Source organism: Eupeodes corollae, chromosome 1 (assembly GCF_945859685.1).
Source record: "Eupeodes corollae chromosome 1, idEupCoro1.1, whole genome shotgun sequence".
NCBI lineage: Eukaryota > Metazoa > Arthropoda > Insecta > Diptera > Syrphidae > Eupeodes > Eupeodes corollae.
In genome coordinates this window covers 102117296-102189384 of record NC_079147.1, presented here as the reverse complement: position 1 = coordinate 102189384, position 72089 = coordinate 102117296, and the positions used below count along the sequence as shown (strand labels likewise).

The 72089-nt window shown below is 34.0% G+C and overlaps 2 protein-coding genes across 2 annotated transcripts; both read left to right on the top strand.

Moving 5' to 3' along the window:
* The first annotated feature begins 39144 nt into the window (after positions 1-39144).
* Positions 39145-68685, top strand: LOC129943373 (serine-rich adhesin for platelets). Its single transcript, XM_056052761.1, has 3 exons — positions 39145-41518; positions 60284-60445; positions 66987-68685. The coding sequence occupies exons 1-3, from the start codon at positions 39692-39694 to the stop codon at positions 68316-68318; spliced, it is 3321 nt and encodes a 1106-aa protein (XP_055908736.1). The 5' UTR covers positions 39145-39691; the 3' UTR covers positions 68319-68685.
* Positions 68686-70945: 2260 nt separating this feature from the next.
* On the top strand, positions 70946-71308 carry LOC129942164 (uncharacterized protein K02A2.6-like). Its single transcript, XM_056050987.1, has one exon. The coding sequence runs from the start codon at positions 70946-70948 to the stop codon at positions 71306-71308; it is 363 nt and encodes a 120-aa protein (XP_055906962.1).
* Positions 71309-72089: the final 781 nt, after the last annotated feature.

The window sequence follows — 72089 nt, the reverse complement described above, 5'->3', positions numbered from 1 at the left end:
AGAAGAGTTTTATCAATACCAAAAGCACGCATTTTCGATAAGAGAGCTTGGTGCCAAACCCTATCCAATTCTTTTGAAATATCAAGTGCAAATATCTTACTTTCTCCAAAATGATGCAAGGATTTGTTCCACTCTTCGGTGAGATGAACCATGAGATCACCAGTGGACCTATTGCTACGAAAGCCATACTGTCGGTCATTAAGAAGCTTCCATTCTTCAAGATTTACCTTAAGCTGATAATTATTCAGGTTTCATGACCTTGGAAAGAAGGGACGTAAGTGCAATTGGACCATAGTTTGAGGGGGAAGAAGATTCGCCTTTTTTAGGGAAAGGCTGGACAAATGCAGTTTTCCATCCACTCGGAAAGAGACCTTTAGAATAAGACGTATGGAAAAGCTTACGCATTGGTTTTGCCAGCGTTGAAAACACCTTTTCAGAACAATAGGGGTTTGGATCCTGCTGAAACCGGAATTCGGTTTGTCATCTCCATTATACAGTCTGCAGAAGTGGTCCTTCCTCATGCTCAGCATTGACTGTGCTTTCACAATGACCTCTCCTACTTCGTCTTTGCAGCCTTCGGTTCGTGGTAATTTTATTTCACCTCCTAATAAATCTTTCGAACTTCATTTCTGCTTTTCAACCTATCAACGTCTGCTACAGCACGCTTCCCGTAATCGTTCTTTTTTCTTCGGAGAAGCCGGAAGTCTTCTGATCATAGAGTTCGTGAGCAGCTCTATTTCTTCTATGCAGCGGGGCTTTGCATGCATGTTGTGTGGTTGCATTTGCTTGCCGACAATCCTCAATGAACCAGGGGTTTCTTGTTGGTGGCTGCTTGAAACCCAGCACTTTAAAGAGGGCTACTTTGATACTTCGAAAAAGATTACTTGTGACTCAGTCAGAGAAGGATCTGGCGATCACTTGCGATTGTAGCCTTTCGACGTTATAACCAGCGTATCGCTGTTTTGCCTTGGATCTGAAGTGCTACCTTGGCTATAACCAGGAAGTGCTCTGAGTCGATGGCAGCTCTTCTAGAAATTCAGACATCCATGATGCTGGAAGTGTGTCTAGCGTCGATCGCAATATGAGTTGTGGAAAACGGTTACTAGCTACCATGGCGTTTCTCTCGATAAGCTTGAATCCGTATCAGAAGTGTTGTCGTGCATGTTATTTTTCCCGTGGCATTGAAATCGCATAGGACAATTTTAATGTCGTAGCTAGGACACTGCTCAAATGCTTTGAACAAGAGCTCGAAGAACATGTCCTTGGTGTTGAAATACATAAGTCATTAATTTGGGAAGAGAAAATTTATTAAACTGATAGGTATATTGAGAATTCATGAAAAGCTTTGCCTTCTAAGGCAAGCAAATTTTCTTAACACATCTTTACATCCTTCACAAGTATCAGCAGAAAGTTTATAAACAGAAAACCGTTGTACGGACCCCAAAGACCCCGTTTTGGAAACTTATAATGCCGTAACGCCTTGAGCTTCATTCCATAATTTTTTCCACAACAGAAATTGTAGCAGTTCCCAAAGAGCGGAACAAATATGATGTTTTTAAAAAACATTACAACACTATTTGTCTGGTCAAAAGTCATTTTTAAGTTGACTTAAGCGATTTTAGCTATTTATCCTTTTTTGTTTATTCTATTTAAACCCAATTTTTCTTTCTTACTCTCGTTGATAAATCTTTTAAAACAAGAAAGTTATGACCTTTTGTAGAATATTTTAAGTTTAATTCGTAGGGTCTTGCAGAAGGTAAAAAAAGCTAAGTAGTATTAATTTATTTCATTAATCGGGTAATAGGCAAAAATATTTTTGGGTGAACTTAAGATATTTTACCATAAAGCTTTCCTGTGTCTTCATAACCTGCTTATGTTTTTAAAACATAGATTGCTAGATTAACAGAAAATTTCTAAAAAATTATGAGTATAACCTTATATACATATTTCTTAATAAACATTTTAAGAGTTTTTATGAGAAAAAATCCGTAAGAGGAACGTTACCTATGCCCGACTTTTTTTCTATCTGTTGATTTTGATCTTTGAATTTCCATTTTTCTAAAACTTAAAATGCCCTACTGTTGACTAACTACATGATTCCTTTGCAAAAGATGCCAAAACAATAAAAGTTTTCATCGCAAGCTATACTGTTTTGTTAATGTACGCCGCGCCGCCACCGGCCGCCCGCCCGTTCGCTATCTCTTCTATATCTATCGCATCCTTTAGGTTTTCATCAACTTTGCGAATAGTTTCTAGGCATCCCCGATTCCGATCCTTGCATCAAAAACAAAAAAGAAAAAAGATTTAAAAAATAAAAATTAAAATATACAAGTGAAATTGTTTTTTACCGGAGCCTGAGCTGGCCTGGCCCGGGCCATGCCATTTCTGACGTGCTGCTGCGCTTGCTGAAACCTGGAACGCTCTCCAAGCAAAAACCCATTGTTTGTATATCCCTTTCATATTCATACATCTACGGGCTTTTCCCATTTTTATACATCAAATATATGTTTGTTTATGAAAAACATTTTATTAATTTGTTGAAGATTTATATAGAAATGGAGGGATCTCAAAAAAAGAAAATATAAAAGTGCTGATGTGGTTTTTTGGATAACATGAGTTTGAGTAGAAAAGCCGCATCTCTCAAAATAAACATATGTATCTATCTATATGCGTCTATACTATCTATCCAGCCTTCAAAGCCTTCACCCATCCTCTTCGTGTAGGAAAAACAAATTTTAATAAAACAAAAATGCAATCTGTGAGGTTGTAAATTTTGTATCTTTTGTTGTTTTTTATTTTTGCAAGTTTTATGTTTCAATTTTTTTTATTTGTGATTTTAGAAAACAAAATAATTTGCTTTTATAAAGTTTTGCTCTAGATTGGATATCCTTATATTCTGCTGAGTTGATAGAGGGCGGTGTTAGAACTTAACATTTTAACTAGGGTTTCAGTTAGTTTTATTAGATAAAGTGGTAAGCCACTTCAGTTTTTTTTAATTTTATTTTATATTTAAGAATTATACAGTGGTTGAAGTAGTTGTAGTAGTTGCAGTGCCTTGCCTACTTATTCTATTAATGAAAGAAATGTTTTCGTTTTTTCGGGGTGCATGTCCTTTTACTTTTAAAATGAGCAAAAATATAGTTACAAACAACATTAATGTTTGTTTTTAAACCTTATTTACGTGCAGAATGAGAATAAATACAAAAACGCTTTAGGTTAAATAGAATAGAAGTTTTTGATTTGAAAACACTCCTTAGGGATTACAAAATGAATTGAAATCTAAAAACACGTGATTTATCCTCTAATACTTAGCACTCCTTCCACAGTAACCAGATAGAAAATCTGAACGCTTTTTAAAATAAAGATGGACTTTGGAAACTAAAGTCCCAAAACTTCTTCCCCTCACACTGCTGGTGTGAAATAATTAAAGCGTTCAGCTGGAACTAAATTTTAGAGTTTGAAATTAACAGCCCTAAATTACTTTATCACTATAATGTTTCAAAACCCAAACTTTGTATTTCAAAACAAACAATTTTATTGAATATTTTTTTCTGACGATAGATGTTTATATGATATACCTATGCAATTCCGGTTGGTGCTTTCATTTAGATTACCACTTCACTTATAGAGTTCATGTTTTATTAAGTTCCCATATTAAGTTATTGTGTAACGGCCTGATTTGTCAAATTGTTGACATGTTTCCACATTTCGAGGTTTAAGCAAAACCTAAACAAAATGGACCATGTTCATAGTTCTGTGATAAGTTCCGATTTTGTATTTACTAAACTAAACACCGGTATACGTTATTCATAGACAATTTAAGCCCACTTTTAAACAATAGCCTGGAAGTCAAATAAGAAACACGACGGTAGTTATTTTTAAGCTGTTTTTAACTTTTTAAAACGTCAAAAAAAAACTATTTGAGAAAATTATATTGCGAGACATTTTATTTGAAAATATCAAAACAAAAATTGAAATATCAATAGACTTATACATTTATCAAGATTTTATTTTGCTGGTTGTTGGAATGGTACCATAATTTATACCTTTGAAACGGATGACGGCGATTTTTATGAAAGGTATCAACAATTGTATGATAAAAAAAACTGCCAAGTTTATTATTAACCATTTAAATATTGAAGATTGAACTTCAATGAGACGTTTGCAAACATCTGTGAGTTTTTAAGTCTTAACAAAGCTAAGATTTTTCGAAATATTCACGAAAGTGACATAGATAATGTGACTTTTGAGTCTTTTATGAAAATTGTCAACTAACAGTCAGCAATATAGTTTTAAGGATTTAAAAGAAATCGGCTCTCCCGTTTTGTTAAAGTGAAGTTATACTAGACTTGTAGTAGATTATACTTTAAACCAGTTTCTAACTAATTAACAAAGCTGCCAAATTCTATATATATGAATTTGGCCCAATGTTTTAAGACAGATTTAAGATTTGTTCGTACGTTCGGGAAGCTTTTTTATCGGCCATATCTAAAGGACCGTCAGAAATATAGATTATACGTAAATTTTGTTTTAGAGATAATAACACCAACATTTGGATTACAAAAAAAGTGAAAAACTTGGTTGACCCCGACAAACCAATAGCTGTCTACCGACTTAAATTAATTTTATATTATACTAGTACGTTATCACTTGATACCAAATTTTAGACTTGAATATATTGAAAAAAAGAGGCTGGGATGCGACCCACACTGATAACTTTCCATCCCGTCTGTCGATTTGTCTTGCTTAAAAGTTTGTCTATACGAGTATGTATTAGTATCAATTTTTATAAAATTTGCGTCCTATTTTTTGTAGATTTTATTTTTTATGAAAAAACGGACTGTTGGATTTTTATATAAAAATTACTGATATTGAAAACAATATTTTCTGTGAAATAAAATAAGTTTGAAGCCAATATTTTTAATTTTTGAAAAGCTATTTGAACCGAAAATAATTTTTTACCAAGTTTTAGTATTGTTTTTTTTTTAGAGTTGTATTTTTTGTAAAAAAACTGTAAATTCGAATTTTTTAAAAAATTTACCAAATGTTGAAAACAATATTTCTTATAAGATAAAGTTAGTTTGAAGCCAATATTTAAAATTTTTGAAGAGATATTTGAATCGAACATCAGTGTTTACCAACTTTTATACACTGTCAATTCGATTTTTCTCAAAATTTGTCCTAATGTTAAAAACAATATTTCTTATAAGAAAAAATTAGTTAGAACTAGAAGCTATTTTCTCAAAGTTTTTAAAAGATATTTGACTCGGAAATCATTTTTTACTAACTTTTGTTAATTTTTTTTAGATTTTTAATTTTGTGTAAAAAACTGTCAGTTCGATTTTTTTCAAACTTTAACTGAATGTTGACAACAGGATTTTTTAAAAGATAAAAGTAAATTAAAGCCAATATCTCAAAGTTTTAAAAAGATATTTGAATCGATAATCAATTTTTACGAACTTTGAGTAATGTTTTTTTTAGATTTTTATTTTGTATAAAAAAACTGTCGATTTTTCTCAAAATTTTATCAGATGTCAAAAACATTATTCTTCGTTGCACAAAATTGTTTTAGAGATGAAATCATATTTCAGTCGTAAAATTTTGGAGGTGACACTTTTTTTTTCATTATTTTTGATTTATAAAAAAAACCGTTATATTGATTTTTTTCAAAAAATATACCTGATTGGTATCACATTACAATATATTATATAAAATTTAATTCAAGTCTCTAGCGTTTTTGGTTCGTAAGGTATTTAGGGTTAACCAAAATGTTCACCTTTTTTTCAAACTGCTATGGTAAAAAAACCACCCTCGCAATTTTCTTGAGAGCCCTTTGTGCATCTTTCTGCCTTATTATCTGTATAACAAAATTTATTTGAAGTTGATATGTCTTCTATTTCTTGAGCTATGGAGGACGAAATAAAAATCTTTTATTTCGACTCTAAGGACCTTGAAACGTCGAGAAATGTCAAAATTTTCAACTTGACAAATCGGACCCATTACAATAAGTTGCTAAAGTTATTCCTATTTTAAAACCTTAAATATTGCAACTATGCCGGTTAACTACAGACTAATAAGTTTACTTAGCTGCTTAAGCAAGTGCTTTGAAAAAATAATTTAAAAAAATAATGATCTTTATTGACAGACATAATATTTTACCCCCCGAAAAGTTTGGTTTGCGACCTTCTCATAGTACTGTTCATCAAGTCCATCGTATTACAAACCATATCAAGAGAAATGCTTGTATTGGAAAAAGCACAGGTATTGCTTGATGTAGAAAAGGCATTGATGATGATTCTGTTTGGCATGACGGACTTCTTCATAAGATGTTTGTTCTTAATTTTCCCCTGTAGCTGATAAAAATTGTAAAGTTCTTTTTGTACTCCAGAAAATGTATAGTGTCTGTGAACAATTTTGTATCTGATATGTGAACTTGTGTGGCAGGTGTTGCTCAGGGTTCTCAATTGTTAACACTCAATTGTTAACACTCAATTGTTATTCACTCATTACTTTCCTAGACTCCCAAACTGCGTGACAGCTATTTTCGCTGACGAAACGTGTATATTTTTCATTTGCTTTCATTATTGGAAACAATTTGCAATCTGCATTAAATATAACTAAAAACTATTTTGTCGATTGGAAAGTTAATATTAATGCTTCTAAGACTCAGTCCATATTTTTTACCAGAAAGCGAAAATCCTGTTTCTTGCCAAGATCAATGATCTCTATTAACGGTATAGGTATCGAGTGGAAAACTTCTGCCAAATACCTAGGAATAACACTAGTCCAGGAAATAATAGAAAAGATTAAATTAACAAATAAAAATACTGTATACATTTATCAATCGAAAATCTAAATTGAGTAAAGAAAATAAACTTTTGATTTACAAAGCTATATTTCAGGCAATAAAGATTTATTGGTCACCAGCATGGGGTAAATGTGCAATTAGTCATATTTGTAGGTTACAACTACTGCAAAATTAAATTTTGAAAATGATGTTTAATCTTCCCTGGTGTTTTTCAACTATTACATTAACTAATATAGAAAGGATGTGTAGTGTAGTCGGATTGCTAAACTTAAGCACAAATATAACAATTCTTGCATATCTTCTGACAATGCCTTGGTACCAGATCTAGCGACATAGATTTAGCACTTTAATTATTTATTAACTCTTGTATTCTGTATACGTATATTTTTATTTTATTTTATTTATTTATTTGTTTATATATTTACTTATTTATTATTATTTATTTTTATTATTTATCTGCCACTGTCATTACTGTTTTTTATTTATCAATTTTTATCTTCACTTAAATCACTATTGTAATGTATTTATTATCTGTAACAAGTATTATGTAAAAGGCATTGTTAGATGTTTTATTTGTGTGTAACCCCTTTTCTCATTTATTATTATTGTTATTATTTATCTTTTTTTTGTTAAATTAATTTAAATTTAATTTTAATTGTAGCTTTTGCTTCAATTATATTTATATTTGTAAAAAATACTTATTAAAAAACTCATTATTTGGCAGTAGTAAGATAGCGACTATCAATCTCTGTAAATTGTTCAATACAGGTTAGAAAGAAATGAGATATTTTGGCTACAATAGAAAATATTTTTATTATTTAAATAACGCCATTGACACAAAATTTTAAACAACCTGCTATTAAGGGCTTAACAATTTACTAGTTAGCAATTTCAAAATACTAATATTTAGAAATTTACTAAGGGGGTCCATAATTCGGAGCCCAAATTGCTAATTGCCTTTTATTAAAAAAACGAGCATCTAAACACGTTTAAAAATGACAGTTAGTAAAAATGAACAAAGCAACTAAACGGATCTATTAATTGGAACTCCCAACTGGACCATGCCAACTCTTATAAGAATAATTGTCCAAATATCAAATTGGTAAATTAAGCAAATTGTTCAGAGATAGGAAGATTTAAATTGTTTAAAATTAGCTGAATCATCTTTTCTAAGTTAATTGCTTGAAATAGATTAGACTATATCGTTTAAAATTTTGCGCCATTGCCATTAAACTAAATTAAGTTCATAATAATTATTGCTTTAAATATCATTTTCCCATGGAAAGTTTTTGTAATGGGTTTGAATTGTCAAATTGAAATTTTTGACATTTCTCGACGTTTCAACGCCCCTAGAGTCGAAATAAAAGATTTTTAGAAAGATGTCTGTGCGTGCGTGTTAACGTACGTTCATACGTCTGTACATTCGCGAAGTTTTTTCGTTGTCCATATCTCAAGAAATAAAAGAGATATGGACTTCAAATAAATGTTGTTATACGGATAATAAAGCAGAAAGATGCAGAAAGGGCTCTCAAGGAAAATTTGATTAACCCTAAATATCTCATGAACCAAAAACGCTAGAGACTTGAATTAAATTTTATATTATATACTGTAACGTGATACCAAACAAGTATATTTTTAAAAAATACAATTAACGTTTTTTTTTATAAATCAAAAAACTGAAAAAAAATGTATCACCTCGAAAATTTTACAATTACAAAATGATTTTATCTCAAATCAATTTTGTGCAACGAAAAGTAACGTTTTCAACATTAGAAAAAATGTTGAGAAAAATCGTGTTGACAGTTTTTTACAATAAAATAAAAAATAAAGTCTACAGGAAATAGTACGCAAATTTGGTAAAAATTGATGTTCGGTTTTTGATATCTCTCAAATTAATTGCATTCACATAATTTATAAAAATTTAAGAAATATTATTAAAAGTGGTAAACAAATTTTTTCGACTAAAAATCTATTTAATAAAACTAGATTTTCAAACTTAACTATTTCTTGATATGAAAAATACTGTTGATAATTTAAAAATTTTTAGATTAATTCAAGTGACACTTTTTTTAACCCAACACGAAAACCTTCAAGACAAATCGACAGACGGGATGGGAAATTATCAGTGTACGTTGCATCCCAATCTCTTCTTAAATAAGCATTTTAGACACATCCAATTGTCAAGTATTAGTAAAAAAATAAATATTTACAAAAATACTAAACCTAATTGCTGAAAACTGATTTTCCACTATAATATTGCCTCTAAAACTATTTCATTTTATATAAAATATTATTGTTGATGTAATTTTTTTTAGAAAAAATTAATCGGAAATAACTTTTAAACATTTAATTTGGTAAAAATTGTTTTTCCACTAAAATATCTCGGGGTAAAAATAGATCTTATATTTATGCAAAGTATAATATCCATAGTATGAATAACACCAATAAAAGTAAGAGAATAATCTTACTATGGATGGGTTTTTGACATTTATACGAGTCTCGAATGGATCTTATGTGATTTTGTTCGCAAATGTTGGTACGATTGACATTGCATTTGTATCTCGATGGCTGTGTTTGTTGAGTAGATGTGAATTTGGAATTATGTTTGTGTTTTCCATTAAGGAAAAAAACAATCTATTACTGTTGATATTATTTAGTTTTGTAATGAAAATGGAGAAAAGAATAGAAAAGATAATTAAGTTTTGTTATGTTTAAACCAAAGGTTTATCTAAGTTGAGATTAAATAAACCTTTTTGTTGTTTCCACCGCAGAAGAAGATTTAAAAATGATTAAGTTTGACAGCAATTTCTTAAATGCAAATGGTGTTTCGATGTGTGAAGTGCAAGTGAGATAGTTTGACAATGAAGAACTGATAAGTTCAGCACCATATTATAAGAATATGCTGCCTACTCCATGTCCAAGTCCATTTTTTTTTGTAATTTGATTAAAACAAAACTACTCAAACATGCAAATAAACAGACCAGAATGCATTATCTGTTAAACCAACTCCTCCATACAGGTTGTTCTTTACAAATGTTGACTAGGCTCCGATCCCCGACGGGATTCGAGTCGAATGAACCTCATTTTAACTCCATTTAGGTATATAAATAAGTGAGGCGATCTTTAAGCTCGCTTTAACACCACATGTTTATCTAGTAGTCTACGAAGAAACCCCCTCCTTGAAGCAATTCTTAAATGAACTATTTTTTATAGAATCTCTTACCATTTCTTCTTGAATTTCCATTTTATTAGTTTTAGTTAATTTTTTTTGCCAAGTTAATTTTAACATTTGATTTTCACAAAACTTTCTTCTATTTGTGTGTTTTTTTTATTGTTATTCTGACAGATCTTTCTTCAGTTGTACCAATTTTAAATCACAAAAATCGTTTTGTTGGCAATTTCTCACTCTACTATGTATGGAAAACTTAAAAAACGCACTTAATGTCAAATAAGATACAAGGTTACCTTCAAGAAGTAACACGATTTGGCTATCACAAGTAATAGAAAAATACGGTTTTAATCATAGATTTGTATTTTTAAGGTTTACCAAATTAAAAGAAAGTAATAGTTCCGTATCTTAAGTATTAGTGTTTGTCGTATTTAAAATCATAACAAAAAAGAAAGTTTTATCAGTTTTGAAGGTCTTCCTAAAATATTTAATATTTCTTTTGCTGAAAATCAAGTCACAACTCAGAGTTTTACAGCTAGGTCCTAAATATTTCACTTTTACTCAAAATGCTATTTAAATTCATTAAAACAAATACGCTGGGATCCGAACCACACTGATAATTTTCCATCACGTTTGTCGATTTGTCTTGCTTAAAAGTTTGGTAGGTTTTCGTGTTTTTTTAAAAAAGTTATCAGTTAAATTATTCTAAACAAATTTAAAATAACCAATAATATTTTGCATATGATGAAATAGTTTGGTTCAACATCTATTTTTGTTAACGAGATTTTTAGTTGTTAACGAATTTTTACCAATTATGAAAACAGTAACTGTTGAATTTTTATAAAAAAATGACTGAATGTCGAAAACAATCTTTGGGATAAAATAAGTTTAAACCCAATATTTTTAATTTTTGAAAAGATATTTGGGTCGAAAATCAATGTGTACCTACTTTTTTTTATTTTTTTGTTAAACAAAATTTCAATTCAATTGTTTTAAAAATGTTACTCAATGTTTACAACAATATTTTGCATATGATAAAATAATTTTAAAGCTAATATTTCAAAGTCTTGAAAAGTTATTTATTTATATATATAAAAAAACGTTAACTGGAATTATTTCCAAAAACATTTTTGTTTGGTATCGCGTTACAATAAATAATACGAAATTAAGTTCAAGTCTCTAGCGTTATTGTTTCGTGAGATATTTAGGGTTAAACAAAATTTTAACCAACTATAGTGAACTTGAAAAAACCTTGTAAGTCAAAATAGACGAGTAGTTTGAATGAATTTCGAAGGAATACAAACTTTTATAATATATGTTTTCCACACACTTTCAGTTTTATTTTATTTTAACGAAAGAAAGAGAGAAGACAGATTTTAATGAAAGACCCTTTATCTAGGTCATACTTTAATTCAGTCAAACTTTCATACAGAAGTCAACCACCACAATCTCAAAAAGCTTTTATAAAATTGTTTGACTTTTATAACAATTCAAGTTATTAAGCAAATATCAACCCCCCACGAAGTGAAGGCAAACATTCCTGTTCAAAAAATGAGACAAATTTTTCCAAACATACTTAATTTTGAAGATTTTCAATATTTAAATTTACCCCAGAATACTGACAGTTAAGAAATAAAATATACCAACGAAAAAATAGACATCTCTCACATTGTAACTCGCCTTATCCCCGACGCCATCAGACGAAAGACTATCAAAACCACCATAATGACCAATCCGGCATCAATTTAACGACTTCCAGAATTATACAGAAGTCCTGTAGAACCCCATAACATATACCAGTAGACCCATCACGTCCATAAGGATCTATGTACTGTAAATATCTGTCTCTATAGCTCTCTGTCTCTTTAATAACAATAATCATTTTGCTCCATAAAAAGGACATAAAAAAGAGACCATCCTATAAAAATGTGTGACTAGGGTAGACAGGCTGTCAATTGATGCTAGAGCTATGTGTCAAAAGGTCATACTCCCGAATCTGGAACTTGTCAAAATGCTTTTTCCCTCTCTGTCCTTCTATATAATAATAATAATCATCACAGAAACAAACAGTGAAATAGTAGAAAAGTGAAATCCTTCTCTCATAAAATTTAATGATTTGAAGAAGAAAATAATAAAAATAAAATAAATAAAAAATAAAATGGGAAATTGGAGTATCCCTATCCGTTATGTATCCCTTCAAAATTCCATATCCCGGCCCGGAATATGCAGTGCACTCATGTGTGGAAGGATATTTCAACATATATTTTTTGTTTTTTGTTTTTTGTTAATTCGTCCTGCCCACTTTTCGGTTGCTGGTGATGGTCGTGTGACATACAAAACTATGGATCTATCCTGACAAGACACAAAAACCAGGACAAGTTTCAAATTACAAAATCACAGGACTCGCTGGAGCAGTATGTTAAATAATTTCTAAATTCTGATGTTTGGGTTCTGGTCGTTGATTGCCATGTGAGTAAACAAAATGCACAAAACCGTGCACTTTTTTGTGGACATATCCTTGTATCCTTACAGATATGGATATGGATATGTCTTTGGTTTAATGTGTTTTTCGATTTGGTGGTTTTTGAGAGCATCAGCGAGCATCAGGACAGGAGTGACGTTTTTCAAATGTTTTTTGTTTTGTTTTATGTATGAGCTGCTTAATTATTTGTTATTATAGAACGATCACAGCTACTTCAGGAGCAACGTGCAGAGTACTCGTACTTGTGTTTGTCTAGGATTAGTAGGACGATGGCAAAAGGGAAACGCTTGAGAGCTGATGTTCAGATAGTTTTCTATTTGTTTTCATTTCGTCCTTTTTCTGTTATTTTTTTTTGTTGTTTCTAAATTTATGTCAATTAGTGTTTGGGAATAATTTGGTTCAAGTGCATTTATATTTGATATTGTTAGAAGGTAATGAAAGACTTTTAAGGACGAATTAGAAATTTGTCTCTGTTTTGAAGGAAAATAGTAAATGCTTTCTTATTTAACTCATCCACTCATCCAATTTATGTGTGTAGTGTTTTTGTCTTAAGTGTTAATAAATTAAACTATTGGAACATACCTTTAAAATTATATTGGATTGAAGTTGGATTTTTTAAAAAGTTTCTATGAAATTTAAATCTTAAGAACTTCAAATCAAACGGAAAACAAACAACGTGAATATTTAACTTTTAATTCAAAATTTGCTTAAACATCTTTCAGTCTTCAATTTCATCGAAATTTCGTTACAACTTAATACTCAATACTTGATCTCTTTTGACAGCTTTCACTACATTTATGCTCACTTGGCTTTGACATTTTAATATAAATAGAGATGTGGAAGAACTACGATTCTAACAAACAGCGCTGCGTGACATACAACCATAGAGGTTACCAGTTCACTGGTATTATTGAGGAAGGAATTACCAAGAAAGTTATTCCTTCTAATGGAGAGTGCTGGACATGTACATAGAATGTGTTGGACTGTTTCCTCTTCCCCCTCGTCCATGCAGCTTCTACAGAAGTCATTTGTGTAGACCCCTAGCCTCAGAGCATGTTTTCCCATGAGGCAGTGTCCCGTTATTACTCTAATTGTAGAGCTTATACTTTGTCTGCTCAGTGATATCAAGCTTTTTGACCGTTTTAAGTCAATACTTGGCCATATTTGCTTGGTTGCTAGGCAGGTGGTACTCTGTGACCATCAAGCATTTGTTGATTCTAGAGCATATTATTTGAAAATATATTTGCATGTAGCAAGTGGTGTTCCTATGTTATGGTTTTGTCTAATATAAGGCAGAAGTGTTCCGTTTTTGGCGAGCTCATCGGCTTTGCAATTTCCCGGAATGTCTCTGTGGTCCGGTACCCAAATGAGGTGAATATTAAACTGTTCCGTCATCTCATTCAGAGATGATTGACAATCGTGGACTGTTCGAGAGTTTGTGGAGACAGACGCGAGAGATTTAAGAGCGGCTTGGCAAGATTTGTATATCCTTACAAGATATAACGTTTTCTTTGAGCCAGGATAGTGCTTCTTTAATCGCCATTATTAGTCTATAGGATAGACTGAGATTCAGTTGTTCCGAATAGATACCACTTCCAGCTTCGTGATCGGTCTTTGAACCGTCTGTATAGAAGAGTACCGCATTGTCTTCCAGGGGTCTCTCTTCTTCCCAGGAGTATCTTGAAGGGATGGACACATGGAAGCTTTTACCGAATACCATTTTTGGGGTGTTATAGTCTTAGCGATCTGGGATAGATCTGAAACTCTCAATAGAATAGTAGTATGTCCAGTACTGGTCCATTGAGAGGTGGCTCTAAGCCTCACACATGAGTTGGATGCTACCATTTTGAAGAAGATGTCAAGAGGTGTCAGATTTAAAAGCACTTCCAGTGCTGCGGTTAATGTTGAGCGTATGATGCACATACCTGCTGACCGCTGGACTTTGATGAGCTTATTTAGATTCACCATCTTGTCCAGTGCGGTCCACCATACGACAGCTCCATAAATGAGTATCGGTCTGATTACCGAAGTGTATAGCCAGTGGGTTATTTTTGGGGAGAAGCCCCATTTTGATCGTATGGCCTTTTTACAAGTAAAAAGCGCTAAAGTAGGAGTTACGAGAGAACTTGGGGGTGCTTCCCAGATACAGATATTGCAACGTCGTCAGAATAGGCAATCACTTTGAAACCCTCTGCTTTCAATGATGTAAGTAGGTCGTTCACTACCATGTTTCATAAAAAAGGCGAAAGGACCCCACCTTGGGAGAAGTTTTACTAACACCGATCTGGTGTTAGTAAAACTTCTTATGCTAGAAGTTATTGTCCTGCTTTAGAGCATGAGACTTATAAGATCTATGATTGATTTCTTTAATTTCAGCTTATCGATTGCTGTTGTGATCGCCTTTTAACTGACGTTGTTGAAAGCTCCTTCAATACCTAGTAACGCTACTAAGTTATATTCTTTGTATTCGAGGGAATGTTCAATAATACGTACCAGCGAGTGAAGTGCTGATTCTACTGATTTTCCCTTAGAGTAAGCATGTTGAGCTGTGGAAATGAGACATGGTTTTAAATTATGTCTGATGTAAATTTCAATCAATCTTTCCAAGGTTTTAAGAAGGAAGGATGATTGGTCGTAGATCTTTAGGGTTAACGTGTGAGGGTTTCCCTTCTTTAGGAATAAAGACTACTTTTGCCATTCTCCAGGCTTTGGGAATATATCTCAACCTTAAACAGCTTGTCAGAATGATTTCCAATGGTGGAATGACCATGTCTGAGCATTTTTGTAGTTCGACCGGAATGATTCCGTCTGGTCCTGGAGATTTATATGGATCAAAGCTGTCTATGGCCCATTGCAGCTTTTCCCGCATTATTATATCATCTACATCGCTTGAAACTCTGATGTTAAGTCGTTGAGTATGTTAGAGCTACCTAGAAAGTGGGTGTCTAATAACAGATTAAGAGATTCTTCATCTGTGATAGTCCACGTGCCAGCTTCTGTCTTTAAACCACTGTATATTGTTGGACTTTTTGAGAGAATTTTCCTGAGCATTTTCTATTTTACCACAAAAGTTTCTCCAAGAAGACCTCTTACTCTTCCTTAATTCATTTTTATGTTGCTATAGAGCTTGTTTGTATAAGTCACGGTCAGAAGGAGATCTAGTGTACTTAGATCTATTGAAGGGTTTGCGACAGCTCTTATTGCAGGTAACTTTTGGTGATTTAACGGTATTCTATATTTAATGCCTTGAAAACAGAGCCCTACTTAATCACTTTTACCTTAGAAAAGATATGACACAATGGCGATCTGAGAACCGCGGTTTCATCCGGTTCAATGACGATTCCTTGGCAAATGCCATAATCGCCGAGCAAGGCACCAAGTCCTTTGTTGTCAATAAAAAAACGTCAGCAGGTGTCGATGGTATATCCAACGTTGTACTAAAAACATTTACCGATGGAAGCAATTGACATTTACAGTACACTCTTCAACAATAATAATGCATATTATCCAGTGTATTGGAAGACCGCTGTGGTTCATCCTCTCCCGAATAAGGGAAAGGACAACTCCAACCCGTCAAATCTTCGGTCGATAAGTCTTCTTCCGAGCATCAGCAAAGTTTTCGAAAAGATCATTAATAGGGCTCTGACTAAGTGGGCTGCGGACAACAAAATAATTCCGGATAAACAGTTCGGGTTCAAGGCGGGTCATGACACAATTCATGCTGCGTCTAAACTAGTTTCTGATATCCAATGGAATAAATCAAAACAACAATGCACAGGTGCTGTCCTGGTTGATTTGGAAAAGGCCTTTGACACCGTATGGTTAGAGGGTCTTTACTTAAAATTAAGCAGGTTTGGCATTAGCAAGCCATTGTTGTATATACTTTATGATATGCTTAACGGTAGAAAGTTTGTTGTCAAAAGTGGCAATGTAACTTCTACCACAACATTCTCGATTAAAAATGGTCTTCAACAGGGAGCGGTGAATTCGCCGATTCTCTTCAGCATTTACACCAGTGATCTGATAGGTAGTCTTACAAAGGCAATTGCGTACGCCGACGATCTAATTGCGTACAGAACGGCCAGAAAGGTTGAGGTTATTAGAATTCTCTTGCAGCGTGATTTCGACAAGATTCAGCGATATTGCGACGACTGGAAACTGAAAATAAATGTCCAGAAGTCGGAGACAATTCTGTTCCGGACTCCGTTGGCTAGGGCCACGAGGGATACGTGCAAGAATTGGCGCAAGATGGTCATCGTTGATCTTCATGGGCAGCCATTAGCGAGCAAAAGTGTAGTGAAGTTCCTCGGTATCTGGTTAGATCAGTATTTATATTTCGACAGACTTATAAATGCTGCTCTGACCAGGGCCAGAGGAGCCTTCGCTCTGACGAAACGGCTGTTTTTTAGCAGTCGGCTTGACCCCAGAGTGAAAGTAATTTGCTACATGGCCCTCATACGGCCAATGATCGTTTATGGTTGTCCTGTGTGGTTCAGCGTTGCCCCTTCCCAGATGGAGAAGTTTCGGGTGTTCGAGCGGCAGTGTTTACGACGCTGTACCGGCTTATATCGAACAGCCGAATCTTCTTATGTGCATTACTATTCCAACGAGGTCCTATACAACGGGGCTCGAATCAACAGAATTGACAATTTCGTGATAAAACTCGTTCGAGGTCACATTGCAAGAGCTATGTCTTCGACCAACAATTTAATTTTCGGGGCGTTCTATCCGAACGACGAGTATTTTGAGAGTGCACGCTTGAGCGGCTTCATTCCCCCAGAGGCATTCCTCTTTTTAGATAGATGCGGTCTGATACAGGATAGATTGGCAGTTCCGTTAATCTACCACGTCAGACGAAGAACCGTGGATAGGCGACTCCTGTACAATCAGGACGTCATGGCACAAGGCGGAGCAGAGCTCCTTCGGTTCAGTAGGGCTGTGTCCGAACGGGACCGAACTGATAGGGTGAAGCAGGAGAACCAGTTTTGGTGGCTTCAATCGGCACTTGATATTGGGTAGTCGGGATGGGGTTTTAAGCCTTGGCCGGCTTACATACTTGTTTTATGTTAAGGGTTTAGTTTTAAGTAGAATAGGCATGGTGGCACGAAAAAAAAAAAAGAATTAAAAAAAAAAAAACAAAACAAAAAATAAAAAAAAAAAAAAAAAAAACATTAAAAAACATTAAAAAAAAATAAATAAAAATAAAAAAAAAAAAAAAAGACAACGAAATATGAAAAACAAAAATGTTAGATAGTTAGATTTGCTGCTGTGGTTGTTCTAGTTTTAAGTAGTTTATAGGTAGAATAGGTAGTTTAAGTTAGTTTTTAAGTTTTATTTAAGGACCTTATTTTAAGTAGTTTGTAAGTAAAAATAAATAAAAAAGGTTATTGATATTAGTTTTTTCAAAATTTTCTAATAAAAACAAAACAAATAAAATTTAAATTGAAGTAAAATAGATCTTAAGGCCGAAAGGCATTAGTAATTAGTGTTATAGTTTAGCTTAGAGTGTCCGTATGGGACCATTAAGTTAGTTGTAAGTTATGGATAATTAGGCTAGTTTTATGAATTTTTGTCTAGCTTTAAGATAGGTTTAAGATTGAATTAAATAAAAATGAATTTGAAAAAAAAAAAAAAAAAAAAGTGCGTTGGACTGTCATGCCAAAGGTCTTGGGTTCGATCTCTGCCTTTGATATCAGAACTCAAAAATGGTATACATTTCGACTAATATATCTTTTTAAAAATTTAAGATTATGGCTTCTGACTAATTTTAACTTATAAGAAATGTTGTTTTCAACATTTGGAAATACTTTGAGAAAAATCGAAAAAATGTTTACTTACTTAAGAAGGCGCTACAGTCTCCAGCCAGCTCGGTCCCTAGCTAGCTGTCTCCAGTTGCGCACGTCAAGTTGGTTGAGGTTTCACCCACCTAAGGCGCCTTCTTCCTCTAATGCGACTTTCCGGGCTGGAGTGTTGATGTCCATTGGCTCTACATGACCCAGCCATCTAAGCTGTTGGACTTTAATTCTGCTAACTAGGTCAGTGTTGCTGTACACCGCGTACAATTCGTCGTTATATCTTTTATTCCATTCTCCATCTATGCTTACGGAACCGAAAATCACCCGAAGAATTTTTCTTTCGAAGCATCCTAAGAGGCTCTCATCCTTCATTGACAGAGTCCAGGCCTAAGCGCCTTAAATGAGAACCGGGATGATGAGTGTCTTATAGATGGTGATTTAAGATGCTCGAGAGGACTTTACTTCTCAATTGCCTTCTAAGTACAAAGAAGCAGCGATTTCTAAGAGTTATTCTCCGTGTGATTTCAGCGCTGGTGTCGTTGTCTGTGTTTATAGCGGTTCCTAGGTAGAAAAAGTTCTTAAGTATCTCGAAGTTATAGCTGTCCATGGTGACTTTTTGTTCAAGACGTCGTTGTTCAGTGTCCTTTTTCGGTGACATCATGTACTTGGTCTTGCCCTCATTGACCACTTAATCCATCTTCTTCGCTTCCGTCGCAATGCTCCACTGACATCACGCTTTGATCTTCCAATTATGTCAATATCATCTGCATATTCGAGTAATTGGATGGACCTTTGGAAGATTGTGCCTCTAGTGTCGACGGCTGCATTTTGCACCATTCTTTCCAGGACGATATTAAAGAAGTGGCATGACAGTGTATCGCCTTTTCTAAAACTAAATTCAAGACATCTTTCTTGAAAACCCGCTTCCGAAGATTTTGTAGTCTTTTTGACGAGCTTAAAGGACTTCTTCCAAAAGCTGTGCGGTAGGGATTTAAAAACTTTTGATGAAATCAGCATCGTGCAACAAACATTTGTTTATTCCTATCTTAGTTGATTTTTTAGAAACTCTTTTAAATGTCTTATACTTTCAAAATTAAATCAATACAGAAAGCTTCGGCCAATTCGGAAATATGTCGATAAAAAAGATGTTAGTTTTGTAGAAGACTTCTCCAATATGTGTGTTATAACAAAAATATCTCTGGAATTAGATTCTCAGTCTTAACTTAAGTTTGCTTTCCTCATCTTATTGGGTACTTTTTAATTTCATTAAGCGGAACTAATAGTTTATTTAAAAGTCACGTTTATGATACAAAAGTTTGTTCATTCAACTTTAGAAAGATCTGGTAAAAGTTGGTCCCTTTACGATTGTAGGTAAGCTTAAAGAAGCAAAAGGTATAAAGTTCTATATGTTTTACTAAAACTGAAAGCACAACTTCACATGAGGACAACAAGTACAAAGTCCAAGGTAATCATGATAAATTTTGATTGAAGAGTGATCGATTATATTATGTTTAAAACATAGAATTTTTGACAAACCTTTATTATTAATTTTGTTTCTAGAGCCTCTTATGGTACATTAGTTAGTCATGTTCCAATGTACTTAGGATACTCTCTTCAAAATATGTACCATCAAAACATTCCTAAAAATAACACAAATCGAAACAAACAAAAAAAACAACAACAAATTTCCAGAAAGGTCAAGGCACTCAAATGTCATACTCTTATGTGAAATCAATACCTATCCAAAATCCCGGAGTTTCAAAAATGAATGTCACAAAAACGTCATGAACTCATCATCCACTTGTATTGCTCATCATCACCGCCATCACACCAGGTGCCAGCATATTTATTTATTTATTATTTTTTGAAATTTTGCCAAAAGTGTCCGTCCAATTTGCCCCTCGTTAAACACTTGACATAATGAAAAACACGCACAGTGCTCATTTGAGCAATAAAAACAAAATTCAAAACTTATTTGAAAATATGTTCTGCTGGTCGATTTTGGATTTAAAAAAAAAAAAAAAAAAACATAAATAAATATTAACACAACATCAACAACGCAGGCCGCAGAGCACATGCTGCTGATGCTGCAGGGGCTCTTCAAGCTGTGCATAAATGCATGTTGTATAGAGAGGGCATATAATATGCAGGCCAGGCCATAACCATCAGCAGCATAGTTCGATTTCTCGAGTTTTTCTCCTCTCTCTAAATTTCATTTTCACTTATGCGTCATGCCCCTGCCTTTTTGCTCTGGGGAAACACGCAAAATTATAAATGATTTTCCAAACGTAAATATAGAGTGCACTTTACTATTCTATGTTTTTGAGCGAACGTTGGAAATTAATTACTATGCTGTGGTAACTTTTTTGACAAAATCAAAAATAAAAATAATATGTATTTTGAAACATCTTCACCAAGTGAATTACTGTTGAAAAATGGAGAAATGCCAAGGAAACAATTTTATGTTGAGCTCAAAAATACGCACACACTTTCTGATCTTAAAAAGGTCAATAACGAAAGCGTGAATTACTTCATTTATTATTCCGAAGGCTGAAATTATAGCTATTTATTTATTAATGTCGAAATTACATATATGGCATTCAATCATCGGGCCACAGAGGCATTAAATTTTTTAATGCAAGAACTTCAGATGATTTTTTAATCTTTGAAAACATTCACCAGTTACGAAAAACATAGCCAATAAGGGAATGAAGATTACAAGTAGCCATGAATTATAGGGTCATCACAAACAAAGAATTTTTGGTGTAGATACAGTAAGTTGGTCGTATTAAAAGCATACATTTTCCAGATTCAGGCCACAAACACTTGTGATTTGCCATAGCAAAAATGTGAGACGAATTTGAAATTGGATTCGCTTAAACTAGGGTAATATATCATTGGAATTCTATATATAATCACTTCCCCACCTTTGAACTTTCCTTGCACAGCATGATGACGACCGATCGGAACTTAAACTATAACCACAGATACTATAGTTCCTGTAACTCTATTATCTGTTTTATAACATATATGATAGCAAGCAAAACACATCCAATAAATTCAAAAACTCAGAACCAAGATTGGTTTGTTTTGTTTGTTACAAAATAGCTTCATTTAAAAAATTTTAGGAAACCAACGATTTGGTTTTGATTTGTGTGCGAAACTGCAGAGAACTGCAGTTTCAAGCTTAATTCGAACAGCTTATTTGAAAAAGCACTTTTCATGAAAAGAATTCATCCTGAAAGTTTTGCCATTTTCTCGCTATAAAGGCGGAACCAGTGAAAATAAAAACTTAAGATTGCAGAGTCCTATGCACTTACCATCACGCCACGTCTTCTAACAACAAAAATATATAGGAATATGATTTTTTTGTAAGCTTTTTGTTAATTTTCTAGGGTCTAACGACTTGCAATTCCCCAAGAATCGGCATTATCAGTTGCAATCTTCATTATAGCCTACAAACAATATAGGCGAATTAATTTTGCTATTTAAAAATATTGAAAACATTATATTCTTTCAAAATTCAAATTTAACTTCCACACAGAAAACACTTTCGTATCAATTTTTAATGCCACCAATCCGGCGCTTAAATTTCCTTGAACAAAATCAAACTCTTGCGTATTTGTAGAAAACATATACATATGTTGTTTTTCTGCTATTGACATAATATTATAATATCGACATTTCTTATGTTAGTCTAACGTATACAGATTCATTGATAAATTGATTATGTCCTTGTTATTTATGGAAAGAGTGTGTAAAATTCTTACACTTAACCTCTTAAAGCTCATTATCACGCCGCAATAAGAGTCAGCCTCAAAACTAGAGCCAGTCCAAAAAAATAGCCTCACATGAATTGGTTTCTCATCAATCGAGGAAAGGAAAGAATTCCTTACATCGAAAGTTTCGCAAATTGCTTCTAAATCTAAAAAAGACAGTAATTTGCACTGATAGTCAATCTACTACTACAACAATTTTTTTTTAGCAAATTTAGAAATAACGCAATTAAACTTGGAAAAAGAATGACCATTTTTTGAGTGCCTGGCCACATAGGTGTAAAAGGTAATGAACACGCAGATCGCGGATCTAAAATTACTGCTTTAGACAGAAAATATGCCATCTGATAATATCAACTCACCAGAAAAGATATATTCCAACTGAGTTATTCTTATTTACACAACCAAAAAATACTACTCTTATCTATCAACCAACAAAACCATTATCATGAAATCATGATCAAATGCTTCACCATGTTAAAAATTAGACTATCCTCCAGTTTTCCATTAAACATTTAACCAAAATTTGCAACAAATATAACCTACAAAATCTACTTTTGGTTCTTGTTCTACTTTTGGTTCTTATGAACAAAACTTAATACTATTTCCAAAATTTAAAAAATAAGTGATTTAAAAACAACTTTTTTAAATTGTATTTCACCAAAAAAAAAAGTCTGCGGGGTCGGAGGGATGTAGTCAGTTTTATTACCTACGACCGCCGCACAGTAGGGCAAAGGCGGACATAACCTATTTTTCTGAAAATAGCATTTTTTTAAACAGAAAGTGTTTCTTATAGTTAATTGGTTGTAGAATCAGAAAACGAAAACCGTTTTTCAAAAAAAGAATATGACTAGTAGAAGTTCGCTCATAGTTCAAATATCGTGAAAACTGATAAAATACTGGCATTCCTTTAACGAGCAGTATATTGTGAAATTTGAAAGTTTTGAACAATTTTTTCAATAACAACTAATCATCAACCGAAAAAATAACGCCATGCGGTAAACAGAGTTTTATATACATCTCTTTTTATTTAGCTTGCAATTATTTTGCATTTCTTCTCTTTCTCTTAACCTATCCTCAAACCCATCTATGGACCAGAATACGAACTAATTTTTGGTTCATAAATAAAGTTCTCAATAGAAAGCAATATCGCTTGTTGTTTTTGTTTTGAAAATAATAAAACACGGCTAATATGTAGATACTTTAAAGGGTCAAATTCAAACAGTTATTTTTATCATGCGCTATTAGCTTTCATTCAGCAGTTGCTGAGTAGTTTTCAAAAGAATGTCTTGAGGTGTTTCCAGAGTTTGTAGTACCAGTTCTTTGTTATACAGTGTCAATAAGTATTTCCTAATTTTACTCGAAACTGATTACGTAAATGGGTTTTAGTTTCCTCTTTCATTTCCGCAGTCAGTGGTTTGGGGTATGGTATTTATGATAAGCGCAGGATATACTCCATGAAGCGCTTTCTTCCATCGTTTCAAAATACATTACACGTTTTATTTTAATAGAGAATACATTGCACTAAATTTCAGTTTCTCAAAGATTCAAAATTTCAGCTTCTACACTATTTTTTTTTTCTAACTTCAGAATTTCAGCTTCTATACGATATTTTTTTTCTAACTTCTTCCGAAATTTCTTTCGAAAAGGAAAATTGAAGAGCTGGTGAATGATGAGTTGATGATGGTCGGGGATTTTTCCAAATTCGTTCTTCATTTTCTCGTTGAACAAGTTTTTATGGTACCGGATATTTAAGAAATTAATGGCCATCAGAAATACCTTCCATTGAAACTTCATAGATTTTCATATATCAATATAAGTTTATTTGGATTAATTTGAATTTAACTTATTTCAAATAAGATAAGCTTATTAAAATTAAATAAATTTGTTTTTATTTTATATAGTAACGTGTTAGGGTTAAACACAATAAAACTTCTTTTTATTACTCTTATTAAGTTTATTTTTGTAAATTTCTTTAATTCTATTTGTTAACAATTATACTTATATTAATAACAACTTAAGACTCGTCTTCGACAAAAGACAATCAAGAACAGACTCCGTCTAAAAGCGGGACGAGAGTAAACTAAGCTTTACAACTAACATAACTTAAAACATACAATACAATAAAAAAGAAGAGCTTATAATCCCTCGGCGTCTGTTGCTAGGCAAAATCTTAGCATAGGTAAACTCTCCAGCTTTATCTTCGAAAAATATAAGGTTGGAGATATTTAAAAAATAATAATCACAATAGGTATTTGCTGAGCAAAAACCTAGAGTGATAAAGTAGTTTAGGCGTGTTCATACTAGGTGACGGGAAAGGGCAGTTTTATTATGTAACAATATACTTATTATTTTTTTAATTATTTAAATATATTATTTTAAAATAAATCAAACGAAAAGCTTTGCAAACACCAACTATCTATATCATTATAAATCGAATGTGTTATCCTTGGAATTGCAAGCAAAATAAACCCAAACATTTTGTTTGCCCACTCCTATTCAAAACTGAATTTTTAGTAATTTACAATGCTTTCAAAATTCTTTTTTTTGCTATTTATTATTTTATTCGAAATATACGTTAAATTTGGTTTTCAGAAATGTTCTCCGAAAAAACCATTTTCTCTTTTAGTGAGCTTGGAAATGGGCAAAATTTTCTGGTGCAGATTTGTCTTGCTATTGTCTAACATTCCGAAAAATGTCATCAAAATCGGTTCATAAGTTTAGGTTTTATAGAGTTTTATCCGCTCTCCCATACAAGACGCCCTGTGCGCCGCTGCGCTGGCCGCAGGCAGCAGCAGGGAATTTATATTTTTCAAAGTACTTTTCTTCATATTCAGCTAGAACCCCTGATAGTTACTAGCTTTTAAGTATTGTACTGCACATCAACTTTTTAGCCTAATAAATAATATTAAAATTAAAAAGAGGCTGGGATGCGACCCACACGGATAACTTCCCATCCCGTCTGTCGGTTTGTCTTGCTTAATAGTTTGTCTATATGTACTCGTACCAATCTTTACCAAATTTGCGTACTATTTTCTGTAGATTTTATTTTTTTATTGAAAAACGGATTGTTGGATTTTTATATAAAAAATACTGAATATCGAAATATTATTAAGTTTTGAAAAGCTATTTGATTCGAAAATCAATTTTTACCAACTTTTATAAATTTTTTTTAAAGTTTTTTTTTTGTAAAAAAAACTGTCAACTCGATTTTTCTCAAACTTTGTCCTAGTGTTAAAAACAATATTTTTTAAAGTAAAAATGAATAAGAAGCTATTATCTCAAATTTTTGAAAAGATATTTGAGTCGAAAATCAATTTTTACCAACTTTTATTAATTTTTTTTAGGTTTCTACTTTTTGTAAAAAAAACTGTCAATTCGGTTTTTCTCAACATTTTTCAGAATGTTGACAACAATATTTCTTATAAGATAAAATATGCTTAAAACCTAAATTTCAAGTTTTTGAAAAGATATTTGAATGGATATAAAATTTTTACCAATTTTGAGTAATGTTTTTTTTTGGATTTTTATTTTTTATAAAAAAAAACTGTCAATTCGATTTTTCTCAAAATTTTATCAGATGTCAAAAACATTATTCTTCGTTGCAAAAATTTGTTTTGGAGATGAAATCATATTTAAGTCGTAAAATTTTGGAGGTGACAATTTTTTTTTTCAGTTATTTTGATTTATAAAAAATGGAATTTTTCCAAAAAATATATTTGTTTGTTATCACGTTACAGCTTATTATGTAAAATTTAGTTCAAGTCTCTAGCGTTTTTGGTTCGTAAGATATTTAGGGTTAACCAAAATTTTCACCTTTTTTTCAAACTGCTATGGTAAAAAAACCACGCACGCAATTTTCTTGAGAGCCCTTTATGCATCTTTCTGCCTTATTATCTGTATACCAAAATTTATTTGAAGTCGATATCTCTTCTGGTTCTTGAGCTATGGAAGACGAAAAAAACGTCGCGAACGTACGTACGGACGTACAAACGTACGTACACACGCACGCATAGACATCTTTCTAGAAATCTTTTATTTCGACTCTAGGGACCTTGAAACGTCGAGAAATGTCAAAATTTTCAGTTTGACAAATCGGATCCATTACAATAACTTACTATGGGAAGTTAATAATAATCTAAGCTGCGTTTTGAAGCTTTACATAATTCTTGAAATATAATATAATTTTTTTTCGGTCAGGAATCAAAACAAAATTGTATGTGTTGTTTATTTCCGCACAGCAGTGTGAAAAAAAAATAAAAAAGAAAAACATTCAAATGTGTGTTTTTGATAGCCCCTGACCATAATCACAATATTAATGCTTTAAGGTTGTTCGTTGTTTAGTTTATTTTTTTTTAATTTAACTCAAATTGTCATCGAAATATCGCTAGACAATCATTAAGTGAAAGTAATTATTGATGAATAATAATGCCTCCATCTTTGCTTTTTGGGGCACACACATTTTTTGAAACTTGTCATTGCATCTTAGCTCTTAAAGACGGTATTGTGCTCTTAGGGTCGGTCGGTCCGTCCGTCGGTTGGTGAGGGTGGATAATTTTTGTGTTTACTCAAAATCATTCTTGTCATGTTGGTTTGTTTAATTAAACAAAAAACGAATGATTCAATGATGATGATGTAGATATAGGAGCAAAGAGCAATGTCGCCGATGCTGAAGGCGGTGTAACATTTTTATTTGATTTAACGAGATGCTGTGTGCGCCCTGACATTTTTAGTGGATTGAATCGCTGGGGAAATAAACAACATTTGTTATGAGGTGCGAAACGATATGCCATGCTGTTGCCGGAGCGGAGCTCCAACTCCAACAAATTTCCTTTAGGGACAACACGCATCCTACATAATTTTGATTCCAAGTACCTTAAACATACATTATTCCGTACCTACACCCAGTTTCTAACATATACAAAAAATTGGAACACAAAAATATTCGAAACAAGTCACAAATTACTGAACCCTGGATTACGTGTGAACGTGCGGCATAATTTTGAATGCGTTTTATGCGTATTTACACACACCGTGTATTTGTATGCCGAAAGGGTAAGAGCGGAAAGGAGTCCTTTTATATTAACATAAACCGCGATTTACATATGTACATATATAGAATAAATTTTTAATTTAAATTTGACATGTCTGTGAAGTTGGTTGAAATATAGAATTTCACACTGTCGTTTAATTGAAGTTTAGATAAATATTTTATTTATGTTTATTTTAGAGGCGTTTTCAGCAGCCAGTGCTCCAGATTCAAACGGCTACAACTATACTATCCCCGCAACTTGAAAAGCAGCAGCAGTGAGCTGTGAGCAGCTAACAATAAAACCAAAAAAATAACGACAGATGGGAATTTGGTAAATTAAATTTTACTCTTGAGGACTATAAACAAATTAGATCAATAATTAATAGCATCGTACATTGCATTGCAGTGATGTGCTGCTGCTGGTAGAGATGGCGTTGATGGCGGTATGTGATTAAGCGAGCGATGGTGAATATGGGATGCGTTTTGGGTTCAATTAAAAATCTGTGAACGAATTAGATTTGAGTCAATTCGGGTCGATTAGAAACGTGATATGTTTTCTTTTGTTGAAATTCGAATTATCTAATTTCGAAGGACAAAAATTGGGTCATCAGAGTTGTTTGAATTGGATTTAATGTGTTTAAAAATTAATATTAAAGGATTTAAATTGAAATTATTATATATTATTGCACTTAACAATTTTCGTTTGTATTGAATAGTGATCTATAAATATAAAGCACACCCCACAAGCTAGAAAGACTTGTAACGGCCATCTTCGACGAACCAAATTTTGGCATAACCAGAAATAAAGTTGAAAAATACTGCAATATCCTAAAGGTAGTAAATATGTCTGGTCATTTGCAAAATACGTACGAAACACCACGTCATCCTCGGTTCCAGCGGTCGTCCACAATGATATTGCCTATGTTAGCTCGATTAATAAAGCCAATTTGCTTGCAGCACAGTTTGCTGTTAATTCGACGCTACAAGAGAGTGTCCTGAGTCCTCCTGTTCTTGAGAGTGTAAACGATTTTATGGGACAAATCTTCGCACTCGTACCGTTTCAAGAGTACTGTAAGACCTTGACATACACAAATCAGATAGCCCGGATAGTATTCCCCCTATTGTTCTGAAAAGGTGTTCTTCAACGCAGCGTAAGCTTTTCCATCTTTCCTACTCTACAGGTCTCTTTCCGAGCGGATAGAAAACAGCATTTTTACAGACTATCCCTAATAAAGGTGAATAATCCTCTCCTTCTTCCGTGCAATAGCAATCAAGTCCCTTCTTTAAAAGGTCATGGAAACACTGATTAAATATCAGGATAGGAAATATCTTGAAGAACGGAAGCTTCTTAATGACCGGCAGTATGGCTTTCGTAGCGATAGGTCCACTGGTGAACTCATGGTTTATCTCACCGAACAGTGGAACAAATCTTTACATCGTTTTGGAGAAGGTAAGATTATTGAATGAATGAATTGGGTGGCGCGACAGTCCGTTGAGAACCAAGGCCTAGTGACTTACAACTCTCAACCATTCCTGTGTGCGAGTAATGTTGTCAGGAATGGAGGGGACCTACAGTTTATATGCCGACTCCGAACGGCTAATTTTGAGAAAGCACTTTTTCATGACAATAGTTACTCTTGGAGAAATTGTCAATTCCTCGCAAGAGGCAGTACCCGTGAAAAGACTTTAGATGGCATAGGCAGGGATGGAACCCAAGACCTCTAGCATGACAGTCCAACGCACTAACCATCATGCCACGGGTACCACAAAAAAGTAAGATTATTGCACTTGATATTTCTGAGGCTTGATATTTCCAAAATGCGTGCTTTTGGTATTATGGAATTACCTTTCTAACCGTTCAATTCAAGTTGTTTTGGATGGTTTCAAGTCTGAAATTCATAAAATAAATGCTGGTGTTCTCCAGGGCTTCGCTTTGTCTCCGACTCTTCATCATATTCATAAACGATCTCTTGTCTGCCACTTCTAATCTAATCCATTAAACTGTTTCGCTGACGCAGAACCCCCATCTTTTCATATTAGTTTTCGGATTTGGAACTTCAATGGCAGCGTACGGTAAACTCATTAAATTCTTATCTCGCCAGCATTGTACAATGGGAAATGAAAAACTGTGTAGAATTAAATGCTTCGAAAACTCAATGCTCTCCTGTCGTTAAAGCGTAGCCCACCCCCGATGGCGCTATCCATGAGCGGCTTTCAGTACTCAGTATGTAATTTTTATGAATTTAAATATGAAAAATTTAACGATATTGGATTTGATAGTAAAATTATAAAGATAAATAATTTGATTTTAGCTCTAAAATATGTACATATCGCCCGTCGCTATCTCAGATCACCTCTTATGGAAAAATCACATTTTCCATATTGCCAAAAATGTTGCTAAGTGCTTAGGATTTCTCCGACGGTGTAAGAAATTTTTCACACCTTCTGATCTGGCTGTAATTTACGAAGCCTTCATTTATCCAAAACTTGAACTTCGCATATTCCGGCAGGTGCCGGTATTAAGTATTTTTAACATGATCCAAAAAAGAGCTTTGAAAATGAAACAATTACGTCACTCGAACACCGCCGCAATTTATGCGTTGTTCTACCGATATTTTTTCAAACAGGGTTCTATCAAATTAGCCAGTTGGATTCCCCCGTCAAACTATTTAGCCGTAATACTGGAACTTTTAGGAATGCACATCAGTTCATTTCGGACGTAACGTCAAGTGTATTGATTCTTTTTTTGAACGCACATCGAGAATGTTTATTGATTTACCCAGCTTTGTTTTTCCCTATCATTTTGATATTCAAAACCTTAAAACCTATGTGCATCGGTATCTCCTCTTTAATCCTTCCCTATTTTCTTAAAGCCTGCACTGTGTTTAAATATAAACATATAAAGGTTACTAATAACCCCTTGAGTGCCTGTAAATGATAAAAAAAAGAAAAATAACAAAATAAATAAACACGATACTTTCATTCACATATTCTATTTATTCTATCAATATTGATATCAATATTTTGTAATTATAAGATTAAAAAGTTCGAAGTCAATATTTTTTTTGTTCTGAAACAATTGAGTGTAAGTTTTCGTGTTTTGTAAAAAACAGTTCTAAATTGGATTTTCCTAAAGACCTAACGACAATATAAAGCATATTGTAAAACAAGTCTAATTTCATAATCAGTATTTGTTCCCAAGATATTTTAGTCGAAAATCAATTTTGATCGATTTTTAGTAGCATTTTTTAAAGATTTTCATTTCAAAATTACCACATACTAGCAAAAATATTTTGTATACAATTAAATAATTTTAGAGTCATTACATTCTTATATTCTCGAAATATTAGAGTCAAAAGTCGGATTTTATAAGATAAATAAGTTTTGAAGCCAATGTCTTAACTGTTGCCAATATTTTTTAGCTAAAAATCAATTCTTATCAACTTTTAATATTTTTTTCTTAACTTATAATATTGGTAAAAAAAACTGTTATAACGATTGTTTTTAAATGTTCTCGAGGTAAAAAAATATTGTTGAACCATAATGAAATGACTCTTGTACAATGAAAGCAAAAATATCGATTTATTCAACTATCCAGATTCTATATGAGGCTTTAATACTAAACTAATAACATTCAAAATACATACAAAAAAAAAACTAACAATTATCATTTCATTAAAACTTAAACTATTAAAAACAAATATGTATCGGTTATTTGTTAAGTGCAAACGTATAGTAATTATACAAATATGTGTATGCATAAATCAATTTATTCAAAAACAAAATAATTCAGTAACTTTTTGTTCAATCAGTTATCTTGGAAATTAAGCGTCTAAGTTATTACTAGTATTGCGAATTTAAAACAAAAACTAACTATCATTAAGGTTCCAGAGTTCTTAAAGTTTCTCACCAAAACCTTCCTTGACCTTTCTTTTAGATTATATGAAAGAATAAGTCACCCTTTCTCCACGGACTGACCATGACCGTTTCTTTTTGCTTTTACTTATACAAACAAGATTGTTAGATCAATTCATTTTCGCAAGTTGAAAAAATATGTTTTCGTATTCTGCTCTACCTCTGGAACAAGTAAGAGAAAAAATTCGTCATCTACAAAAATAAGTCAATAAGCTGTAAAAATACAATCTTATGTTGGTTCCTAAAATACGACCAGAAAACATTTAAAAATTATAATATTTTAGGTCAATAATTTGAATTTAAAATAACATTGATTCACAGATGCCCAGTCCTTAAATTAAGTTAATAAGATACAACAAGTTTTTCTCCACCTCTGATCTGGCTGTTATTTCCAAGACTTATATACGTCCAAAGCTTGAGTATAACTCCCATATCTGGGCTGGTGCTCCTGCCACTTACTTAAACTTCTTGGACAGTATTGAACGGAGAGCATTTAGATTGATTAGTGATAATACCATCGTAGGATCATTTACGTCGCTTGTACATCGTCGAAATGTTTCTTGTCTCACGCTTTTTTACCGTTATTTTAACGGTTTATGCTCTCGTGAAATAGCCAGCTGCATTCCTCCCCTTAAACAGTTCAAATGTAATACTCGCTCTTCTAGGAATGGTCATCAGTATACCCTCTAGCCCAACTTCGGTCGTACCGTCAAGTATAGAGATTCGTTCTTTAGCCGTACTACGCGAATGTGGAATTCCTTACCACACTCTGTCTTTCCCAGCCATTGCAATATTCAGGAATTCAAAACCAATGTCAACCGACACCTCCTTTCAACCTCTCTTTCCCTTTCCTAGTGCTCACACTATGTCTGCATAATAATGGTAGTAATATCCGATTAGGTGTGTGCTTATTATAAAAAAAAATCAAATAAATTCAGAGTTCTATTGTTTAGCCTAACAGATATTTGAAGCAATCTTATTGCCTGCTGCAATTCTTAAAGTGTTAATGCATTTTGAATTGCTGAATAAATATCGTGGACTTATTTTTACAGCCGAGTTATGTGAAGAACTGGCAAAATCCAGAATTAAGGACAACAATTACCAACGAAACGACAATATAAAAATGTGTCAGGTCGATCGTTTATTTCAAGGCTAACTAATGTTACCCATTCTTTAATCTTCTCTGTTTCCCATGCTGTTGACTAAATCGTTAATTTATTGTTTTGAATTCATACACCACCGTATTCGTCAAAGTATTGAGTCCACGATTTTCGGACTGAGAAATGATTGTGTTGCTATTTTGTGTCTTGTTTAAAATTCGCACAATCCTGTTCCCGTTCATTACCACTTGCATGCATAATAAGTCCAATTCTGACGCACCGCCATAGCTTACGAAAGTTACATTAGCATTTTTATTTGCAAAAAGCCCAAACAAATCTTCGAATAAGAAAGCCAGATAGAAAAATAAATGAGCCCATGTTTGTATGTTTTGATCACAGTAGCGAAGAGAATACATTGACTTATTCTTTAAAAAAAAGAGTCTGGATTTCAACTCACACTGATAACTTCCCATCCCGTCTGTCGATTTGTCTTGCTTAAAAGTTTGTTTGGTTTTCGATGGTTTAAAAAAGTGGTCAGCTGAATTATTCTTAAAAATTTTTAAATTACCAACAATATTTTTCATATAAAGAAATAGTTTAGTTTGAAAATTTCGTTCTGTTAAATAGATTTTCAGTCGAAAACAAATTTTTATAAAATTAAATTGAATAAATGCAATTTATTCGAAAGATATCAAAAACCGATCATCAATTTTTACCAAATTTGCGTATTTTGAGCGGAAAATAAATTTTTACAAAGTCTTACTATTGTTGTTTTTGTTTAGGTTTTTATTTTTGTAAAAAAAACTGTCAATTTGATTTTTCGCACAATTTTACCAGATGTTGAAAACGTATTTTTTTGCACAAAATTGTTTTGGAGATGAAATCATTTTTTATTCGTAAATTTTAGAGGTAACACATTTTTTTCGGTTTTTTTTTTATTAATAAAAAAATCGTTAATTGGATTTTTTCCAAAAAAATATACCTGTTTGGTATAACGTTACAATATATAATATACAATTTAATTCAAGTCTTTAGCGTCAGTGGTTCTTTTTTTTAAACTGCTATTCTAAAAAAAAATCACCTACGCAATTTTCTTGAGAGCCCTCCCTTCATCTTTCTGCCTTATTATCTAGGTACATAACAAAATTTATTTGAAGTCGATATCTCTTCTGGTTCTTTAGCTATGGACAACAAAAACAACCTCGCGGACGTATAGACGTACGAAAGTTAGTACACACGCACGCACATGCATCTTTCTAAAATTCTTTTATTTCGGCTCTAGGGACCTTGAAACGTCGAGATAAATAATCTAGCATTTGTTAAATCAGTTATCTGCGAAGTTAAACGTTTAAGTTAGATCTAGTATTGCGAATAAAAAAAAGTCACTGTCACTAGCAGAGTTTCTCCGGAAATCTCGATAAACATAAGTCTTAGTTTACTCTCACTTCATTCTTGGATAAGATTCTTCGCAGACAAAAATAGTGCAAGCTAAGTTCTGAGCAGAACTAGAATTTATTGTAAAGAGACCAAGACCGGAGGAAGTTGCTCCTGAAATGATTGCAATGCAGTCAGAAAAATGTTTATAAATTTTAATATTTCATCGAAATAACATGAATTAAAAAATAAAAAGAGGCTGGGATGCGACCCACACTGATAACTTCCCATCCCGTCTGTCGATTTACCTTGCTTAAAAGTTTGTCTATATGTACTCGTATCAATTTTTACCAAATTTGCGTACTATTTTTTGTAGGTTTTATTTTTTACGAAAAATGGACTGTTGGATTTTTATATAAAAATTACTGAATATCGAAAACAATATTTTCTGTGAAATAAAATAAATTTGAAGCCAATATTTTTAATTTTTGAAAAGCAATTTAAGTCGAAAGTAAATTTTTACCAAGTTTTAATATTGTTTTTTTAGAGTTTTATTTTTTGTAAAAAAACTGTCAATTCGATATTTTTCAATACTAATAATAATATTTCTTTTAAGGTAAAATTAGTTTGAAGCCAATATTTCAAATTTTTTAAAAGATATTTGAGTCGAACCAAATACCAACTTTTGTTACATTTTTTTTAGTTTTTTATTTTTTTTGTACAAAAACTGTCAATTCGCTTTTTTCTAAATTTTGCTGAATGTTAATAACAATATTTTTTAAAAAATAAAAGTAGTTTAAAGCCAATATCTACAATTTTGGAAAAGATATTTGAGTCGAAAATGAATTTTTACCAACATTTGTTAATTTTTTTTTAGGTTTTTAATTTTTTGTACAAAAACTGTCCATTAGATTTTTTCAAAATTTTACTGAATGTTGACAACAATATTTTTTGAAAAAAAGAAGTAACTCAAAGCCAATATCTCAAAGTTTTGAAAAGATATTTGAGTCGAAAATCAATTTTTAGCAACATTTGTTAAATTTTGTTTAGGTTTTTAATTTTTTGTACAGAAACTGTCAACTCGATTTTTTCAAAATATTACTGAATCTTAACAACCATATTTTTTGAAAGATAAAAGTAGTTTAAAGCCAATATTTCAAATATTTGAAAAGATATTTGAGTCGAAAATCAATTTTTACCAACTTTTATACATTTGTTTTTAGGTTGTTATCTTTTGTAAAAAAAAAGCTGTCAATTCGATTTTTCTCAAAATTTGTCCTTATGTTAAAAACAATATTTCTTATAAGTACAAATTAGTAAGAAGCTGTTATCTCACATTTTTGAAAAGATATTTAAGTCGAAAATTTGTTAATTTTGTTTCCGTTTATAATTTTTTGTAAAAAAAACTGTCAATTAAATTTTTTTCAAAATGTTATCAGATGACAAAAACATTATTTTTAGTTACACAAAATTGTTTTAGAGATGAAATCATATTTTGGTCGTAAAGTTTGGGAGGTGACAAATTAAAAAAAAAACGTTAAACGGATTTTTTTCAAAAAATATACTTCTTTGATATCACGTTACAATATATTATATAAAATTTACTTCAAGTCTCTAGGGTTTTTGGTTCGTAAGATATTTATGGTTAACCAAAATGTTCCCCTTTTTTTCAAACTGCTGTGGTAAAAAAACCACCCACGCAATTTTCTTGAGAGTCCTTTCTGCATCTTTCTGCCTTATTATCTGTATACCAACATTTATTTGAAGCCGATATCTCTTCTGGTTCTTGAGCTATGGACGACGAAAAAACATCGTGAACGTACGGACGTACGGACGCACTGACGTACGAACGTACGTACACACGCACGCACAGACATCTTTCAAAAAATCTTTTATTTCGACTCTAGGGACCTTGAAACGGCGAGAAATGTCAAAATTTTCAGTTTGACAAATCGGACCCATTACAATAGCTTCCTATGGGAAGTTAAAAACTCTGATCCACAGAAGCTACAGGCTTTAAATTAAAATCATAGAACTATGTTGACAAATTCATAGTTCTTGTCTTCAGATATTTTTTACCATATTTATTTTATGGTTGATGATACCCATGTACCCAAATGCCCGAGTAGTTCAGGTAGTCCCCGGATCCCTGACTACCCGACTTACCAATTACCCGGGTACAGTCAAAAAAAAAGTAAAAATAGGTGTCGAGTTTCGAATTAATAGTTTTCCATTAATAATTAAAAAACAACCTATTGTTATTTGCTAAGCATTTCACTAAGTAGCAATTTTTTTTATATTTAGCAATTTGCTAAGCGACTCCAAAATGTTAAACCTTTCTTTTCTTTTTGTTAATTAGTAAATCTAAGAACAATTTTTGAGGCAAAATTATTAACGACAAAAAAACATATATGGCAATGTTTTAGTTTATGGAGATGTTTCTTACACAAAAATGAAGATGTTTTATTTAATTTAGCATTGAGAAATAGCAAATTTTCAATATCAAGAATTTATGAAATTTTGATTATTATATTATTTTATATAGGTACATATATATTTTAAAGCATTGGTCAAACATTTAAAACCATGTAAATGTAATTTTTAGCAATACAAACAATTAACAATTTTGAAGCATTGTTTTTATATTTTGGACTTTATACTGAATAAATTGATTTTTTTTTCTGAAATTATAAGGATTTCGAAATGTTTTTGAAAAAGCGAAACGAGTTTGCATTTTTAAAATCCCAGATATTTATGACATAGTGTTATATATTGATATTTTTGCTCTAATTCAACATTCGTACAAGGCCTGTTCCTTTTGGTTACCACTGATATAAAATAAGCACAATTGTGGCGCCCACCATCTTGATAAAAATCAATGCTAAAGAAAGCCAAATACCGAGGGGGATATATTGACTTCAAAAATTGGCATAGTTTCAAATCACGAAATATCAAAGCACATCATATTTACTTAGAAACGTCATAAGCACGAAGTCCTCAAGAATACGTAAATTTCAGATATTAGGTTTCTTGGGTTTTTTGCAAAGAATTTTGTCAATGCAGCTGTTGAATCAGAAAATATTACTACTAATCATCATTAACTTTTATCTTTAAATGTTGTAAATAATTCTTAAATATCTTTGATTTAAATTCAAATTCTGTAATCAATTCTGTGTCAAAATTAACTTTTTAAATTCAAATCTGGCAATCACATTATACCAATCGCCATCTTTTTTATACTTATAAATTCGCCTTAAAAGTTTAACTGAAAATGTAACGTAATCTTTCTTTCGAAACATGAACTTTTGTATAAATACCTGTTAACGAAATAAAATCTCTTGAACTCTTATTGTACAACCCTTAGGGGAATTCGCTGTCTTTTTACTTTTAACAAAAATATCGTCGTTGTATTTCGCTCGCTTGGATGGTCTTTATTCGAAAACCATTCAACGTCCTCTTTGTATTAAGACAAAGTCAGCAAGGTCAAATTTAAGAAAGTTGTTTTTTCGCTACCGTTAATAATCGATCAACGCATCAACCAGGATCTACTTATCCTTTCGATAAAGGGTTTAATAGAGATCTACGGGTTGACGGTCAAGTCTTTTGATCGTTTACCAGCAGAATTTTAAATTGTGTCATACACTTTGGGAAATGCTGCAGAAAAGGTAAATTTGACATCTATTTTTTTAGGTGTGAAAAACTTGGGACCTACTTATAAAAATGGGGCTGTTTTGTTACACTTCGACATGATAATGCATAAAATTAATTTTTGTTTACAACATCAATGAGAAAACTTTAAGATTGATTTAAAATTTTATAAAACAGTGTTGACACAATTTAATATATGAAGTTATAATAAAGGGCTTTAGATGTTGAAATGGCGGTTAGATGTTGAAATGGAAAAAAACAAGTATTTTTTTTTTGAAAGGAGCATGTTTTCCATTAAGTGTGGAATATGACTTATTAAAATGAACTCCTCGGCTTCTTACGGTGGCACGGGTCCGAGTGGTCTAATTTTTGATGACTTTTCTGCATAGATCCGGCCGAATTTGAGCGATGGCCTGTATTCTGTTCACCTTTAGAGCATCGGTCGATTGTGGTTTATTTGCATAGACCTGCAGCTCCAAGAAACCCCCCTGGAAAAATAGCAGAGTCAAATCAAATGACCTTGGTTGCCAATTCCCATCACCCCTTCGAGAGATAACCTTACCCTCAAATCTTTTATGCAAAATAGTAATCGTGGCGTTTGCAGTGAGGCAGGAAGCGTCGTCTTGTTGTCTAGGTCCATATGGTTCAATTTGGACCATAACAAATTCGTTATCATCGTTATGTAGCCCTGGAGTTGACGGTGACCGCCTCACTTACGTCGTTTTCAAAGAAGTACGGACCAATGACGCAGTCGCGCCACTGCTGGTTCAAAATCCACACCAAACGGTAACTTTTTGAGGGTGCATTATCACCTGGTGAATCTCGCGTGGGTTAGTGTCGTCCCATATACGGCAATTTTGTTGTTAACACAGCCATTCATCCAAAAATGTCCCTCGTCACTTACACTGATGGAATAAATTATGTTTTTTGTCTGTATCACAACAACAACCTAATACTTTTTTGCTGTTAATTCTAAACTTGAATTCCCATTTTTATATCACATCAGGTTTTTAAAATATGTCCCTTTAAAAAATGCTAGAAATAATCAAAACTAAACTAGGGCTAAGTTTAAACTTAAAATATCTCTTAGCAATAAATTATCTCAAGAATAAAATATTTAACTTCTATCATACTTATTTTCTGGAAATTCTCATTAGGTAAAAGTCTCTTTTTGACTCAATTTGAAGTTTTAGAAACCCTTTAGTTTCATACTTTCATAATTTTGAAAAATACGTTCTTAACTTCATTTTTAGTGCTGATTTCAAATCAAAATAGTTCTAATAATATGCCTTTTCAAAGGTTTTGCGAAAGGTTTTAGAGATATGTCATTTATAGACTTTTCGAAAACTTATACGAAAAGTAACTATAATTTACATTTAACATCGAATAGGCGGTTAAATTTCAGGCAATTCCATACAAAACAAATTTCAACTGTTTACACTTCTTTTAACCCTTCTTATTAACCCACCTATTCAAATGCAAATCAATCTTCACACAAAAGTACAAAATTTTACACTAAATTAAAAACACATTGTCACTCTCAATTATACGACACTAAAAATAGCCAAACAAATAAAAAACAATTCAAAAATCATTAAAATAAAAACAGCAATGAAGAAAAATCCTATTCGGCCTGATCTCTTCTAACCTCATGCCAGATATCTACATAGATACAAAACTGCAAGAACTAAACATTAAAAAAAATAACGACGAAAAACTCCTTATGCCCGATCTTATAGGACAAGTACGAGTATAGTGTAATGAAAATATGTACCGTTCGTTCAATTCAATTCAAATTCAAAATCAACACACTTGTGCCATATGTGCTCCTTGAACATCAGCAACAGCATCAGCATCATGCAACTTCAAGATATGGAAAATCCACACGAAAATGCCTGAACTCAAACTAAGTACAACAAAAACAAGATGAAAACACACAACAAAAAACTTCAATACTTTTTGTTTTCGAAAAGTATCTTCCTATCCTTAGTTTAAATACTGTGCATCATGATGTCGTATAGTTTATTATAGGTACATCTCTTGTGCGTACAACAACGCTTCTGACGCAGAACGCACCCTCAAGCAACCTCAAGACATTACTTTTTACTTTAGTTTATTCCGCTCCGGCTCCAAAGAAATAGAGTCTTTAAGAGTCTTTCGAAAAAAGTGTTGTTTTTGTGCGGTGACACATAAGTTCAAAAATAAGTTCAAAAACACCCAAAACGTTGTTTAGTTAAGATTTGTTTTATTCGGTTTGTGTTTTTTTGGACTTGGATTACTCCCGTCCGCGTCCTAGTGAAGTGTTCTGTTACTGTTCCGTTGCATAGGAAAATATACATCAATTAACGACGACACCTAAAATAGACGATTATTTGAGTCATAGGATTTTCCCGCGCGTTATTTTAAGTGAATCGCGATCTCGGCGCGCTGATTTAGTGCGTTTGAATGTTTGTGAAAAGGACGTGAATTTGAACTTGTTTAATATATGTGTGTTTTTTGGCACACGCTCATTCAATCAAACCGGAACCGCTCACCGAAAACGCCACAATGTCGGAGCAGTGAGTTTAAGTGCTTCGTTTGTTTCAAAGAGAAATGTCGCAATTAGTCACAATTCCATCAGCAGTATCTCCGGGCAACAGCCGCATAAAGCACGTCGAAATGTTTGGACAACCAGCCACAACTACACCACCCCTGACACAGACCTCAAATGTGCTCACACCCACCTCGCCCTACCCGACTTTCCACTACACCGGCAACAACCACGTTATGTACGGTCAGGAGCTGGTCACCTCACTTGACATGAAGACTTTCTCAAGTCAGTATTCGGACTTCGCCGATCCGTTTCCGTCGTGTGCCGAAACCCCAAGTTCGGTGTTTAGTGACACATGCACGCCCAGTGGGTATAACACAAGTGACGTCGTCCTGCGGGAGGACGTTTTTCGCTTCGAACCGGAAGACATAGAGCGACTGACCAAGACCTACCAGTACGGCGAGCAGACTTCGTCGTCGTCGGCCATGTCCAAGACCACAACCGCGAGCATAAACTTTGACATCGAATACTTTAATTATGATGAGATCAATTGCCAATCAAAGAACCAGTCCCCGTGCTCGTCGCCGCAGTTGACAGACCCTTGGATGACGTTTAACCTGCGGGACTCGTACCCGGCCTCAGGAACATCACCGAAAATCGAAAACAACAATTCTGGTTTCGCCTACAACTACCCCACTGCCTCTGAACAATTGAGTCTGAATCAGAACTCGCAACCGCAATATCAGAGTCCACGTACCGTAAAGGAGGAGACACCCTCCTTCGTGCTCGTCGAAGACGACAGCAGAACTAATCGAGAAGATAAATTTATTCTGCACTCGTTCCACAAATTTCCATCGATGAATGGTGCCGGTACGTTCGAGGCGTCATCGTTGTCGTTGTCATCCACGACCTCGACTTCGACTTCGACGTCGATGTCGTCTTTATCGACAATGAAATACTCCCCGACATCGACGACACCTAGGACAGAACAACTACTGCACGTGGAAACATTTGCCTATGATGAATTGATCTCCCCCCACCAGCATGAACATCAGCATTCGAGCCAGCTTCATCACCAGCACCACAGCTACAGCCCCAAAAGTGACGAATGCAATGATTCGTATGAACACCTGCCGGAGAACTACAACAGCAGCGAGCTGATGATGCATGAGAAACCGAATCGGGAGCACAAGGACATCTGGACAATCAGTGAAATCAAGGGGGAGGACGATCTCCAAGAGGTTGTCATCAGCTCGTTTTCATCCTCACCGCTGCAGCTACCGCCTCCTCTTCTGACGAAAACATCGACGACGACGGCTACGACGACGACATCATCGTCGTCATCATCAACAACCTCAACCTCACTCTTCGATGATAATATTGTCAATAGCGTCCTTGCTGTTTGTCCGGGCAAAGGTAGTGCTGGTCCGGACGATGATAATGATGCAGATGATGATGGTAGAAATGGAAATGGAAGTGGAAGTCCTGTTGGCGATGGTGGTCACGATATTGATGATGACGATGATGACGATTCAGTGTTTATGGAAATCCAAGAAGAAACGCCTTACAATTCATCACTTGCAAGCAAAGCCGCCACCGCCGATGTCCATCACGATGACGATGGCCAACAATCAACACCGTCATCGCCATCATCATCAACGGTCCTGATGCATCAATTGGAATGTCTATGGACCGACTGCAATGAGGTATTTCCCAATCAGGAGGAATTTGTAGCGCACATCGAGAAGCGGCATGTCGATGTGAAGAAGGGCGAGGACTTCTCTTGCTTCTGGGTGGACTGTCCGAGAAGGTATAAGCCATTTAATGCCAGATACAAACTGTTAATACACATGCGAGTTCATAGTGGAGAGAAACCAAACAAATGTCCGGTGAGTTTATTGATTCGCTGTAATAAAATCCTTTTTTTATATGTCTGTTATGTTGGGAGGGGCAAAAGGGAGAGGGTAATAAATGTTGAATTAAATTAATTGTGAAAGGAATAAATTCAGCGATGTTAAGGAATTTACAGCGCTTTTATGATGAAAATTTGTTGAAACTTTTTAAATATTTTCTTGCATTTTAATGCGCATATTTTTATTCCTCTTTTAATTGAAAAGCAAACGTAAAAACGGTTGTTCATTTTCGTAGAAGGAAAACAAAATATTAAATAAGATTTTTCAACTTGTTTTCGTAAAGTTACCACTTTAAAAAAGCAAATTGTTTTAAAAAAATATCACAATATTTATTCTGATTAAGAAGAATTCAAAAATACTACAATTTTTCCTGTTGTAAAGTTTGAATTCTTACTTATGAGCGGTTAAAAAACTACAACAAATTTTTTAAGGCCATTCATCTTCATCCATGTCATCTTTAAATGCACCAAGATCACGCAATTTAGGAAACGACGATCAGGTCAATTTCAATAATAATTTTATAAATCAATTGATTTATTTTTCAAATAAATTATACGTACATTTTAAAAAAATTTAAGAAGCTAGAAGTATTTCTCTTTAATTCAATTTTAGGCAAAGCTGAACCTAGCGAAAAAGTGGGTATCAAATCAATGTCAATTTAATTGGTTGAAAATATTTATTTCCAAGAATGAAAAACATGACTCCAATTTCAGACCCGAAGTTCTAAAAAAAGTTAAAATAAATAATTAATTGCATTCAATCAAAATATTATTCGAAATATATTTCTTTAAAGTGGAATAATCTGTTATCCGTTTCTGGGAACTATTTCTCATTTTTGAAAATCTATCCAAAGTATATGAATACATTCCAAAAAACGTATTTTTTCTTAAGAAAAAACTGTGAAAGCTGAGACATTTTACAGAATGTTGGAATTATATGAATTGGCCGACCTAAAAAGAGTTATTGAATTTAAAAAGGTTGAAAAAAGTTATAAATGTGTTTAACCAAATTTTAAAATTTTCAACTTTATAAGCAATCACCGAAATAAAAATCATAAACATTTTTCTTTATACAGATTAAAAGGTAAGAAAGATTCCAAATGGCAAACAATTTATAAGCATCTTCTTATTTAGGGAATTTGCGTTGCCAAACTGATTTTCATGTACTTTAATGAAATTTAAAGTAGTTCCAATATGTTAAAATCCTGCCCTTAAGCAGGGCTGGCCCCAGGCAATCTTGCGCCCTGTGCAAGATTAGTAGAAAGCGCCCCTCTTTTATATTTTCAGTCATAAACTGATACACAAGCATAAGCCTTTCCCACATTAACCAGGAGGTAGACTTTCAGTGGCCTGATACTTCCTTTTGAATAGACATTCTAGATAAGCCTAAAAATCTCTCTTAAGTCATGGTTGTCCTAAGATAATTTTTAATAAGTTTAAGTTTAGAAAAACTACATTCTCCTGAAGCTACCGTGACCGGGATTGTATTAGGGATAGAAAGTACTTTTCTATTCATCATTCGTAGAGAGTACATCAATATTCCGTCATTCCGTGAACATATTTTTTTCATTTAATTATTGATAAAAAAAATGTTTTCGATTCGAATTAACAAAGAAGCCTCAATGTTCCTATTAACAAAGTCAGATCGCATTTAAGATGGCCGCCGTATAATCAAAGGGCGCTCTTATTTGAAATCGTGATTTCGTAAACGGTCATTTCGGGAACGTTCCTGGACATGGTTTGACGTATTTTCCTAATAAAAGATTTTGGATGTCTTGTTTTCATTATTGCTTATTTAATAAAGATACATAATACACCATATTATAAATAAAAGCTTAAATTATATGGTTTGTGTTGTTCTTGTTGATTTTAACAAACTTAGAAAAACGTTCCCGAATTGATGCTTTCTATAAGATATTCAATACTAAAAAATATTCCTTATAAAGTATTGAATTCTGTGCTCTGCTCTGTCAAAGTTCATTAGTATACAAATTTTAAAACAGTATAAGCTAAAAGTCATAATTTTAGCTTGCAATTTTTTTTGTCATAAAACCAATTTTGAAATTTGCAACCTTGGTGATTTTGAGCCACGTACATTTTTATTTTTTTAAACATGTTATATGTACCAAGCTGTTCAAACCTTTCTGTAATTGATTGAATGTCTTCATTAAGCATTTAAAAAAAACTACTTAAAATCTTTGTTTTCGGTCTGATATATTTTCAGGACATTCATCAGTATAAAGTCTTTTTCCCCGTTGAAATGGCAATGATAAAGCTTCAGGAAACATACGTATTTAGTATTTCTAGGGAACTAGCAATACGCTCGGTTAATTGAACAAACCTACCCATTAAATTTGTCTTCAGAACACATTAAAATTAAACTGTTTTTTTTTTGTATTTTCTAAAACTTTAATGCCAGTTGACAGATTTACGGACGGACTTTGCAAATATTTGCTAGTTTTATTTTTATTAACTTCCCATAGGAAGTTATTGTAATGGGTCCGATTTGTCAAATTGAAAATTTTGACATTTCTCGACGTTTCAAGGTCCCTAGAGTCGAAATAAAAGATTTTTAGAAAGATGTCTGTGCGTGCGTGTGTACGTACGTTTGTACGTCCGTACGTCCGTACGTCCGTACGTTCGCGACGTTTTTTTCGTCGTCCATAGCTGAAGAACCAGAAGAGATATCGACTTCAAATAAATTTTGTTATACAGATAATAAGGCAGAAAGATGCAGAAAGGGCTCTCAAGAAAATTGCGTGGGTGGTTTTTTTATAATAGCAGTTTGAAAAAAAGGTGAAAATTTTGGTTAACCCTAAATATCTTACGAACCAAAACCGCTAGAGACTTGAATTAAATTTTATATAATATATTGTAACGTGATACAAAACAGGTATATTTTTTGAAAAAAATCAATATAACGGTTTTTTTAATAAATCAAAAAAACTAAAAAAAAAATTTGTAACCTCCAAAATTTTGCGACTGAAATATGATTTCATCTCTAAAACAGTTTTCTGCAACGACGAATAATGTTTTTGACATCTGATAAAATTTTGAGAAAAATCTAATTGACAGTTTTTTTTACAAAAAATAAAAACCTAGAAAAAAATTATAAAAGTTGGTAAAAATTGATTTTCAACTCAAATATCTTTTTAAAACTTTGAGATATTGGCTTTAATTTACTTTTATCTGTCAAAACATCATGTTGTCAACATTCAGTTAAAGTTTGAAAAAAATCGATTTGACAGTTTTTGTACAAAAAATTAAAAACCGAAAAAAAATTAACAAAAGTTCGTAAAAAATGATTTTCGACTCAAATATCTTTTAAAAACTTTGAGATAATAGGTTTTAACTAATTTTTTCTTATAAGAAATATTGTTTTCAACATTAGGAAAAATTTTGAGAAAAATCTAATTGACAGTTTTTTTTACAAAAAATAAAAACCTGGAAAAAAATTATAGAAGTTGGTAAAAATTGATTTTCAACTCAAATATCTTTTCAAAACTTTGAGATATTGGCTTTTATTTACTTTTATCTTTCAAAACATTTTGTTGTCAACATTCAGTTAAAGTTTGAAAAAAATCGATTTGACAGTTTTTTTACAAAAAATAAAACTCTAAAAAAAACAATACTAAAACTTGGTAAAAATTTACTTTCGGCTCAAATAGCTTTTCAAAAATTAAAAATATTGGCTTCAAACTTATTTTATTTCAGAGAAAATATTATTTTCAATATTCAGTAATTTTTATATAAAAATCCAACAGTCCGTTTGTTTCATAAAAAATAAAATCTACAAAAAATAGTGCGCAAATTTGGTAAAAATACATATAGACAAACTTTTAAGCAAGACAAATCGACAGACGGGATGGGAAGTTATCAGTGTGGGTCGCATCCCAGCCTCTTTTTTTCTAAAACATCGAACCAAATTTGCACTCGGCAAATAAATGTAAAATCAAAAGTTGTATTTCCTAACGATTCTGCAATGTTTTCTGTTTCCTGATTTCGTATTTCTATAAGGGCTTCATGTGTTTCTTCTAAATTTGTTTTTAAAGGCTTCTAACCTCCTCTCCCATCTGGTCTCAGAAAGGGGTTTCAAAGTAAGACTTGGAATTTTTAACTTCCTATAGGAAGTTATTGTTATGGGTCCGATTTGTCAAATTGAAAATTTTGACATTTCTCGACGTTTCAAGCTCCCTAGACTCGAAATAAAAGATTTTTAGAAAGATGTCTGTGCGTGCGTGTGTACGTACGTTTGTACGTCCGTACGTCCGTACGTTCGAGACGTTTTTTTCGTCGTCCATAGTTTAAGAACCAGAAGAGATATCGACTTCAAATAAATTTTGTTATACAGATAATAAGGCAGAAAGATGCAGAAAGGGCTGTCAAGAAAATTGCGTGGGTGGTTTTTTTACCATAGCAGTTTGAAAAAAAGGTGAAAATTTTGGTTAACTCTAAATATCTTACGAACCAAAAACGCTAGAGACTTGAATTAAATTTTATATAATATATTGTAACGTGATACCAAACAGGTATATTCTTTGAAAAAAAATCAATATAACGTTTTTTTTTTTAAATCAATAAAACTGAAAAAAAAAATTTGTCACCTCCAAAATTTTACGACTGAAATATGATTTCATCTCAAAAACAATTTTGTGAAACGAAGAATAATGTTTTTGACATCTGATAAAATTTTGAGAAAAATATAATCGACAGTTTTTTTTATAAAAAATAAAAATCTAAAAAAAAACATTACTCAAAGTTGGTAAAAATTGAATATCTTTTCAAATATCTTTTCAAAAACTTGAAATTTAGGCTTCAAGCTTATTTTATCTTATAAGAAATATTGTTTCCAACATTTTAAAAAATGTTGAGAAAAATCGAATTGACAGATTTTTTTGCAAAAAATAAAAACCTAAAAAAAATTATAAAAGTTGGTAAAAATTGATTTTCGACTCGAATATCTTTTCAAAACTTTGAGATATTGGCTTTAATTTACTTTTATCTTTCAAAAAATCTTGTTGTCAACATTCAGTTAGACTTTGAAAAAAATCATTTTGACAGTTTTTTTTACAAAAAATAAAAACCTAAACAAATATTTATAAAAGTTGGTAAAAATTGATTTTCGACTCAAATATCTTTTCAAAACTTTGAGATATTGGCTTCAATTATCTTTTATCTTTCAAAAAATCTTGTTTTCATTATTCAGTTAAAGTTTGAAAAAAATCGAATTGACAGTTTTTTTACAAAAAATAAAAACCTACAAAAAAAATGTATAAAAGTTGGTAAAAATTGATTTTTGACTCAAATATCTCTTTAAAAATTTTAAATATTGGCTTCAAAGTAATTTTATCTCATAAGAAATATTGTTTTCAACATTTGGTAAAATTTTTAAAAAATCGAATTGACAGTTTTTTACAAAAAATAAAACTCTAAAAAAAAACAATACTAAAACTTCGTAAAAATTTACTATCGACTCAAATAGCTATTCAAAACTTAAAAATATTGGCTTGAAACTTATTTTATTTCACAGAAAATATTGTTTTCAATATTCAGTAATTTTTATATAAAAATCGAACAGTCCTTTTTTTCATAAAAAATAAAATCTACAAAAAATAGTACGCAAATTTGGTGTTAATTGATACGAGTACATATAGACAAACTTTTAAGCAAGACAAATCGACAGACGGGATGGGAAGTTATCAGTGTGGGTCGCATCCCAGCCTCTTTTTTTCTTATAAATATTCCACCTCGTTACGGACCTTGAAAAAAAAGTTTTACAAACATTGAATTGTATCGAAAAATTTTGCTGTATATAATGAGCACCGAGCAGCATCATTAACCAGTAAATTTAAGGATGTGCGCAACATGGAACGAAAAATGCGGTTGGTTCTAGGGTTCGAATTCGAGTCTAAACACCCGGTACTTTTAATTTCATATTCTAACCATTATCATAACTTTGGCTTCGACAGTTTCTTATTCAAACTCCATCTTATACAAGCTTGTCTAAAATCAATTGAATCAGACACATTCTGGTCTTGCCTTTTACCTATGAATAAATGAATGAAATTAATTTGAAAGATGTCAAGAACCGAACATCAATTTTTACCAAATTTGCGTACTATTTTTTGAAGATTTTAACGGATAGTTGGATTAAAAAAAAAGGTTTCTATTTGTTTATATTATAAATAAAAACTTTTAAGAAATGCTACTAAAATTGGTAAAAACTGTTTTCGAATAAAAATCTCTTTAACCAAAATAGATTTTTAAATCAAACTCTTTTATCATATGCATAATATTGTTGGTTATTTAAAAATTTTAAAGAATAATTCAACTGACAACTTTTTTAACCTAACACGAAAACCTACAAACTTTTAAGCAAGGCAAATCGACAGAAGGGATGGGAAGTTTTCAGCGTGGGTCGTATCCTAGTGTCTTTTCTTACATTTGCTTTTATACCGTTTTTCTGATAACGACCGTTTTTGTATCAACGCTACACAGTTCTTCTAAGGTTTAGGTGTGGTAGCTGAAGATATACAATTGATGGGTATTTTTTGACAAATAAGTACAATAATGAATTGGCTGTAGATTTGAAAAATCATGAAAAATGTTATTGAATACAAATCTACTTAAAAGTCTAATATGAAGTAAAGTATAAACGATTGTAAGATCTTTCAATATTGTTAGATTTTTCGCAAATCATTTTAGACAATTTTTTAACAACCATGTTGATATGAAAAAACAAAAGTTTGCAATTAATTGTCGGCAAATTTATCATCAAAAACTTGGCCGACTTCTTTCATGGGTTTGTACTCGTCCAATTATTTGAAAATACAAATTGGACGATTGTTCAATAGTTACATATTGGAAGATGTTATTTTTAAATAACATCATCCAATTTTTTATTGACAGACAGTTTTTGAGTAGTAAAGAACAAGAAACAACTTCCAATTAGTCAACCAATTTTTTTGTTTTAAACTCTTATTAATTGGAAGATACAATTGTCAGCCGATTTTCTAACAAAGAATTGTCTAATTTTTGGATTAAATCAACCAACCGTATAAACGGACAATTTTCACCTGATAGAAAATCAAAAAGTCACATAATTGGATGCTATTGGAAGATTTTTGAAAATCTGGCTAATATTGGAAAATCTTCGAATCGAACATACTTACCTAAGTTTTATTTGAATTTTAAAAGGTTGTTCTTCTAATAACCTTGGTGATAGACTGATTTTGAAGTCGGATAGGAACTAAGGCCATCAAAAATCTTAGAAAAAGGATAATTTGATTGAAACCCAAATTAACTTCTTCACCAGTAATACTAACAGAATCAGGTTTTATAATTAGCCCTGTTGTGAGTTTCACGCGAACAAGATTCCACCCGAAAAAATCCCTTTTTTCAATTCGCCTATTGTGAATTTCGGGCGAAAAAAATCATGTTCGAAAGATAACCCTGATGAAATGTCATTACCCGCTTTTGATCTCGAAGAGGTAGAAATTGAAATGATGAGACAAGACAGAAAAAATTAATAAGTTTAAGTTTTTGTTGTGCCTTATGATTTACCTGTTTTTTTGTTCTTTTATTTTATTTACTAACTCAACCTGTGAATTGATTAAAAATGAGTCTGTTAGTTTTAACTTATCGTAAAATATGAAGTACGAATGAAATTAAATATAATTTTCAAATAAAATAAATGTTTTATTGGTATTTTGCTTTTGAACTACATTAGTGTATTGGCGATTTGTGTCCGAATGCGCTGTCCTGCAGAAAGATAGCTAGAACTTGTTGAAATCTGGAAATAATCCATCTTTAAAAAACACCAAATTAGCAAAGCATACACTTCATTGTCACAATGGTTCACGCAACTCCAAAGGATTTGAATGATCCCTTAAATGCCTTCGAGTGGCTCGTTCTTCCATCCTTTCTTCTTACTCCAAGACCATTCGCAGTACAATGCTTATCATTTTTTATTTCCTTTTTATAGTTTTTTTTGTATTGCAAATTATTAATCTTTTTATTAATCGTTGACGGTGTCAAAACAAAAATACACTTCACTAGGGTTGTTCGTTTTCTAGACATATACCAAAAAACTAACAGGGAAATTTTCAATATCCACTTGCGCAAATATATCTTTTTTGTGGTGAGAAATTGATTGGGGGCGGTTTTAAAAGTATCTTGTCGTACGCAGTGTTCAGAAGTTTAACAGGAAATTGCAGCATTATATACATTTCATTGCGTTTTTATGTTCAACAAGAAATTTAGGTTCAGATTTCAGTCTCTGTTTTAATCAGGGATGAGGAAATTTATTGCGAACTCAGTGTGCTGAACACGACAATTATTCAACTGTCAGTTCTGATTCGAAGTAAAATTCTATTCGGGCGAAACTCGCAATAGCTTTTTAAATTCCGGGCGAACAAAAATATTTCACGTTAATGATTTCCGGGCGAAACTCATAATAAGGCTAAATATGTCCCACAAAGAAAACAATAAACTTGTCTTTAAATTATTCTCTCGCTTCAGGTTTTTAAAAACGCGTTTTGGATTTAATTTTTGTCGATGTTTTCGAAATTTTAATTGTAACTATTTGCTCAAATTTAAGCGATTAGGTAAAATGTTAAAGCTTTTTTTTAGCAATTTCCTAACTTAAAAGATGATTAAACTATTTTTAAACTATATTACCATCTTACTATATCTAAACAATTTTCAAAAGTTAAAGTTTTGGAGTCCTTTAGTAGATTACTAAATATTTAAATAATTGCTGTCTAGTAAACATTTAAAAATATTTTGTTTAAAGTTTTGACTTTTCAGCCAATACTTTTATATGTAGGTATTGATATATTTCAAAAACTTAATGCAATAGAACTGTGTTTACAATAGATTCGTGACAAGAACAAAACTTGCTTTCAACCCGTTCCGACTTTTACTATTAAAATTCTTTTAGTAAAAATCGTTTTTGTTAGAAAGGTGAAATCTTACAACTTCTGAAACAATATAAATATTTAATCTTAATATTGATGGCAAGGATTAAAGATTTGGAAAACCACCACTTCTTTTATTGAATAAGCTTACTTACTTACTTAAGGTGGCGCTACAGTCCGGGGCGGACCTGGGCCTCAACCAACAAGCGTCTCCAGCCAGCTCGGTCCCTAGCTAGCTGTCTCCAATTTCGCACGCCAAGTTGGTTGAGGTCCTCTCCCACCTGCGTGCGCCACCTGAGTCGCGGTCTTCCTCTACTGCACCGTCCCTCGGGATTGGATTCGATGACCTTCCGGGCTGGAGCGTTGATGTCCATCCGCTTTACATGACCCAGCCATCTAAGCCGTTTGACTTTAATTCTGCTAACTAGGTCAGTGTCGCTGTACAGCCCGTACAGTTCGTCGTTATATCTTCTCCTCCATTCTCCATCTATGCGTACGGGACCAAAAATCACCCGAAGAATTTTTCTCTCGAAGCATCCTAAGACGCTCTCATCTTTCTTTGACAGGGTCCAGGCCTCAGGGCCATAATGAGAACCGGGATGATGAGTGTTTTATAGATGGTGATTTTACATGCTCGAGAGAGGACTTTACTTCTCAATTGCCTTCTAAGTCCAAAGAAGCAGCGATTTGCAAGAGTTATTCTTCGTTTGATTTCAGCGCTGGTGTCGTTGTCTGCATTAATAGCGGTGCCTAGGTAGACAAAGTCCTTAACTACCTCAAAGTTATAGCTGTCCATGGTGACGTTTTGTCCAAGACCACTAAACCCATCTTCTTCGCTTCCGTCGCAATGCTCAGAAACGCTCCACTGACATCACGCTTTGATCTTCCAATTATGTCAATATCATCTGCGTATCCGAGTAATTGGATGGACCTTTGGAAGATTGTGCCTCTAGTGTTGAAGGTTGAGTTTTGCACAATTCTTTCCAGAACGATGTTGAAGAAGTCGCATGACAGTGCATCGCCTTGTCTAAAACCTTTTTTGACATCAAATGCATCGGTAAGATCTTTTCCGACCTTGATAGAGCAGCGTGCATTCTCCATCGTCATTCTGCACAAACGGATAAGTTTGACAGGGATGCCAAAACTAGACATTGCTCGGTAGAGCTCTTCCCTATAGATGCTGTCTTACGCGGCTTTAAAATCGATAAAGAGATGGTGGGTATCGATTTGAAGCTCCTGGGCTTTTTCCAAGATCTGCCGTAGTGTGAATATTTGGTCGATAATGGACTTTCCTTTTCTGAAGCCACACTGATAAGGACCAATCAGGTTGTTGACGTTCAGACGTTCACATAATACGGCAGAGAGGATCTTATACGCAATGTTAAAGAGACTGATGCCTCTGTAGTTGGCGCAGTTTAGAGGGTCTCCTTTCTTATGTATATTGAAATAAGCTATATTTCAAAAAAAAAAAAGATAATCTTAAAAATAGCCATATATCGGATTTTTCAATAAGAACGCTGCAAAAGTTTTTTTTTTTTTAAATAAAACAAAGACGGTTTTGGATATCAATCAAATTCCATATTCCTGAGAAAGTTCTTGCGATGCCATTATGTATGGAACTTGAATTCTTTTGCATGGCCACTACGGGCACGTTTGCAGAAGTCCAAACTCTAAACCCAATTTTCGACGGTTTTTAAACATAAATCGTCCGATACTAACGCGATTTCACGTTCCATATTCGTACCAAGTTTATCAATCGTCGCTGACTTGTTTGGCATAGACCATAGACTTGACGTATCCCCACAGGAAATAGTCTATCGGCGTCAAATCCCACGACCGAGGCGGCCAAGCAACTGGACCATTTCGTGAGATAACACGTTTTCCAAACTGGGTTTCCAATACATTGATTGTGACATTCCCTGTGTAAAACAAATGTCCTCCAAAAATATTCGGTTATCATTGAACGGTAGCAATCCCCATTCACAGTAACGTGACGGTCTTGATCATCAAGGAAGACTAACTACCCAATGATGCTGGCTTATAAACCACACCAAACCGTAATTTTTTCAGAATGCAATGATAACCCTTAGAATACGTGTGGATTGCTGCCTGACCAATACTGCCTATTTTGTTTACTGACAGCCATTCAGCCAGAAATAAGCCTCATCGCTGAAGATGATTTTCCGATAAAAATCCGAATCATTTTCAAGTTGTTGCTCAATGCAATCCACGAGCATAAGATGCTTCAAGCGGCTTCAGTCCTTACGTCAATTAAATCTTGCAAGGATGCAGGCCAAGATTTTTTCGCAAAATTCACCACAACAACGTCACTGAGATGCCCAACGCTTGAGAACGACGTGTCAGAGACACATTTGGGCTTTCTGCAAATGAAGCCTCAGCAGCAGCAATATTCTTGGCTTTATGGGCACATTTTATACCGATTTTCGGCCGCACAATTGTTGATCTGCCAGAAAGATTATGACGACCGTCATTCGACATAGGCCACTCCGAATTTGGTTAGAAAATTTTAATAATTTCGACTCGTTGTTGGCTCGTATATCTTTCCATCGTGAAATGGCAGATCTTACTAAAGAGAAGTGTCAATATAGCGGGAAGCAGTATGGAGTCGTTTGATGTCCATACCTCTACTTTTTGTAGCGTTCCTGTTGAAAAACGCTGTACCATTGTTTAAAATTTTTAGAAGTAATATATCACAAAACCTAACTTGATACATTAACTTTGTAGTCATATTTGGATTAAGGCCATCAAAACCCACTCAAAAAGTGCAATTTCATTGCCAGGAAGAGATGCGAGTGTGGTAAGCCCGGAGTAGCGTATCCAAAGCCAGCGAAATACTTCCATTTATTTAAAGACGCAATTTTAAAATGAAAAACAATTTATTACTCCAACATTTTATTGGACACTTAATTTAAAAATTATAACTTTAAACGAAGAAGTTCATTTCTCCGATGTTATTAGAGATTACCTGTTCCAAATTTGAGCAAATGATAACTTTAAGAGCATAAAAACAGTTTTTCAAAAACAATATTAATCTAAATCTACACATCGCCGCAAGCGTCAGCCATGTAAAATCCTTAAATTGTTCCCATAGAAGTCCATGTACCTACAGATATTTTGAGATAAATTTATTTAAATAGAAGAAATTGAACAATATGTTAAATAACTATAAAAGAATACACAAATATATGTACATCCCAGACAAATTGATTAAGCCTCATGAATATTCAAATTAAATAAACAAATTTAAACAATTACCATCTTCGTCCACTGAACTCTCGGGAGATACTCGTATCTATGAACCCTGCAGCACTTTATCAAATGATATTCTAACAAAAAGACCATTTTACCCATCCAATCCGCACCTCCTCCTCAAAGGACTTTTACTCTATACATAAACGTTCACCTTTCATCATAATCATTGAAAACAGTCTGCAACCTGTCAAAAAGAGGCAGAGAGAGAGAGAAAGAAAGAGGTCTGCTTGGCTGTTATTATAATATAGATAAGATACTTTCATCTCATAGAAAATATTTACGTTTATTCGACCAGCAAATTGAACAATAACTTTTCAAGAAAAGAGCATCCTTTTAGCATTAATTATGAGAACAAGCGAAAGCAATCCTCTTTTCAATATTTCAAAAAAAATCTTCATTTCTCTAAAGACTAAAACTTAAAAGTGATGCAAATAATAAAAAAAATAACAAAAAAACAAGATGCACAAAAATATAAACAGACTTCTGTATAGAAATGTAAAATGATAAAACAAAATGCTTCTAAGTTAACAAGTTTACTAGGTTAGCTTATGCTCAACTCCTACCAAACCAAGTACTTGCTTACCATTTTTAGTAAAAGAACTTTTTTCATTCCTATTAAAACAATAGAATTCTTCTTCTTCTTCTTCTTCTTGGTCTTGTTTGAAAGGATTGCAAAACGAACCGAACAAAATTCGCATTTTGTTTTTCTTTTTGCTTTTTGATCAAAAATTAAAGTATGATTTGATTAGGTTGAGTTGGAATTGTATCTAGAAGATAGCAGAACGAGTAGCGCAACAGAGTAACAATAAGAGTACTAACAACAACAAGTCTTGCAAAACGAATTGTGTTAAAGTAAACAAAGTAATACGAAAGAGAAATACAAGGAAAAAAAAGGAATACTCCAAAGAGAAAGACAATTTTTATGCAGGAATTTCAAAAATTCTCCATTTGTTGTTAACGATAATGAAAAACCAGAGCAAGGAACTTGAGTTAAACAAAAATTAAAAAAAAACACAAATGATTATGAGACATTACTCATTAAAGGGTCTGTGAATGTAACCTAACGACCTTTTAAGTCATGTTCGAGGGAAGATTTATGTTGGGGAGTTATCCATATTTAAACGAGAAAACAATTGCTTTTTATATGAAAAATTTTGGTTAAACACAACTTAAAGATAAATACGAAGTATAAAACAGTTGCAGTCGCCGTTTGAAGTAAATGTAGACGAAGTCTGCATGAAATACTTATGTCCACAAAGTTGTGGAATATAGACAAAAATTTAAAGTACATAATGGAGTTTTGGAATTCAATTGTGAGCTCGCTCAAACGAGGAGACTTTGAAACCCTTTGGAAGTGTGGCTTATAGATTCTTATAGTCCTTTTTACCTTGTCCATAAATGTTTCAAACATTGACGAAAGTAAGACAGAGCGTGGTAAGGCATTTGACATTGAAATTGAAGAGTTAGATATTAACAACTTGAACTGGGAATTCGTTCCCAGCACTATTTAACACAATATTTTCAATACCAATGCACCATTACAACAGAGAAACTTTAAGTAAACGTTTGTTTAAATTTAATAATAATTGGTCTGAAGATTCGAACGTGGAAGGTCTTGATGCAATGCATCCCTTATTTCTTAAACTTTTATTGTGAGTGCTTCTACCATATTAAGGGTTTTTCAATTGGCGCGGGTAGATTTTGACACCCGCCGTGGTGACCATTTTGTTTTAGTGACATTTGTCAAATCTTTTGCTTATTATTCAGTTGTTTATGCCAATTCATGATGGCAAGTTACTCGATTGAACAGCACGTTCAAGTAATAAAACTTCATTATCAAAATGAGTGTTCGAACACAAGCGTTGAGCGCAATGCGCCCATTTTACGGCCCTTCACAGTTGACTCTTAAACCTTTGGTGGCCAAATTTAAGACTACCGGTTCAGTAAACAATCAGCCAACACCTGTACGTCAAAGGAACGCAAGATCGGCGGATGTACAGCAGAACCTAGTGCAGTCTATTCCCCGCCGTGCACAAGAACTCGGCCTTTCGCAGACTTAAACTTGGCGAATTTTGTGTCAGGACTTGGGCATACACCCGTACAACATGCAACTGACCCAGGAGCTCAAAGTTCATGACAATAGACAACGCTATTTGTTTGCTGACTGGGCTTCGAACAGTTTAGAAAAAGACCATTATTTTATCCGAAACATCATCTTTAGTGACGAGGCTCATTTTTGGATTAATTGTTGACGCCAACCCACGCGAAGTTCACCAGGTGATAATGCATCCTCAAGCTACGTACCACACAGCAAACGCCACGACATCTACACACAAAATCTACATGCCCTAATTGTAAAACTTTATGTAACCGATATCTATCCTTAAAAAATATAAACAAGGTAGACCAAAAGTCCGTTTAGAGCTAGGGCCTAGTGACTAACAACTCTCAAACATTCAAGTGCGTTAGTTATATTGTCAGGAATGGAGGTGACCTATAGTTTTAAACCGAATCCGAACGGCAAATTTGAGAAAGAACTTTTCATAATAAGAATTACTCTTGGAGAAATTGTCAATTCCTCGCAAGAGGCAGAAAGCATGAAAAAAAAACACAGGCAGGGATCAACCCAAGACCTCTGGCATGACAGTCCAACGCACTAACCATCAAACCACGGGTATAATCTATCCTAAATGTTTAAAAAATCATCCAAGCTCAAATACTTAGATGTCTTAACCATGACAATTTATTAACTTTCAAGCAGTCTATCTTCATAGGATAAATAGTTGTATTACAGCGTTAATATGTATCACAGAGAATATTAGAAAGGTCATCGATCTTCAGTAGATAACATTTTTAGTACTTTTGAACTTTTGACAGGCCTTTGATATACTAAACCATTCTTAACTTCGTGAAAAGCTCTTACACTTGCTTTACTTTACTTAAGTGCAGTCCGACTAATTCTTAACCAATAGAGTACAAGCTGTGGAACTCGATTAAACTCGCTGGTCGGACAGTGCTAAACCTAAATAAATGTGTTGCTATTTCTATATCGACTATAATGCTGGCTTGGTCTACACAGTACTATAGCTATACTTCCTTAAAATTACGTTAGTTACTTGTGAACACACTACTTTTAGCTACTTATGGGCGTGAAATTTTTTTAAATTCTGACTGCGGAAGTCAGAGATAAGAGATAACTAACAGTTTATAGTAACGTACGGTATGTTTTTCGGCTACGGCGTTTTTATTGGGTTTCACATAGTTAAAAAAACCTCTTAGGTGTGTCTTTTGAAAGTCTTCACTGTTTTCGAATATAAAAGCATCACTATATTAATCAGATATTAAATCTTACAGTGTAAGCTTGTTATGAATAAAACACAAACTAAAATTAAACTAAACATTCGCGTAGTACGGCTAAATAACTTATCTCTATACTTCACAGTAAGTTCAACCATAAGCTAAAGTATAAAACTGATGGGTATTTCCAGAGAAACGAAACAAAAAACAAATCTTTGACGCATATAATGTCTCTAGATTGTAGGCAGATCAGAAGTAAAGTACAATTTCTTGCATCGTAACTGAAAACAGCTACATTTTTGGAGAATTGCGGTCGTTCAAAAAAAAGTGTTTGATGATGTATATCTCGAGAATATTGTTTTTTTTTTGTAACGAGTATTTACATATGCTTTAAGAATGTATCTGGATGTTTAGTTCGAAATGTATGAGCTTATCATATTGTGTTATTGCATTGCCACGTCTAAGTAGAAAGGATGAGACATAAAAGTCTGAAAAGGAATCTTAAAAGCTAAGACTATACTATCGATTTTGCCAAACAATTCATTTGATTATTAAAAGCTGCTGGCGGGAGATCACTCACACAAATAAGGTAGAGGGTTAAGACAAAACAGAACCCTGGGGCATTCTAGCATTTTCATGTACTGTGGGCTTTAGACTAGAAAGAAAATTTCTTATCCAAGCAAAAATAGATTTATCGAAAGTGCCCATTCTCAATTAGAGAGCATGATGCCAGACTTTATCAAATGCCTTTGAAATATCAGGTTCAAAAATCTTACTTTCGTCACGTTTATGCCTGAAACACAAACACGCTTTAGCTTCGCCTGCATTACGATGGGCCAGCTTCGAGGTTGCTTTGAATGACATTTCTAAAACGACACTTCTGTCATCAGCAGCTGTTATTTTTTATCAAAAGTTTGTATTGATTTTTAGTGCAGTAAATGATATGAATTTTGAAATCGAAAAAATTGAATTTATCGTGAAAGTAGTTAACACAGCCTATCGTGGGTAAGTTCAGCTCTTGGTGCAAGAAGAAGCGCAGACTGAGAGACGTTGGTGGTTCCGGTACTTACCTTTAAACTTTTTCTATTAACCAATGGTTATTCCTCCAAAAACAAATGTATTTTGCTTGTTGACTTTTTATTTCAATTGTTGAGCTGTCATACAAAGAAATGTTTGGCAGATTTGAACTTGAGCTTCCATTAGGAGTCTCATTAGGTAACATTACGCTCCTTTATTCATTCATGGTGAAAGGATGAATTGAATTCCTGTGGCTGAACCCGCAAACGTCAGGCGAAGCCGAAGTTGAAGCGTGTTTGTGATTCAGCCATTACGTTTACGATTTAAAGATTTGTTCCATGGCTGTTTGGTGAGATGGCCCATAAGATTATTAATAACTGATTATTTCTACGAAATTAATGCTGAAATAAATGAACTCTTGAATTTACTTGTTGGAGTACCATTATAGTCCACTTTAGGACCAATAATTTTAGTGATAATTACGTTAATCTTTAAATTACTGACTATGTTTTTGATCAGAACTATGAAAGATGAAGTCGTTGATGTTTTGAGGAAATATTAGGTGCAATCAAGTGTCCAAGAATATATATTAATAGTCTTGGTTACAATTTTTTTTTAGTTAAAAATTCAAGGTTCCCTGCAACTTTGGATACCAGCTTTATTATTTTTCTTCAGTCTCATACATTTTTGTTGTTGACTGCATAGAGTGCATTTTGTCTAAGATATTGGAGCAAAATGCAAATGTAAAGTATAAAGCGAATCGATTTTCACGACCCTATCTGTGGCACTGGACTCCCTACGCGATCTAAAAACTTTTGATATATTTAACAAATAATTAGCTCCACGCTCTGCTATTCGCCCAAAAGCTTCGTCACAGTGGATTAACAACAACATATGCCAATCCGTTTTTCTTATGTATTTAGAATCAATTCCAAAGCACCTTCAGATTTTTATACCTTCAAGATCATTCGGGGAGGATAGGGAATTCCTGGAAGACGCGTCAGTCCACTTTTATACACCACTAATCATTGTACTGATCAAAGAAGTCTTGTCCTGGTTTAAAGAAAACGTGATGTCAAAATCTTATATCCGTATTTTCTCAGATAGTCAGGCCGCTCTGGATTCTCTCTCTTCAAACTCTATAAAAGTCCATAAGTGTCGGCTTAACAGTTTAATGTTTACCTTTGCTGAGTGCATGACGGCCGGGCCATAGAGACATTCCAGGAAATTCTAAGGTAGATGAACTTGCCAAAAATGTAACAGTTTTACCCATTCTACCACGTTATCATATCAATCGCTCAATAAAAAAGCTAATACAAGACGCTATGAAGAAGGCAAGCATCAGGTGGAATAACGTCACCACCTATCAGGACACAAGAAACATCTGCCCTACTCTAGATTTAAAGCTCTCAAGGTACTCACTATCTCTAAGCAGATCGAAAATTAGCTCCATAATCGGTGTCACTACCGGGCACTGTTGAATAGGAAAGCACGCCACGTGGCTAGGCGTATCCTCAAATGACTTTTGTAGAATCTGCTCTAGCTCAAAAACGCATGAATTACTTTACTTAATAGAATTCTTCCTTAACGATGTCAATCATATTAACAAAAGCAGTCTTTCACGTTTCATAAGAGGATCAAATTGGTTTTATTGAGCTTAGAAGAAAGCCTCAAGATTCATGTGTTATCAAAATGCGCCATTAAACTGGCCTAAGTGTGCCTTACTCCATAACGGACAGCCACTTTAAGCTAACATAACCTAACCTTAGCTAATAACCACATTATAAAGTTTACCTTTTTGAAATATCTAATTTCTAAATGAATTCAATCTATGAACTATTTTACGTGTACACATTGGTTTGAATATCAGTGATTTCGAACATTAAAAATCACATTTTAATTATCAGTCGTAAAAGAACGAATAAAAAATGCACTTTATGAACATGAAAGATATTTCTTGTGTCTTTTTTAAATGGCTTCCTCAAAGGTATCCTCGTTTTGAAACAAAAAGTGTTTTTAAAAAGTTAAAAATGTACATTTATGTAATCATTTATAGAGTACACATAATTAAAACACTCTTTTTCTGAATTGCACCAATATTATTATCAAAATAATTTATTTTTATTTTTCTTTCGTTTTCATCTTCGCAATTCGTAATGAAGTTGGATATGGAACTCATTTTAAAAGCAATTTAATTTTTAAACATTTTTTAAAATTTTGTTTCCTTTTCCTTTCAGTTCTCTGGTTGCAATAAGGCTTTTTCACGTTTAGAAAACTTGAAAATTCACCAACGATCTCATACTGGCGAAAGACCATATGGATGTCAGTATAAGGGCTGCTTGAAGGCATTTAGTAACAGCTCGGATCGGGCGAAACATCAAAGGACCCATTACGATACGGTAAGTGCTCCTCTCAACTCGCAGATAGATAGATAGATACTCTTGCTATAAATGTGTACTGTAATGTATCTGTACATATTTATGTAGTACTCGTATATTTTCTAAGTGAAGTTAAGGTACTTTATCTTGTTGCACATCATTCGAGATGAGTGTGGCGTAATTATCCTTGAAGTTCATCCTAAATGAATTCGAAAATTGAAGATGCCAAGTACATCAAGGAATGTACTGTATCTCTTTGCCTGCACTGTGCACAGAGGCTCAGAGTCACAGTCACACATGTTGTGCACTTGAATATTCTATGTGTCCAGCGTGTCTCATAGTGTAGCACCAGAACCAGCAGCAGTAGCAGCTCCTAGCAGCTGTCCGATTGTTTCAAGTGGCGCGAGGTATAAACGCTTCGGTGGCGATTGCGACTCATGATGTTGATGACGATGAGGACGAAAACGAAAACAAGGGAATGAGTGCGTGTGCAATTTGGTACACATTTTCCAAGCAAAATGTGACACTTTAGCCACATGTTCACCGCAATAAATCAGTCAGGAGCATCCGAATGGAGCTGGAGCTGGAGAATGGAGTTCCAAAGGGGGGAGGGGGTAATTTAGCGAACGGGATGAGTACGTTTTTATGCTCAAACACGAAACAATGAAACAGAAAAAAAACACAAGACGAGCGAAAATGATGGCAATGGCTCTCGTTTTCATTTCACGCAACATAAAATTGTTTCATGAATAAAACTACAAAAATAAAAATAACACAGGAAGACAAAATATTCAAGCCGAATAAAAGAATGGACTTGGGCGCCGTCGTTTTTTTCGGTTTTTGTGCTGTCACTTCTGTGTTCCGGCTTTCGAGAGGACTTTGATTTTTATTTTTAAAAAATAATAATGCGAAGCGGATATTGGTTCTTGTTTCAAAAAAAATTGAAAAATATTTTCAAAACTAATTTTTTGAAGCAGGTAGATAGATGGTGATGTTAACATTGATACGAATGTACGTATTGGTGTTTTTTGTTTGACAACCTTTTTTTTTGCTCACCTTTGTCAAAAATGTGTTGAAAACCACAACAAAATAATATGCCGCAAATTTCAACCATAAACATTAATATTAAGTATTTGAATTCGGCACTTTCAAGATACCCATATAAAATGCACGTAAGCTTTGATAACACTAGGCAGCAAGGTTTTCTTCTTGTCAATAAAATTGTACTTTTTTAATGGGTTTTAATGGCCTCCATTCAAATCCGACTTTAGAATTAACGTATCAGGTCGAGTTTTAAAGATATTTCCTTTTAAAATTAGAAAAATCACATAAAAAGGTTTTTGAGGCTGAGGCCATTTTATTTTTATGATTTAATTTATGAAGTACCTTTTTGAATAAAATATTTGATGGTTTTTTAAATCTATAATCCATTTCTCCATCATTTATAATAAAACGGTTTTCAACAAAAAGGGTTTGTTCTTGTAAAGAATCTGTTGCCTACACTATATACACAGTTCTATTATATCAAGTTTTTGAAATTATTCTATGGGACCAATTTTTTTCGCACTCAAACTGAGGATAGAGTTTTTAAAGATCTCAACATTTATTAAACAGCTGGTCCGAATGGTACTCCAGCTGTTATTTTGAAGAGCTGTTCTTCTACGCTAGCAAAACCACTGCGTAAGCTTTTCCATCTATCCTATTCTTCTGGGCTCCTTCCGGGTAGTTGGAAAACTGCATTTGTTCAGCAAATCTCAAATTTTCAAAAAAAAGGCGAAACTTCTTCCCCCGCTAAATAATTATCAGCTTAAAAAATATCTTGAGGAACACAAGCTTCTTAATGACCGGCAATACGGCTTTCGTAGCAAAAGGTCCACTATTGATCTCATGGTTCTCACCGAACAGTGGAACAATCTTTACATCGTTTTGGAGAAAGTAAGATTATTGGATTTGATATTTCAAAGACATTTGACAAAGTTTGGCATCTTGCTCTCTTATCGAAAATGCGTGCTTTTGGTATTGACGAATCTCTTATTCGTTGGATTAGAAATTTTCGTTCGAACCGTTCATATTAAGTTGTATTGGACGGATTCAAATCTAAAACCAATAAAATAAATGCTGGAGTGCCCCAGAGCTTCGTTTTGTCTCCGATCTTTTTCCTCATTTTTATAAATGATCTCCTGTCTGCTACATCTAATCCAATACATTGTTTCGCTCACGATAGTACTCTTAGCTTTTCAAATTCGTTTCAAGACTCACAACTCTCGTCTTCTAATTGTGAAACTGCAACGGAAAAATATGATTAAATCATTAAATTCCGACCTACACAGCATTGTACAATGGCGAATAAAAAAACCTTGTGGAATTTAATGCTTCGAAAACCCACTGCTGTCTTGTATCGTTAAAGTGAGATATACTCTCTTTGCCACTATCTATTAGTGGCACTTGCATCATAAAATAAAAATAAATTGGGTGGCGCAACAGTCTGTTGGGAACCAGGGCCTAGTGACTTACAACTCTCAACCATTCCTGTGTGCGAGAACAGTTGTCAGGAATGGAAGGGACCTACAATTTTAGATCGAATCCGAAAAGCTTATTTGAGAAAGCACTTTTTCATGACAATAATTACTCTTGAAGGAATTCCTCGCAAGAGGCAGTACCCGCGAAAATTTTTTTTTTTTTAAATTAAGGTGGCACAGGCAGGGATTGAACTCAAGACCCCTTGCATGACAGGCCAACGCACTTACCATCATGCCACGGGGGTACTGGCTTTTTAAATGTTTGGTGACATTAATATCGTCAACTCGCTTATCTCACTTACCCTTTTACGGTTTTTTTACTGAACATTTAACTTTTATACCCGCTCTTCAAGGAATGCCCATCAGTTTACCCCTGAGTCCAACTTCTGCCGTACAATTAGCTACAAAGATTTATTTTTTAGCCGTACTACGCGAATGTAGAATTCCATACCTTTCCCTATCATTGCAATGTTCAGGAACTCAAAATCAATGTAAAAAAGGATGTTAGTGTCCATGTCTGATGTTCTCCAACCGTTCCACTTAAATACTTTACAACAATGATAAAAAACGTTAGCCACAGCAACGGTTGAAGGGGTCAGCTAGTATGTATATTTATAAATATAAAAATAACGATGAAAACAGGTATTTTTACAACTTAAGCAAAGAATCAAGCTTTAGTTGGATTCGGAAACGGCACTAATAATAATTAACTCCAAATGTATTTTTAAGACTATGAAAGTATTTTATTCAAGCTTTGCCCAAAACTTCAGATAGAATCAAGTAAAGTGAAATGTTTAAGAAGAATTTTCAAAAAAGAGTAAGATTTTAATTATCTGCACTTTTCAAGATCATTACATATAATTTTATGGTAAGAGAAAATCTCGTTTTTGGTTGTTTTTGGCATTTTTTAAGAACCTGATATAAGGACGAAATTTAGAGTCAAGATTCTTACAAACGAGGCAGTACGCGCCACTTAAGCTTTTAATTTTTTTTGTAAAGTTCATGCTGCTATAACTCGGAAAACTTTTAAAGTATCCTTGAGCTAAATATTAATATTCTAAGCAAAACCCTTTTTGTCATTTTTAAAAATTTAAACCCTAGGACCGGAAAAAAAATTGCCACAAAAAAATGGCCCTCATACAAAAATTATAAGCCTTTCATTAAAAAATCTGCACAGGTATAAAAATATAGGTTTCTGATTGAACAAATTCAGATTTATACAAACCGCAAAACAATAACATTTCAAACTTAAAAGGATGGGAGTTTTTAGATTAATATACATAAAAAATTTACGGTACGTTTTGACAAGAGTGTGATGACAATATTTTCGTTTAAAAAATAACATGGAATGTAGAAATATTTTTCGAATTGAAATTAGTTTTTAAAGAAGTTTATCCTCCTCCATAACCTTCCACAAAAACTATAATAATTTAGATTTTGTGCAGTTCTAGGAAATTCATGTTGAAATTGGAATTATTTTCGGTAAAGGTAAAGGATGGATGAATATTTTGAAATTCATTTGTAAATTGTGGTTGAAATAAAAAGAAAAACTTGGAACCTTCACAGAATTTATAAAAAGAAGGGAAGAGATTTGAAGCAATTTTAATGGATTCTGTTGAAAATTTTATGATGAAATATAAGTTTTGAGTATTCAACAGTACACTATTCTCATAGACTCGAACAAAAACCTCTAACTGAAATAATATCATAGGAAGTCAGATATGGTACCGTAGATGCTTTTATATTACGATACTTGCCGGATTGTGTTTTAGTTTGAAGGTAAACTTTAGTTGGTAAGTTGGCAATCTAAGCGCTAGTCCTCTAAATAAATTAAATGGCGCAAAAGCTCGTAGAGAACCAGAGAGCTTACAACTTGCCTGTAACTACTTTTATGTGCGAGTTATGTAACCGATCTGCTAGGTCGAGAAAGCACTTTTCTTGATAAGAAGTCCTCATGGAGGATTTATGAATTTTTCACAACAGACAGTACCTGTGAAAAAACTTTACGAGATACAAGCTGGGATGAATTCGAAGATCTCTGGAAAGACATTCAAATTTTCGTACGGGTATTATGAAAACGTAAACGCCTTGCTTCAAAAATCGCCAAAAGACGTTAAAAACAACATCTGGTAAGATATAGCGAGAATGTTGCTATAACTGAAACCTTGATTACAAGTTGAATAAGCAAATTTCCATCTGTCGCTGATTTAATGACCGGCTTTCGAATCAGAAAGCTTAACCGTTCTTTTGTTTGGAGAAAGTGATTTGTATTTTAAAATCTCTCTTATTCAAAATACAAATACGGATTAACTTTTATAGAATTACCACGTTCAAGTATTTAAGTCTTTTGGACAGAATCAAAATAACGGCTAAAAAAAACTATAAACAAAACTGAAACATTTACATTAGTTGAAAGCCGCCTCGTTGTTTTATCAATATTTGTATGCACAACGTTCTATTAAAATATCCAGTGGCTTTCCCACCTTAAACAATTCTATCCTAAGTCGGAACTCATTTGCTTAAGAAGCCCGTCAACTGTCGTCTGCAAAGAATCCCAAAGAGCGAAAAACTGCAGAAACTCAAAATTGTAACTCCCAGACGGATCGTCACTGTTGGCGAAGAGGACCTTCCAGTGCCTGGGAGTTTATTTCCACGATCTGCTTAAGTTTGATCCTTCGAAAAGAAAATACTGAGAACTGGCACTGGTCTTGTCTTGTCTTCGATATCTTTTCTGAACGAGAATGATTACACTGGATAACTACCTTCTAATTTTGGCTAACCAAATTATAAGAAGGATGACAATCCAACAGTGACTGCCAGAGCCCTGGTACCTCATCGTAATGGACATTAATAAATAAATAAATTAGGTGGCGCAACAGTTATTTAAGAACCGGGGCGTAGTGACTTACAACTTTCAACCATTCTGTTCACGAGTACTGTTGTCAAGGATGGAGGAGACCTACAGTTTTGAGCCAAACCCGAATGGCTAATTTGGGAAAGCACTTTTCATGACAAGAATTACTCTTGAAAAATGTATCAATTCCTCCAAAGAGGCATGGCCCCCAGCTTTAGATGGCACATGCAGGGATTAAACCCAGGACCTCTGGCATGACAAATAAGCACTGACGTGGATAAGCGTGCCACCAACCCTTAAACCATCAACAATGACAACTCGGACGGAACACCCCGAAGATAACCAATCAACCGACTTTTATTTAACAATGTATGTAGATGGACATGTAGTGTAGATGACTTTATTCTCTCCCCGTTTTCATATTCAAAACTAAATCCTCTTCTATTTTTCTAACATTCTCACTGGATTTAAACATAGCATGGTTGGTCAGAACTCTTATAGCTTGCACTAAAGTCCAATTTTGGCATACTCTTTCCAACATTTCGGTTGGTATCTCACGAATTAATGCTTCAATGTTGTCTTCCAAACGATCCAGGCAGCTAATTGACCGGTTCCGAACGTCAAATAAAATGTTCACCGAAGTCGCCTCTTAATAAGTTCATTCTGCTTATTTACGTACCCATACAAAAATGAGCTTCGTCGCCGTACACAATTTTTCGGTAAAAGAAGAAAAGAAGCGCGCGATGAACTTTCTTAACGGAGCGTTGTTCGTTTGTAAGACGAATCATGGTTAAATTATAGACCAAACTGAAGATGTTTGACAGTGAAACAAAACAAGAGTGACGATTGACAAAACACGTCAGCTGTTCAAACCAGTGTTGGCAAAAAGATAATAGCTCAAAAATCACTATATAAGGGAATTGTGTCCATTAGTCTTGCCTTTTTTGTCAGTGAGTTCCCAATCTTAAAGACTTTGAGCTATAAAAGTCTTCCAAATCAATCCTGCGATAAATTTTAATAATTTTTAATCTTTTCCAATTCCACCGAACATTTACCAAACGCTGAGGGTTGTACCTTAACATCACTTTGAAAATTTGTGAAATATTTTAAATTGAAAAACACGTTAACTTCATCTTCCCAAATTTTATTGTTTTAATTTAGTCTTCTCTCTTTGTTTGTGTATTTACAGAAACCATATGCCTGCCAAATAGCCGGATGTACAAAACGTTACACAGACCCATCGAGTCTCCGTAAACATGTAAAAAATCACTCAATCCGCAATGGCAACATCAACGGTCGGCGAAAATCCTCTAGTTCGTCTATAAATAATTCAACATCAGCCACATCGACATCATCAACATCGTCGTCGTCGTCTGCATCACGGCAACAATTGTCGAAAATCCGTCGCCATTCCGAGTCATCACTGATGATGGGCCAAACGAAATTGGTGGTGACAACACCAACAACAACCGCGCACAACACAAATTCCCTCACCGCCTCAATGGTTTCATCAAACATTCAATACAATAAGCCGTCCAGTAATCAGCACCTGAGCACCTTGCGTCAGCAACAGCCTCAAGCGGCCTACCAGAACCACCATTACCATCACCATCGACTGGGATCGGCACCGGCACCAGGACCGGGCCCACTGATGCACACGTTACACGAATCCGATGATTTTTTCCAAAGTGATTACCTGCTGTTCGAGGATGCATTCACCACTGCTACATCAGCAGCCGTGGGCAAGAATAACAAATCGTCCGCCTTGGCAATGGCCATTTCCGGAAGATCCACCAAAACCGAAACGGAGCCCACATTTAACAGCAATGACAATGGCAACCGCACTGTTTGTGCATCGGCGGCGGCCATTAGTGAACATTACCCGTTGCCGCCGCCGTCATCCTTCGGGATCGAGAACATTAAATTACGCCCAACTTACAATCATCATGAGAAGCACCATCATCGGTACGAAAATGCTCCACCAATATCCTCGGACTCCAGCATGACCATTCTAAATAGTCCCACGGCTTCGGCTGATAGCAATTCAATGAACTTTAATGAGCTGTCTAATTGCATTGTTACAATCGAAAGTACTCGCACCGAGAATTCGATTGATGGATGCCAGTCCGCCGCCGCCTCCGGTTTCGTTAGGCTTCATCCCCTCTCGTCATCTCACATGGTCGACGACGACGACGATGCAAGTCCTTCGGCAAATCCCAACCCCAACCAACCATTAGCAGGATGCAATGCAATGATCAAACATGAAACAGCCCTTACCGTCATCGGTGGTGGTAGCGGCAGTGAGGCTGAAAGTGGGGACGTTGAAATCGAATGCAATGAATTCGTCTCATTTGAATATGTCAAAAAGCTTTTGTCAGATACATTCGATTATAGTGATTCCGATGGACAGCATCTGGATGGCGGAAATCTGTCAACTGATACCAACAATAGTGGCAGCGAAGCCGTTGACCATGATTTAGAGAGTAACTTCGATATGGATTATTTAAATAGTTTCATTTAAAATCAAAATAAATTAAGTTTTCTATTTTCAAAATTACTATCAATTCAAATATGTGCAATTTAAAAAAGAGAATAAAACGGAGAATCACATCTAAATTAACAATTAACTTTAAGCTCGTCTTCCAATTATTTGTTTGTACATTATTTAAAAAATTTGTCAATCATTCATTTCCCAAACAAAAGAAAAGAAAAAATTATATAATTTTTGTTTTAATTTAAGAATAATATCTATTGTAAAAGATTTACACGTATTTTTTAATCTTCCAAGTTTTTTAAATTAGTTTTAAACGTTTTCTTCAAAAGACAATTTTTTAAGCTATAATTTCTATGCAAAACATCACTTAATCGATTTAATTCGATATTCCTCTAAGGACCAAAATAATTATGCAATAAGCTTTAAATAAGTAGTAAGACTTTTTATATTTTTGATATAAGCTGTTTATATAAATAAAAATGACTTAAATAAAACTTTTATTGAAATTTTTTCTATTTTTAAAAGAACTTTATACAGGTTGGTTAAAAAGTGATAATAATTTGTACCTAGGGATTAATAGTTTATTTGAGCGCCTTCAGATCGGACATTGAGAGGTCTTCCCGCTAGAGAAATCTTTGTCAAACACTTAAGACATACACCAGTTTTTGCGAACTGCTTAACAATATTGTTTATGTTCTTTAAAGGAGGCGGATGTGGAATACGACTCGATTAAAATGGTGCTACCTTTCATTGTGACTGATGTTAAAGCGGCTAATAATATTCTCGGCATAGACGGGCTAGACTCATTTTGGCTTAATATGAAGCAAGAGGTAGTATATAATATATCTAACGTCAAGCTAGGAAGGGAAGACATCTTTGGTGGAATCATCGGGAAGAACAGCCTGCACGACAACACTTCCGACAATGGTTTCAGGCTCATAGATTTTGCTGCGGGGCGAAACGTCATGGTAGCCAGTACGCGTTTTCCACACCTCAACATCCACAAAGGAACTTCGACTTCTCCAGATCAATCTAAAGTCAACCAGATTGACCATATTGTGATCGAAGCCAGACACGCTTCCAGCATCATGGATGTACGAACTTTCCGAGGAGCTAACATCGACTCGGACCACTACCTCGTTGTAGCCAAGGTAGCACTTCGGATTTTCAGACACAAGGCAAACCAGGGAGGTGCTGGGAGAAGATACAACGTCGAACGGCTACAATCGCCAGAGATCGCCAAATCCTTCTCTGCCGCCAACACAATGTATCGAAAACCAGTGGCAACATTGCCAAGATGCAATCAGAGAAGCCGCCTCTGATGTGCTGGGTTTCAAACAGGCACCAACAAGGAACCCCTGGTTTGATGAGGAATGTCGGCAGGCAAATGCAGCCAAACAACAGGCACGCAAAGTGGCGCTGCATAAAAGAACGAGAGCTGCTCGTGAGCTCTATGAGCAGAAGAGGCGAGAGGAACGCCGACTTCTCAGAAGGAAAAAGAGAGGGCATGAGAATTGTGCGGTCGAAGATGTTGAGAGGTATAAAAGCATTAATGAGGTTCGAAAGTTTTATGAACAGGTGAAACGAAATTCACAGGTACATAAACCTAGAACCGAAGGCTGCAAAGACGAAAGTGGAAACATCATAGTGGAACCACAGTCAATGCTGAGGATATGGAAGGACCACTTCTGCAGACTGTATAACGGCAACGAAGAACTGAATTCCGCTGTCAGGCAGGATGACCCATTCGATATAGACGACGAGATCCAACAATCCTGTCCTCCCGACTTAGACGAAGTAAAGATTGCCATATCTAAGTTAAAGTCTAATAAAGCCGCTGGAGCAGATGGCTTGAATGCCGAACTCTTTAAAGCAGCTGGGGATAATCTGGTTAGGAGCATGCACCAACTTATCTGTAAGATATGGTCGGAAGAAAACATGCCCGATGAATGGAACCTCAGTATTGTTTGCCCGATCCTTAAAAAAGGACACCCTCTAAACTGCACCAACTATAGAGGAATAAGTCTACTTAACATCGCCTATAAAATCTTCTTTGCCGTTATATGTGAACGTCTAAAGCCCATCGTCAACAACCTGATAGGTCCTTATCAGTGTGGTTTTAGACCAGGAAAGTCCACCGTTGATCAAATATTCACATTACGGCAGATCCTGGAAACAAAGTACATGCTGTCATCTAGAAAGCACATACAACACCGACGTTTTGGTCAAAACGTCACAATCGACAGACGTTACTTTTAGGTAGTCAAGGACTTGAGTGGTAAAGTCTCTCTCTCTAGGGACCAAAGTGTTGCTATATAAGACCCTTATCATCCCCGTCCTGCTATACGGTCCAGAAGCATGGACCGTGTGATCTACGGTTCCGTATGCATCGAAGGGGAGTGGAGGAGAAGATGGAACGACGAACTGTAGGTACTGTACGGGCTGTACAGCGACGTAGACTTAGCCAGGGACCGAGCTAGATGGAGAAGTTTGTCGGGTGAGGACTGTAGCGCCACCTTAAGTAAGTAAGTAACGTCACGTTAAAAAAAACTAATGTAAATGATTTATGTAATGAATTTAGTAGCATTTTTGATAAATCATTAGGCCGTTGCATACCTTTTAAAGCCCATCTAGAACTAAAATCTAAGCAGGAAATGGAGCGCCTTGTTTCAGAAGGAATTTGGAAACCAATTAAGTTTAGTAATTGGGCAGCACGAGTCGTCGTGGTACCAAAGAGTGACGGGCGAGTACGAATCTGTGGGGACTTCAAAGGTTTAAATGCGCAGTTAGAAGTAGAACATGTGCTTATACCAAGAATAGAAGAGATGTTATACAAGGTGCGAGGTGGCAAATTTTTTGCAAAAATTGATCTGTCGAACGCTTACCTCCAGGTTGAGCTTGATGATGAATCGAAGGAGTTTATGGTCGTCAACATAGTCATGGGATTGTACCAGTGTCAGCGGTTGCCATTTGGAGTTGCTAGCGCTCCGGCAATATTCCAAAGATTAGTTGAATAGGTAATTGCGGGGGTTTGCCAGTGTGGAAACTATATATTGATGATATAATTGTGGCAGCCGAAACCACTCATGAGCTCTTGGACACTTTACGCGAAATTTTTGGAAGGCTTAAGTCATATGGTCTGGTTTGCAAGCAGCAAAATGTATTTTGTTGCAGTGAGAAATTGTATGTCTAGGCTACAACATTAGTGAGTCAGGTATACGACCTTCAGATTCCAAGGTTATCGCGATTAAAGAATTGCCACGTCCAACTAACGTGAAAGATGTACAGGCTTTCATGGGGAAAGTCAATAATTATAATAAATTTATTAAAAACTTATCTCAAATCAGTGCTCCTTAAACATACTCCGCAGGAATGATACAGCGTTTGTGTGGCGGTCACAACTAGTGGACGCAACGAGGCTATCTCACTTTCGTGACAATTTGCCTATAATTCTGGCTACGGACGCGTCCTCTCCTAGCATAGGAGCCGTCATTTCTCATGTGCTTCCCAATGGATCGGAAGTGCCGATTGCACACGCTTCAAAGACTTTGAACATACATCAAAAACGGTACAGTCAGAGAGAGAAGGAGGCCCTGTATATCATATACGGGGTGCAGAAGTTTAATCAGTATCTTTACGATCGACAATTTATTTTGTATACGGACCATAAGCCGTTCGTCTCAATATTTAACCCTGAAAAAAATTTACTTGTCTTTACATCTCAAAGATTGCAGCGCTGGGCTTTGTTTTTGATTGGTTATCAATATAGCGTCAGATACAAGCCTACAAGTAAACATG

Bases quoted from the DNA above. Each gene is read 5' to 3' on its own strand.
- LOC129943373 (XM_056052761.1), top strand. From the start codon at position 39,692: ATGTCGCAATTAGTCACAATTCCATCAGCAGTATCTCCGGGCAACAGC. The intron at 41,519-60,283 runs GTGAGTTTATTG...TTTTCCTTTCAG, and splicing joins AGAAACCAAACAAATGTCCG to TTCTCTGGTTGCAATAAGGC. The intron at 60,446-66,986 runs GTAAGTGCTCCT...GTGTATTTACAG, and splicing joins AAAGGACCCATTACGATACG to AAACCATATGCCTGCCAAAT.
- LOC129942164 (XM_056050987.1), top strand. From the start codon at position 70,946: ATGGAGCGCCTTGTTTCAGAAGGAATTTGGAAACCAATTAAGTTTAGT.